We start from the raw sequence: 72,089 nt of genomic DNA, 5'->3' as shown, positions 1-72,089 counted from the left end.
TCGGCCATGATTTTGAAATAGAGCCAGGAGGGGTATGTAGAAGTATTTTAAAGGAAAAAATGAAAGGAGTAAGTGATTTAATTATACTATAATCTCAAAAAAAGAAAGAATTACACTGTATTAACAGATACAGATTATGTTATCTAACACAAAGGACAAATCACCCATGACAGAATCAAAACTAAAAAACCAATAAACAAGAAACAATTAGCTTTATAACTCTGGTCCTTTCCTTGGGGCAACTTTATCTGCCCCGCTTTGAATTCTTGTGGTTTTATGAATGTACTTGCAAAAGAATTTAGTAATAAATGAATGAACAAGTGAAAAACTTAATGCATTAGCATAATTACTTTGTTTGAAATGTACAGAACCAATGAGGGGAAGGAAAAGTAGAAGTGGTTGTACTGGTTATGGAGATGGAAGATCTTACTAAAAGAATGAATGAGACTTGTCCCTGGTGACCCAGCAGGAGCACAAAACCTGATTGAGAATGCAATTTTTTCTCACATGGCAGTACTTTTTAAGTGAATCATCTTGCCTTTTGCTGCTGTCCTTTTCATTTCCTTCTCCTAATGAAGTTCACATGAGTTATAGGTTCATACTTGTACATTAACTGAGAAGATTTGCATAAGATTTTCCCTTAATAACTGACTGGTTACTGTGCAGACACTCAAAATTAAAGTTATCGTGGCTAAGAAGGATTAGTAGTTGGAGAATCACTGTTACCAGGTTTTGTATAATAGGTCAAATATAAGAGCCAAAGAACGATGAAGTCAGGGGAAGACGGGAGGCTGGGGGAAGGATTAGAAAGAAAGGAGTTAGGAAGGGGAAACTGATCTGGATGGAAAATTAAAAAAAAATAATTGATTAATTACTTAATCAATTAATTTAAAAACTCAAAGAATGATTAAGACCATACCCAATGGTTATTTTCGAAGGAAATAAAAATTTAGCACTGTGCAGGAAAAAACTGCTTACTTTCAGGCTCACAATATAACACACTAATACACTGCCTGAACTGTATAATTGAGGCTAACAGAGAGAATAAAGGAGTTGCTAGCACCTATCCAAAACCAAAAGACAAATTCAGATCTGTAGTGACTGTGCAATTCTGAGATCTCCGTGAACAATATTCACAGAGTATTTGGATGAACCGAACTGAGAGTTGTGTTTAATTCTGATTTTGAAGCCATGTTAAGCTTTCTCTTCATGATGTCCCAGATTTCCTGAATGTTTGGTGTTAAGAATTTGTTGGATTTAACATTTCCTTTGACCAATGGATCTATTTCAACTCTAGTGTCTTCCACTCCTGAGATTCTCTCTTCCATCTCTTTTATTGTTGGTTATGTTTGCATTTGTTGTTTCTGTTCGTTTACCCAGCTTTTCCATTTTCATAATTCCTTCAGTTTGTGTTTTCTTTATTGCCTCTATTTCAATTTTCAAGTCCTGAACAGTTTGAACTCTTTGCCTCACCTATTTGATTGTTCTTTTTTGGCTTTCTTTGAAAGATGTATTGATTTCTTCCAATTTTTATTTGTCTTTTCCTCCACTTGTTTAAGACAATTTTTCATTTCATCTTTAGGGGTCTCTGTCATCTTCATAAAGTTACATTTAAGGTTGCTTTCTTCTGCTTCTTCTGGTTGGAATGTTCAGGATTTTCTTTTGTAGGACCTCCAGGTTCCAGTGTTGCCAAATTGCTCTTTAGGTTGTTGAAGGTATTCTTGCATTGATGCCTACCCATCTCTTTCTCCAATTGTTACAGTCAGTGTCTTTTCTTCTTGGTCCAATCCTTGTAGTTGGTAGCTGTGTCTCAGGGATCCTCTCTGGAACTGTTGCAGTGGCTGTGCCTCATTAAGTTGTTCTTGGTCCGCTCTGTGGAGCCACTGTCTTTGTCTCAGGAAGCCACTGAGGTCTCCACCGATGGGTGGGTTTGGGGTAGAGTTTGGGGAAGATTACAGGGTCCAATGTAGGGTGTTGGAGAAGAAGCAGAAGGCTTGTTTGCTGACTGTCTAGAGCTGCTGAGGGGGTGGGAAAGGAGTCACTGGGGCCTAGGGCCTAGAGACTGGGCTCTCCAGACATGGGACTGGTCACTCCGTGCAGTCCAATCTGTGGCCAAGAGAGCATCTCCAAATAATAGCTTTGAGTAGAATTACAAATAACTCTTTTGCTCAATTTCTGAAAAAATAAAAAGATCAGTGAAACAGACACAGACTGTATCTGTTTCCAGGAAGTCTGAGAAACTTTGATGACTTCGTTTATAGTAATCTCAGAAGAGGGATAAAAATAAATGAAATAAATATTTAAAAAGGATTTGGCAGTGCTCATGATTTCACTTCCTTTAAACAGTGTTCTCCTGCCTAACTTTAGTTTTATGAATTTGTACATGTCTTTGCTGTTTGCAAAGGAGTTTCCTCACATGAAATCAAAGCCTTAAAGATTTTTTAAGAATTTACATACTGCATAAACTCAGCTCTTCTTTGTTGTCCACATTCATTTTAGTAATGAGTGTTTTCAGATATACTACTATTTTAAACTTGCACAAACCTAACACATCTATGTAGGACAAAGTAACTCATCATTGAATTATTTAACAGCACTATTAAGATGCATCGAGGCACTGTCCAGCATAATCTGTATTTTGGGATTAAGGACTCTTAGTTCCAGATAAATTGTTTTCTGAAAGAAAAAACATAAAAAACAGAAATTGGAATTGTCCAGTATGAAAGTCAGGATTCTGTCTTGACACATAGGACTATGCTTTAATTCAAGGTCTGCCAACAAAGTTTTAGCTAGCAGACATAGTAAGTACTTCAGTAATCAGTCTGTGGAAAGGGAGCATCTGAGAACAGTTTCAAGTTTAGAAAACTCAAGAAATCTGTGAACAATTTTATACTCATTTACTTTTTGTACGAAAAATTGAAGCTCAGATTGAATAGCCCTTTATGTATGTTAACTTCCAGTATCTTCTATAGATCTAGACACTATACCAAAGGTTGTTTCACTGTCATTGGTCAGAACGAAGGTGATCTACATCTATAGCTTTTATAACTACTTAGTTCTTATGAACATCTCTCAATGTTCCTTTTACACTTCTCACCACAGTTGTGTAGCATTCCTCTACACATTGCATAAGAAGTTTAAGAAATAAATACAGGACCAGGACATGATTTTAAGGGTTAGATTGGGAGTTTGGGGACACTACTTCCTCAGAAGATCTATTTCATGAAGCAATGTTTAAAATTCTCAAGAAGAAATTAAAACACTCAAGTGTTAGAAATTTCAAGTTAAACTTTTATTTCAAACCAGAAGTATCTGTCTTTTCTAATTAACTTTATTTTGGTTTTCTGAATTTCCTTTCACACAGTATATAAACACATGTCTTTGTTATTCCTGAATGAGATAACATGAGTTATCCTCTCTTAGTTCCTAAGACAACAAAAGTTCTATTCGCTCTTCAAATATTAGCTCACATTACCAGAAAGTCTCTTTCTAATTGACCCAATTGTCCTAATTTGTTTTTCCTTTTTATCATATTTCAATTAATACATTTCCTGCTTAGTACCTGGTATATAATTTATTTCTGCCTTCTTTATTCTTTTAGTCCTTGTTTGTTTCATAAAGTTATTGAGCACAGGAAATATAATTACTTGGCTCACCTGTTAGCATCAACCTTGAGTCCACAAATTGAAAAACAGATTATTAATTTAAAAACAACAAAAATCTGAGGATAAGGACAGCACAGCATCAAGTATACTTGTTTTGTGAAAGCAGAAAATAAATGATCTACTTTGCATAAGTAAGCCAGGTCAGTTATCACTTGATACCATAGTAACAGGCAAAGAATTCCTCAACAAAAGTTTAAGACAATAAAAAAATTTCTAGCATAGGAAATGTAAAACCAGAGCTTCACACTACTTAACTATTCATTTTTTTTCTGCACACACATATACTCACACACACACACATACACACACACTAAACACAATTTGAAAAGAATAAGGTAAGGCTATAAGACAAGTAAACCAATTGCAAAAGAGAATAAAATAAGTAAAAAATAAACATAAAAATACCTCCTTCATATTTTAGGTGAATTCATTTTCTAATATTAAACATTAAATGTAGCTTCCTAAAAGTAAAATGACAATGTTAGCTCTACAATTTTAACAGCCATGATCTAATTTAATCAATCACTTAACATTTTTAAATCTAGATAAGCATAATTTCTAAGTACTCTATTATGTAAGTATAAAAACTTTGACAAAATGTTACTTGTATAGATTATTTTGTACTCTTTCCCTCACCCTAGAATCCTATAGTCATCAGAAGCCTGCCACATCAAAGCAGGACACAAAATTTATTAAAATCATTTCTGACATATTTATTTTCTATCCCATTATTGTCTGCCTGTGGTTTTATGACAACTTCAAGTAGATGCAGTTTGAATCAATTATAGGGACTTCCTGGTTGTCTACAGCTCACCCCATTTGTGTTCCTATGAGAACAGGGCACTTTAGGTAAACTTTAGGCACTTTTCCCTTGTTGAGAAAGGGATTTCTTCCTCAGTAACATTTGGCTCCCTCTCTGATGTTCCACAAAAGAGTATAAAGGACTTAATGCTTTGTCTGCAATGGAGTAAGGTGAAGGAACAGAGAAAAATTATACTATGCTTCTGATGCAGGAAATAATAAATTGCTGCCTATTTTAAAAGAACTACAGACCGTATAAGAATTTCGCCTCCATGTTTATGTTTCCAAATGTCTTTCAGTTACTAAATTTTGTGCATTCTGCTGTCTTCTTCCATCCCTCTCTACTTTCAACCGACTCCAGTATCCACTGTCAGGCTGCTTGGGTGACTGTTACCATACATGAAACTGGATCCACACCCCCCCCCCTACACACACACACACTTACACATGGCTGCTCTTCTCAGGGACAACACAATGAAGGGAATTTATACAAATTGTGACCTTTTGTATGTTGATAGTCTCACTGAAAATCCTTTGGGTCATCTTTCAGAGGAAGCTCAACCCTCTTAACCTTGACTTTCCTCACCAGAATTTACCAGTTTTTATTGTTATCCCGGTCAGGTTCTTTCAAACTAGCAGTTCTTTCATTCCTTTAGACAATGAATTTCCCCTTGGTGACGAGTTAAGTGTTCCCAAACCAGCCATGCCATCCCACTCCTTGCCTAGTGATTTATCCCATGCCCCAATTCTCTAGCTGCTAATTCATTACTTCATTTTAAGGGACCTTTTCCACTGTTTAGTGCTGTGCACAAGGTGGCCATTACTCTAAGAAATGATACATTTTTATCACAGCATTTACGTACTTGTTTATGCTCAACCTTATTTATTCCGCTATGAACACTACAAAGAAAAAGGCCTATGTGTTTTAATAACCAAATGCCTAACACTGTGAAGTAGGAAAGAATATTCATTAGGCAAATGTATGAAGGAAGAAGGATTTGAATTATTGACATCCTTAAAGCCTTATAGGTATTAACAACAAAATTCAGTGAAATCAACTATGGCTCGTGCATTATTTGTGTATAGTTACAAAGCTAAAGTATTCCCAAGACAAGCTCTTCGCTTTAGGTCAGGATGAAACAAAGCAGATTTATGTTCCATGGTGTGTTTAAGAACCTCTAAGTTAATTTTCAATTAAATGAGTATGTATAGGTCTAGCGACTAAATTAAATTCTGTGCCAAAGAGCAGGCTGCAATAATGAAGACTTCTAAAAAATCCATTTGAATGAGAATAAATCACTGGTTAGACATGGAATAATTTGATATATATAAGTATGGAATAATTTGATATACACTGCTTAACAACAAAAAGTAGATGCAGCCACATGCTCAAAAGCCAGCACAATGAACCCAAGTTCTGGTCCTGCAGCTCTCTGTCTGGGGCTGAAGCCAAAGTGACAGTATTGAAAAATAAGTGAAAATGTCACTAACTTTGGAATAACATGAAGGCAACAGGCATATTTCCTCAGTTTCACTGCACATCATTATTAAACAGCACATTTAATACGTGGTGACTCATCAAGGGAGAAATTCAGGTGAAAGGAAGTTATTGACTCAAGTTAATGAACTGTAGTCCATGAAGCATGAAAATGAAAACACGTCTGAAACTCTTGTCTGTGTGCTCCTCTTTTGCAAGTGGTCTTAGCTAAAAATGCAAACTTCCGGGCACCAATCCAACATTATTGCCACGGAATCTGTAGAGCTGAGAGATCTAGGAATATGATTTCCTAAATGTTTCATACACTTTTTCTTAGTGGGTAATTTTACAGAAAAAGTTGAAATGCTTGTTTTTAAGAATATGTACAAAATAGTACATAAACTATTTCAGTTGCAGAAGACTTTTGGCTCTGATCTTGCAGATATAAGAATGCAATTAACAGTTTTTTACACCATTTCCAATCACTGTAAAGCAAAGATAGACCAAATAGCCTGAGATTGGGAGGCTGAAAATGTAGGCTCTAATCAGTACTGAATCAGGCACTGTATAAGTGATCGTAGTCCCCATCACGGTTTTGACCTCTTTGCTCATATTCTCAGTGCTCCAACTCTTCGACGGGACTTTGGGAGCTCAGCCCAGTGGTCTGTTGATGGTCTCGACCTGTTTCCATCAGTTGCTGGATGAAGGTTTTATGGTGACATGTATTCATCATTCTGACTACAGGGCAAGGCAAGTTTGGGCACTCTTTCCACTATTGCTTAGGGTCTTAGTGGGGACCATCTTTGTAGATTCCTGGAAATTTCTCTAGTGTCAGGTTTCTTGTCAGCCCCATAATGGCTTCCTCAATCATTGTATCTCTTTCCTTATTCTCTGTCTCTGTCGTTCCCCCAGCTCGACTATGTTTTTCTTAGGCTTAACCTTGTTACGTAGCTTCTCTAGAGTCATGGACTACAGGCTGGTTATCTTTTGCTTTACAGCTAGTATCCACTTATGAATGAGTATATACCACTTTCATCTTTTTGGGTCTCGGTTACCTCAGGATTTCTTTTCTAGTCTCTTTCATTTGCAGAAAAATTTCAAGATACATTTTCTTTATTCCTTCTTTAATTGAGGGGTATCTAGTTCTGGGACACCTTACTTGAGCTAATGGGAGCTCACCAACTCTGGTCAGACAGGGAAGGAACCAAACTAGACCCTCTGAATGTGGTGACAGTTGTAGGGCTGGGGAAGACTGTGGGGTCACTGTCAGTGGCACCAGGATTTATCCCTACTGTTTGTACTGGGTTTTTAAAACCCATTCTCTTTGAATGAATACCTTACTCAGCCTGGATATAGCAAAGAGGGCCTTGGTCCTTCCTCAAAGCAATGTGCCTTACCCTCTCTGAGGAGTGGATGGGGAGTGGGGTGGGAGAGTAGGTATAGAGAATGGGAGGAGCAGAGGGAGTGGGAACTGGGATTGGTATGTAAATTGAAAAACATAGTTTGTTTTCTATTTCTAAAAAAGAAAAGAAAAGAAACACACAGACACACGAGTGACCTTAGTGTCTGAGTCACAGGTCCAAACCAGAGAAGTAAACTGATAGCATATGTCTTGGTCACTACCGAAGACAGGAGGAAAGACTTGCTGAAATGCATGAGACATTTTAATCTGCATCTTAATTTTACATCAATAGTTATGCTATCATCAAAAGTTATGGAATAGCCATATGCTACTGCCTCATGTTGAATTGTGCTCTTTTTTGCATAGTTTATTCCTGTTTTGCTGTCCACTTGAGTTACTACAATAGCAAAAATGGCAAGATTCTTCTCTGGGTTGTAACTCAATGCTTAGTACTATACTTTCCCATAAATACTCAAAACATAAGCAGAATTAAATGGGACTTGTTGAATTAAATATGTATAAGCAATTTATCCTAACTCTAGAAATCCATGCATAAAGTGAAAACATCAACCTGGGGTTGTTGAGTTTCTACACACCTTGCTTGACTTTGGATGGATCCATAACCTCACATAGATTAATCCATCTATGAGAGGACCCGAGCTCTAGAACAAGTGTATGAGAATCCTGGACCACTGACTGCCCTTCTTTGAAAATTCTTATCTCTTCCAATTTCATGACACTTCTAAGAACACTTTGCAATAAGCATTAAAACTCTTAACATTAGCTGTTTCTAGCCTCGGTGGGGGCCAAAGCAGACGCTCTAGGCATCAGTTTCCTTTTTTTGGGTCACAGCTATTTCATTATCACGGTGAGTGCAGAAAATTCTGGCCTTCTCTCACTAGCTTCCCCTGGGGTTGATTACAGGAGGTATACTTTGGAAGAAATCCCTTAACATCTGCATCTACTTGGTAAATAAGATCATTAGTAGTTATTACATCTAATCGACATCTAATACTTATTAAAATAATACATGAGTAGGATAAAATGGGAAGCAACAAGCTAGTGGATGTTGTCATTTTGGATAAATCTTAAGTATCAAAAAATATTCACATCTTTGAAACATGGTCATAAAAGAATGTGACCTTCCAGTTTTGAGACCTGCCTTTAGCTTTCCATATGCCATCGTTACAACCCAAGACACAATTTGTCCAAAGCCAAGGGAAAATTACAGAGAATTTCACCCAGTTGCTAGTAAGTAGAATAAATGCTAGTATGTATAAATAAATAGCTTTAAACTCCCAATTCCAGACAAAGAAAATTAATGTTCTCCGAAGAATGAAATATAATTATTTCAACCCGCAAGCCAGTTTAGGTATTGTTCTTAAGGAGGAATTTTATATGTGGAATTAAATGTGCTTTAGTCTCCAACATCTATAAGTTCTTCTGTTTATGTTAGCAGTGGACAACAACTCCCAATATCTAAACAACTCTGTGATGGTTTGAGTTAAAAAAAATGTCCCCCATAAGCACATGTTTGTGAACAATAGCTTAGTGATGCTGGTTTGGGAGTTTATGGAAGATTTACAATATGGACCCTTGCTACAGGAATTATGTCACCAAGGATTTGAGGGTCTATAGTTTTGGCCCACTTCTAGGTCACACTCTCTCTCTTCTGCTTGCAGTTGAAGATTTGATTTTTTCAGTCTCCTGTTCCTGCCTCCTGCTGCATGTTGCCTCCCTCATTAAGGACATTATCTTTTGAACTGTAAGCAAAAGTAATTATTTCTTCCATAAGCCATTTTGATCGGACTGTCCTTTATTTTTATAACTTTAGTTTTTGAGATTATAATGTGATAGCATCACTTTTTATTTTATTTATTTATTTATTAAAGATTTCTGCCTCCTCCCTGCCACCACCTCCCATTTCCCTCCCCCTCCCCCGATCAAATCCCCCTCCCTCATCAGCTCGAAGAGCAATCAGGGTTCCCTGCCCTGTGGGAAGTCCAAGGACTACCCACCTCCATCCAGGTCTAGTAAGGTGAACATCCAAACTGCCTAGGCTCCCACAAAGCCAGTACATGCAGTAGGATCAAAAACACATTGACATTGTTCTTGAGTTCTCAGTAGTCCTCATTGTCTGCTACGTTCAGCGATAGCATCACTTCTTCCTTCTGTTTCATGCATCCAAACTCTCCTATGTACTGTAAAACTCCCCCCACCCCCTTCATGCCTTTTTTCCTTAGGTTTCTGTTGTGGATAGGAATTTTGTTACAACATTGAAGAGAATCACTAATACAATTCCTGGTGTTGTCTGAAGCCCCAGGGTTTCTTTATTTTATTTCTTATAATGGACTACAGGGAAAGAGACCCCCACACACACACCAAAGGGGATAGAGGAGAGGACACTTTAAACTCTGGCTTCTGGGTAGCTTTTTCTTAGTGAGTAGCCTAGAAAGTCAGATGCCAGGAAGAACATTTGCTGACCTTCAAATGCCACATAATTTCACACTCAGATATCTATCTGTCAAAGATGAAGGGATATCTTGCTCTTCCAGAGGACCCAGGTTCTGAGTTCTTTGCCAGTGCTCACAACTCTCTGTACCTCCAGTTCCAGGGCTTCTAACACCCTTTCTGGCCTTCAAAGGCTACATACAAATGGTGCACAGATATAGATGCAGGCAAAGCAATCATACAATTTTTTAAATAGTAAAATAAGATAAAGAAACACATGCATTTGGGGTTTCTTTAACACTCTACCCGTTAATTTTTATTTTAACTTTCTTTATAATTTTGCTATTTATACAGATAACCAGAATGAAAAGCAGTTAATATTAGACATAACCCACTTACATATCTGCCTAATCAGGGAGACTGAAATTACTGTTGAAGAAGACTTTATAGCATTGGATTTAGAAACATGTGTATGTGTGTATGTTTGTTATGTATCTCTGTGTTTATATGTATGTTTGTGTATTTATATAAATGTGTGCCTGTTTGTCTCTCTCTATGTGTATATATGCATGCATTAATAGTAATTAAGTTATCAATTAACATAGTCAGCTAATTTAAAATATAGTCAGTTTTTTCCAGCCTTCGAAACTAAATAATGCATACAAAGCTTAACTTTCAAACATATTGGAGTGGGTTTCTTGAAATTTAAAATCTATGAAAATCAGAATATAAAAGATATGTCTGGGTGTGCCTAATTACATTGATTTGTTAAAGTGAAAGCATTCAATGTAGAAGATATTCAAAAACAGTTAAAGTAATTAGACTAGTAAACTTTGAGTACTCAATTAAATTTGATTGAAACACAATTGTGCCAAATTAGAGATAGCTATATCTATCTTAGTCTTTTCTAATTACTAATTAATTTGAAATGTAGCTACTGTACAGATTCTAATAGCAATGAAACATAAAAATGATGGAAGAAGTTCTACCTCACTATAGTGTCATTTATATGCCTAGAGGTTCCTTTAATAATTTAATATCTGTAAACTAGGTGGTTACCCAGATAAACCTTTACTATTCATTTTCATATATGAAATTCTGGCCAAAGCACCAAGACACAACAGTGAAGATTAGAAACATAGTTTTCCCAAATATTGTTTTACAACAGCAACAATAACAAAAACAATAATAATACTAACCATACCTAAGAGGTCTTGCAGCCACACCCCTCACTTAGGAATCAACAAATCTCAGAGAAAGACAGGGCTTTTATACAAGTTCTGAAAAATTGCTATTTTAGACTTTTTTTCTCTATCTGTGAGAATTTCTCCAGGTATGTGCTACTCTTAAATCATTTTAAAAGGCAAATAAACTGGAGCAGTAAAAGAGAGGTATGATTGCTCTTACAACAGAATCATGCTGGCAATTTTTGGTGGGCAGTACTATCTTTAATATTTCTAAGCTCGCATCTGCAGTGAGAGGAACATAAACTGTGAGCTCCATGCTCTGTACTTTCTTGATCGTTTGAGTCCAATTCAAGCTCACCAGTAATCGGTGGCTTTTTATGGCTTAGAAGGTCAAATGCAAAAGAAGCCCTTCTCCTGTGGGACCTATCTGCTGGTATCTTGGCACTGATAGAGAGAAACAAAGTCTTTCCTGTTTGTTTAAAAGCATATTACTGAGACTCACTTGGTGCTGCAGCTGAGACCTCTGGTTCCTGAATTTATAGATTTCCTGAGAATAGCCTTTATGCTCTTTGACCTTTAGCCATCCTCGATTGGTTAAGTAAGGCTGTATTTTCTTCTATTAGACATCTTCCTCCTTTAAGCAACTAGAATTGCTTCCTGATAAAACCATGATGAATATAAGATCGTTAGAAACAGAGTGATAGAGCATTACAGACAAGTAAAACAGAAGACTCAAACTTCATGCCCTTGAAACTGTGTCTGCCCAGTGGAAAGGAGGGGGCTAGGATATGTAGAGATGGACTCCCCTAGTTCAGCCACAGTGATCTTCAAGTTCACTTGCCTTGCTATGGTGAAGAATTCTCAGGAAATTCTTATATCATCACAGAAATGGGATATGCATATTGGATGCTATGATTTGAACATGTTCACAAAATGTCAAAAACTAGAAAGATAATCCCCCAAATATTTTGTTGATTGGAAGTTAGCCTTCTGAACTGTGGTTATGGTTCTAAAAGACCATCAAGAAGAGAGCACCTGCAGTTTTATAAGAAGTGGAAGAAAGAGCAGAATTTGAATGCTTGGTTTTTCAGTCTTACTGTGTTATTTCCTCTACTGTGTTATTAGTTAGCAAGAAGGCTTCCTGATAGTTGCTGGTGATCTTTGAACTTCTTGAACTCCACAGTTTGGAGGTAAAAAGTATTTTCTTTATAAACTTCCAAGTATTGGATATTTTATCATAGCAAAAGGAGATAGAAACACTGGGAATGGGAAAAGAAGTCTTCTCCAGGGAAAAGCCCATCAACTGGTTATCCAATATTAAATAGTCATCCCTTAGATCATATATTCAAGTAAAACTGTAAAGACTGAGAAAGGAATATACATCTCTCTCTATTATATATGTATATATTTATGTATGTATACAATATACATGTATACATATAAGCATATACATGTATATAGGTAACAAAGACTAATAAAAATAAGCCATGAAATTAAAAGACAGTAAGGAAGAAAATATGGGAGGGTTTGGTGAGAGGAAAGAGAAGAGGAACTGGTGTAATTATATTATAAACTTCAAAAATAAAAGAATTAATATATATACCTAAGCATACTACATAAACACTTTGTTTTTTCCTCTACAGACACAACTTATTCTTAGTTCAATATTCTCTTCTGAACCAACACACTGCACGAAGGATGAAATCTTCCCCTACTGAAGTTTTAACTGAAGACTGGGGTACACAATATCCCAGATGAAAATAATTTCAAATGAAACACATCAAATCTCCCCTGCCCACTATGACTCAGTCCCAGAAATCAGACCTGGGTTTGATGAGTGAATTGAAAAAAGAACTGAAACACAGACACACGTACAAAACTTAGAGTCGGGTGTTCTCTTGGCGTCTAATGTGGTGAGACCAACTACCGCACAACCTGGAACCAATGTGTTTATTAGGAGCATCACAGGGGAGGACTTAACTAGTCTTTGTAGAAAGTCCCGGTAGGTAAGCAATGTCCAACTGCAAACATCCCAGAGGAGGAAGCCACAATTGTTAGTTTCTTCATAGACTGGTCAATAGTTCATAAATATTCAAACTTGCTCACACTATTGACATTTGCATTTGAACCATAGGAAGGCTTTGACTGACCAAAGGGAAAGGCCTTAGTAATTTCTCATGGGTCTGAGACCTTGGTCCTTGACATGACGAGGTCATGTCAAACAATGCATCTTCACTCAGAACTTCACTGACTCAGACCTTCCTTCATTCACTCTCTACATAAGAATGATTGGAGTGAGCCTAACAGTCACGTCTTCTAGCTCTAGACTCCTTGCTTTTCTTTTGACATGCCAAGCCTTGTCCATAGACTGGCAGTAGCTCCAGAGATGGCTGAAAGAGTACGTGTGCAGGAGCAGGAGCTGAGTTTATGTTCAAAAAGATCCACGCTCTTACAGAACCCCGTGGACTGCCATGATTCACTCCCTGACTTGAGTGTCAAGAGAAAAACTGAATTTCTTATTCAGCTCAGAACCCTTTGTGCCTAATGCAAAACATGTTGTGCGTTAAGCATCCAGTGATTTATTTTGAGAATTTAGCTGCCTCTGTAGCTGACATCTGTTTGTTCATCTAGTTACTAAGACTCTATGAATTTGTTTCCTTATAAAATGCAGCATTGAGATAGCATAGTATCTGAGACTCTTACCAGCTCTCACACCACATACTTCCTTTCTATCTGGGAGGCCTAATAGCAGTTTTACTATCCTCAGATAACATCCCTCCAGTTTAGTCAGCAGAGCTCAGCAAGTCATGTTTCCAGGATTCATGGAAGGGCTGTATAACTACAGGGTAGTAGAGACTTGCATCCAATCAAGATTATGGTTCCAAACTCCTGTACAACTTCTGGAAAACCATTTTATAAGTTAGGGAACTAAAAGTCTTAAAAAGAGTAAGGAAAGAAAGCCAAATGCCACACAAAAACAAACTGTAAATTATGTGTGTACTTACATATAGTTTTACTCAATTAGAAAACCAAATTCAATAGTGTACTACAACTAGAATTATCGATTGGATAGATACAAAAGGAATTATTTGAAATGAATTTGATGAGTTATTTCAAAACTTGTCTTTGAGATCCATGAATTATATCACCTCCTTCTCATCTCATATCTGCATTTGTAAACAAAATATATTTCAAGGAGTTCTATTCTCTTAGAATCATTTAAATAAAATCTCTGCAAGGTTAAGTTAGACGTTCAATACAATGATTTTTCTAAGAACCTTAATAGTAACAAATCTCATTTAGTTAGAGCAAGGTCCTTTAGCATTATCTAAGTTGGCTGTTAGGATACCAACGACCTTTTGAAATGTAACTCTGGGCCAGTCAAATATGCTTTCTGAGCTTTTATGAGAATAAAAACTCATTCATAGCTAGCATGTGCCAAATTAATTCTGATTAGCAATGCCCAGGTTATGTCACTGAATTATTGCGAAGAGATAATGTCATTGTTTCAATAATAAAAATACAGTCCTGATCTTAGTACTGAATTTTTTAGGCAAACCATTATGTTATAGCTAGAAAGATTACCTGAGAGAGAGAGAGAGAGAGAGAGAGAGAGAGAGAGAGAGAGAGAGAGAGACAGAGACAGAGAGACAGAGAGAAAGAGAGATATACAGCTCCTGAATTCTTCTTTCCCAAGAGTCCCAAACTCACAGGGAAACAGAAGCACTACTGTGAAAAACACTCAGAACTTTGTCCATAACAAAGGCATCGTCTTCAATCAGAAGGACTTTACAGAGATATGATTCTGATGCTTTCTCTACCTCAGGGAAGGGAACAAATTCATACCTAGGCCCTGTCACTCCCTTACGTCATATATGTGTAAAATAAAATAGAAACAGAAGGGAATTCAAAGAAAGAAGAAATTTTCAAGCCAGAAGAGGTGATGGTAGCGGAGAGGTAGAAAGAAGTCTGTTGCACTTATGGAAGGAAATAGAAACTAAGGCCAAGACCCAAAGTTATAGGTCTAAAGAATCAATACAAATCTCATAGAAGGTTCTCTCTATCCCAGACACCCTATAAACATGTAAAGCATAGGTTCTTTTATTTTAATTTATTTATTATGTCTACAACTTTCTGTCTCCACACGCCAGAGGAGGGCGCCCGATCTCTTTACAGATGGTTTGGAGCCACCATGTGGTTGCTGAGAATTGAACTCAGGACTCCTGGAAGAGCAGACAGTGCTCTTAACCTCTGAGCCATCTCTCTAGCCCAGAAAGCATAGGTTCCAATTACGGTCTATTACAGTGTGAAGACCTGTAACACATACAATGTTCAGATCACCATGTGAGAAAGTGATTGATTGTGTTGGAATGTTTTATATTGATTATATTTTGGGGATGTTATAATACCAAAGCATAGAGAACTTTAAGATGCATGTGTTTGCAACAGTCTTCGAGGCTGGAGGCAGATTCCTAAGCAGCAGATCTCACATCTAGAGAAGATACCCATCCTGGTCTATAAGCAGCCTTCTCTTCGTGTGTTCTCACATGATGGAATGAATGAAAGAGCTCTCTAAGGTCTCCTTTCAATTCAACTGTTCACACTCAAGAAAATTAGTCACCTCAAGAAGGTCCCACTTCAACAAATAGTCCAGAAAAATCATAGTAGATAAAACACATCTCAAATACACCATGTGTAAGTTGAATTACAACTGGTTTTAAAGTGAGTAATATAAGGTATACCAATTTTAAAGACTGGGATTGTGAGAATGGGATAAAAAGATAAAACCACATATCTATTAGAAATCCAGGCAGTGGTGGTGCATTCCTTTAATCCCAGCACTCCGGAGACTGAGGCAGGCAGGTCTCTATGAGTTAAAGGCCAACCCGGCCTACAAGGGCTTATTCCAGGACAGGCACCAAAGCTACAGAGAAACTTTGTCTCCAAAAAATCCATTATAAATGGAAATTTTAAGTAATGAAAGACATGAAAAAAAGATATGCTGTAAGATGACCACTAATTAAAATAACCTCCACATTTCTTCATCTGTAGAAATGCTTCTATATTGTAGGTTTATAATAAACATACTTTAGTAAGCACTACAAACGAACCTTAAAACATCTATGCACCTTATGATAACTACATATAGAGTATAGCTAAGTTAATAGGGAATTATCCTAGGAAGGAGTAACATTAGGGGCTGCTCCAGAAAATTGATATCAAAGAGTTCATTAGAGAAAGAACATTAAGAAATGCATAATCCCCTTCTTCTCATGGATGCTTTTAGGCAAGAAGGACTAAATAATGATTTTCTTCATATAGTAGCAATAATTCTTGAAAACCTCAATAAAGAAGCTGACTCTGCTTAGTTGGTCTCCCTACCAATATTAATCTGAAAGCACAGCTTCAAAGCCAAATAAGCATAATGATTGGACCTAGTATATTTCCACACTTACAGTTGTTTGTGATAATCCATCATGTCTAATTAAGAAACATGGCAAGTTGCAAATCTTAAGGTTATCCCCTGATTTTTGCTACAATGTATGTATAAAATTTCTTCATGGTTCTTGGCAGTGGTTTTCAGCTAGAAAAAGTCTTAAAAGAAAAATTTGAAAACTAATGATGAAGAGAAAATAAATTGAAACAAAATTTTATATTCCTCAGAGATGTCTAAGAAATAACACATAAGAAAATGAATTACATCATTTTATATTTATAAATCAGGATATTTTACTGGAAATGAGTATTTTTATTAAATTAGTAAATGTGATTCAACACCATCTTCTCAGAAGGGTACTAGTTCCTGTAATAAATGTGGTTAAAATGGCATGCTTGGTGCAGTCGGGACCAATCTCTTTAAACTATTTTCAAAACTATTCTAAATGCTAGCCAATTTCCCGTGAATTTAAAATAGAACATGTAATCATTAAACCTTGGATTAAGATGTTCAGTTGGACAATTTTAGAATACTAATAGGTTAATTCAATAAATAATAGTCATCTGATGAAAATATTTCATCTTTCAAAAGTCTTTCTTTCAAAACATAAAATAATAGGCCTTTATTAGGCAGATTTCTAGTTCTCTAAATAAATTACAAGATGACTAAATATATACATATACAAATGAATATACTTACATACATATATTTCCATGAGTATAATTAATTTTTTGAATGTCAGCATGGTCTATAACAAAGAATATTTATGATTGAATATATGAGTTTAGAGATTAGGATTAAGGGACATTGATTGGATATAGTAAGGCATTATTAATAAATTGGTTTATTCTTTGAAGAATTAAAAATAGCCACTTTGTAATAATAAACCCACTTCTTTTTTCTTTCAGTAGTGAATGTAGCTTTCCATTTTTCTGAAACCCTACGCATGTTCATTGAACAAATCTGTATATCTAAGTACCTATGCCACATGCAGTTCAGAAGTAAGATTTTTGTAGGTAAGTGGAGTGAAGACTGCCACTGTCAAATTACACAATATGGAAACCAGAAAACTCAAGTAAAATAAGAAAAATTGGAAGTGCAGGTATATAGTTGTCTTGTACCGTGTCTAGGAAGACAGCGATCCTTCACTACTGTCCCTGTCATTGAAGTTAAAGGTGAGAGCAGAACTCACTCCATTAAACAGGAAATAGCAGTCTGACAGCTGAACATGTCAGCCCAGCAGGAAATAAGCAACAGCAATGCCAAGCTGTTTGGTCAAATTGGGCGATTAGTAAAGCTTATACGGAGAAATTTGGTTCTGATTTCTCAGGTAACGATTACCAAATGCATAAGTATAAAGATGAACTAGAAAACCATTGTGGCAATCAAGGAGAGGAGATAGAGGTCCGCAATCAGTCAGCAACCATAAACATGGAGACAGAAGCAGCAGCAGAAGACTCAGAGAGATGAAATTAAAAATTAGATGTGAGACAGCAAGCATTTATTCGGAAGTTGGGAACCTTGATGACCAGTTTTACAATGTTAAATTATTAATCAATTTATAAATTTAATAGAAAATCAAAAATTAGGTAACAGCAGGAAAGAACTGGGAAGCATTTTGTCTTAATAAACTACTTCTCACATAAGTGGGAATCTGTTTTAGCCTCTGTCTGAGGTTCTTCCTGACCCTCCTATTTCTCTCTGTCAATAACCCCTGAACTCTCACTGTACCCAGGAAATGTGAATGCATCTTAATACTTGAGTCTAGACACCAAACTGAACCACTTTGCCACTGGGAAACATTTACTATGGACAGAATAACATTACGAAAGTCCATTATTTTGTCAATTATCGCTGATTAATTTAATAGGAAACAAACACATTTTCATTTTCAGAAAAGGGCTGAAATCACTGGTTTTGCTAACTCATTTAGTTAGCTAATTGGGAAACAAAACACACCTCAGCATCCCAACAGGGGCACTGGGAAGTGAAAGTCAGGGACCACCCTAGAGCAGGAAGAAACTTCCAATGGGTTATCCAGCCTTCGGGAATCATTTTCCAAAGGGTAAAACCTTTACTTTAAAATCTTGCTATGTTTGAAGGTACATCCTCTACTCAAGAATTTGGCTTAAGTTTACACATACACTCATGAGTAAATCACAAGACGTCAGGTTAAAAAGCGAAAAAATGATAATAATAAATATACAACAACAAATTATCCACTTACTCACTTAACCCAGAAAAGTTAAACTTTCTAAAAAGAAAAGAAAGAGAAATTGAAAAATAGAAGCAACTTGGATTCAGTAGTATCTTGAGCGACTATAATTCATTTTAGTCATGTTTGATATTCAACAAACATTGGGACATGAAAAAATTGTATGTGTGTGTGTGTAAAACTTATGAAATAAAGGGGTTACATATGGCTTTTTAAAAGAGCCTTGGTGTCAATTATCTCTCCCCTAATCTCACCTTCTGCCATTTAAACCTCCCTCGTCATTAATCCCCCTTTCTCCTTTATATCTCCTGTATTCTACTCTTCCATTCTGTTACATTTTATCTTCTTCCTCCTCACCAGTGGATCCTTTCAAGTTTTCTGGTATCTATCGGTACTCTAAATTAAAGATGAAAATAAAGAGATTTGACATTAAGATCCACCCATGAGTGACACATGACACAAGACACTTCTTGGCATGGGTTACATCCCTCAGCACAAAACGCCATCAACATGAACCCTTAGAACTTCAATAATGACCAGTATAGCAAAATATGGACCTTGGTAGCATAATAACATGAATATTATTGGGGTAGTAACAACTGTCCTACTGAATTCAGAGCCTGATTCATAGAAGAAAACATATGCCTGCTCTTGTAAACATGCCCAAAAGCCTGGTGGGGGAACTCGTAGATCCCAAGACTGAATCTACTATTATTATTTTACTGAATGCAAGTACTATCACAAAACATTAGCCAAATCAGTATATTTTTACCCATAGAACAGTGCAACTCTCTGACCTCTTTAGAGAAATCTCTTTCTGTAGTAAATGATGGTTAACACAGAAACTCATAACTGGACAAAGTGCAAAGAAGAAATGATGTGGAAAATTCAGCTCTAAATGAGACATCTCTACTACATGCTTCCCCAGTTAAAGATGAGGCACAGCGACTCTAGCATCCAGAGTTAAATGAAATAAGAGTGCCTCTATTGCACCTTTAGGCCTATATTTCCATGCTGGCCATTGATGTGGTGCATAGGCATCAAACCTGGATAGGACTATTGGAAACCCTGGAAACATGCATAACCCCTTCTGGTACTATGGAAGCTGGTCCTCAGAGGTCCTATCAAGCTAGAATTTTCTGTGTCCTGTGGTTAAAGTACACAGTCTGGTCAGCGTAATGGATTTGCCTTCAATCTGTGACAGGCAACAAAGAGTGCCAGAGAAGTCTAATAAATGAGATCATGTATTAAGGAGCATATAGATATATACAGATAAAATTACACACACTTAGACAGATGGATTCCCATATTTAGGAACATATAGATACATGTAGGTAACATTATACAGACTGAGCAAGAAGTTTTCCTATATTTAGTAATATATATGCATAAACACATGCATATGCATGTATGTATGCAAACCATTAATGGATAAAGGAGCTACGCATTTGAAAACAACAAAAAATATCATATGGGAGAGTCTGGCTGGAGGAAGGAAAAGAAAAGGGGAGAATAATGTAAGTATATTATAATCTCAAAAATAAAATGAATAATTTTTAACAATTATCATTGCCACTAAAACCGCTTTTAAAACCACTACTAGAGTTTTCAGATGCTCTTCAGTGTCTTTGTCAGGAAGAACTGTCTGGCAACTCAATTCACAGTGGTGGTCACTCATTAACATTTCTCTATTACAATCTTATCAATGAATCAATAATGGATCACAAAACCACTTTCTTCTCCACTGCTTATACTGTCATAATTCCATCTCTTTACATTTCATGTGATTCCCAAAATTATCTCCTCAGTGAAGTTCTTCACTGTCTTCTTGAACACTATCACCCAAGGTGTGTTTCTCACTGCAGTGAGAATCTGGCCTTTCAGAATTTGCTCTGGACACAGCTCTTTGATTTTTCAAATTTCCTGGACAGTGTACCTGGCATCCAGAATGCATTGTTATCTTTCATTGTGGCTTCAGTGAGAAACCCAAAGCCCCTGCATGCCTATTACCACTGTAAATGCCCCTCTGGTGATCACAATGGCCCTGCAGACTTTGATCATTGTTTCAGAGATTGACCTTCAGAGAGAAGATATAGAAGTTTAGACTCATCAGAACACTCTTAATTATCATTGCAGTGGGAGGAAGAGATTCCAAGGATGCTTCCTCAGATGTGTCCACAGAGTGGAATACATTTCTTAATTCATTCTAAAAACATCAATACTATAATAAAGAAGAACACATGACAAGATTTGGAAGTCTTTAAATTTTCAAGCATTATCTTCAACCCATTATATCTAGGTGATAGATTCTGGAAATAGTCAACAACAAGTGAGTCCTACTCATGATAGACGTGATTATGTTGATAAGACCTAGTTATACTATACCAGACATAAGACTATACAATTTTCAAACATTATTTCCATAATTAGGCTCCCTGGGCACCATACATCTACTTCTAAAATCAAGCATATCCAAGCTTTTAACATTGTGACATGATGTGACCAAGCACATAGTTTATGCTTAAGAACCACACACTAGAGTTACAAAACACACCCAGAAAAAATCTCATAACACTTTAAGTCTAAGATGTCTGATGGTCCTCATTCATAATCATTTTAGGATAAGTGTAACCACATGTGGCCAGTTGGGCACAGATTGGACTTGCCTGCCTGTCAATCAAGATCATTTCTACTGAGAGCAGACATAAATCATCACAGGATAAAATGTCGAAATTTAAATTTCCAAAGACGAAGTGGTCTAATTTACAATTTCTTCATCCAAGATGTTATGATGCATCACTACACCCATAATTGGTTTGACATTGAATTTGATAACATGAAACATCTGGCCTCACTCCCATGGTGACCAATGAGAACAATCTCTGAAGCGGGACAAATTATCCTCTCGAAGAACAACAGCTGTCTCTATGATCTATAAATATGTCTTCCCCTTTTACCCAGAAGAATATTCATGTCACAGAAAAGTAGAGACAAGGGCATTATGGGAGGTGTGGTTCTGATGGAAAGCCAACTGTTCTTCATTTATCTTTCTGGTGTCCAATGAGTCTTTCTTTCACTAAACAGCTGTGCCTTCTTACCCTTTGATTGCACACACCAGAGCTATACACGTTCCTGATCTTTGAATACACTCATGAAAACGTGAAGGTTCACTTTTTTGTACTATTTCTTTATTACCTCAAGAATGAAACCTTTTCAGAGTTTCAGTATTTGCGATAAAGCATATAAAAATTTATTAACTGTCAAGAAGAGAAACCCCTACATCTATCCCCTGTATTGGTGTAATATACATCCTACACCTCAAAGCATAAATCAGGACAGTAGTAAGATGACCCGACTGTTCTAAATTACCATTCTACTCTTGTTCCCCTCAATCATGTACTGATATGAGACAATGTAATAATAAGTTGCAATTCTAGAAACATTACCATTATAGACAACATAGATTATGCATACCAACTTGCTGTTGAGTATCCTCAAATACAGCTCTGGCTTGGAATAATTTTGGAAAATTCAGAACAGTTTCTCAAGCTACATGTAGGAAAGACACCATGTTCCATTACCATAGATACTACTTTCTTTCTCCACCCATTTGCTGATAGACTCACAGGTCATTTCTGTGAATTAGCTACTGGGGACAGTGTAACACTGAGAAAGGTAATGAAGTCCCTTTGGTAAGTAACTTCCTCAAGTTCAATAAAGCCTAGAGGTGGGATTTCTGGGTCATATGGCAGTTGAAATTTTATTTTTTCATGGATATCTAGTTTCTCATAATTACTATGCTAATTTACAACCCCACTTGAAGTGCACAAGGTTTCTCTTTTCTCTATGTTTATACTTTATAATTTTGATAATATCTATTCTGACAGGAATATATTATCTCATTATGATTCTAGATTGAATGTCTCTAAATGATTGAAAAGAATATTTATATAGAGTGTGTGTATATGCTAATAGTGTGTGTGTTACTTTTAGAAATGTATATTTAGGTGTCTTGCTCGCTTTAATTCGTTTCCCTTATTTCTTACTCTTGGCATTTTAAGAGTTTTTTTTCGATTTAAGATGTTAATCCCTTATCAAATAGATGGTTTGCATTTCCTACCAAGTAATAGGCTACCTCTGCACACTGCTAATTTCTTTCTATTGCTTTTTTTCTTTGTAGCTGTTTTATTTAAGCACTTTGTTTAACTCAGAAAGAACATTTCCCAGGCCTACTGAGTACTTTCTCTTCCTTTGCCCTGAAATCAGTCATTTATCTAGGAAGCATTTGTTTTACACAAAGAAGCTGGGTTTTTGGGAAAAAAAATATTATGGAATGAAGAGATTGCTAGAGGTTAAGCGCACTTAATTAATTCTCTTACAGGTTTGGTTCCCAGGACCAACTTCTGTTACGCAAAACTACCTGTAACTCTAGTCCCAGGGCAATGCTCTCAGGCCCTGGTGGGCACTGGTATACATACGGTGCATATAAACTCACACGGTCAAACAAACATGCACATAATTAACATCAGAATTTTTAAAAATTATTCTATTTGAGGCTGTGTCTGTCTCCTGCTCTCACAACCATTATAGTACAATTAGCTGCTTAAAGACAGTGCCAGGGCAAGCAATAGTCAGACAGACAGTGGGAGAGTCTGTGCCTCGTGGAGGAAAGTCAACTAAACACAGGCAAAGAAAGAACCTAAGAAACTGAGAAGCAAATTGTCCTTGCGTGCATTCTTTGGGCAGCCTTGCTGGGAGGAAGGCAAGAAGAATCACCAGGATGCTTCTGTCAGCTCCTAGGGCTTCTTGGAAGTACTCAGGGAGGTGAAATTCTGTCTGCCAAAGAAAAGAGGGAATTTGAAGACATAGAAAAGGTTGACAACTCTCGCTGTTAAAGAAGAGAAGTGAAAACTCTACATCCCCTGAGAGGGGAGACCAAAAAGAAGTTCAAAGACCCCCAAATGTGCCCAAGAAGCTTTCTTCAGCCTTCCTCTTGTCCTGTTCTATGTACTTCCCCTAAGGAATCAAAGGAGGACACCCCGACTTATCCATTGGTGATGCTGCAAAGAAACCGGGAGTGATGTGGAACAATATTCCTGCAGATGACAGGCAGCCCGGTGAAAAGAAAACCACCAAGCTGAAGGGAAAATACCAAAAGGACATTGCTGCCTGCAGAGCTAAAGAAAACCCAATGCAGTGGAAATGGGGTTGGACAAGGCTGAAAACGGCAAGAAAAAGAAGGAAGAGGAGGATGAGGATGCAGAGGATGAGGATGCAGAGGATGAGGATGCAGAGGATGAGGATAAGCGGAAGGCAGGCATGAAGATAGTGATGATACGTTGGTCCTAGCTCAGTTTTTATCCTTGTCTGTAAAGGATACACCCCATACAAAAATCACTCCTTTTAAATAAAAAACATTGAAATATAAGCTGAGGAAGATTTGTTCTTAAACTGTACCGTGTTTTTCTGTATAGTTACCACACTACCGAATGTGTCAGATACTGGTGATATTTTTAATAGCCACTGACCTTGCCTGGCACAGTGCGGTGGTTGAAAACTGGCATGGAAAGGATTTTTTAGAAATTATTTTATTTATATGATTATTTACTCTTTGTGCATGGAAGAGGTGGTGTGTGTGTCACAGGTGTGTGTATGGAGGTCAGAGGTCAATGTCCAGTAGGCAGCTCTCTCCCTGAACTCTATGTGTTCTTGGGGTTGAACTCTGTTCAGGCTTAGTGGTAAGAGTCACTGAGCCATCTTGTAGACTAAGTGGAAGTGATTCGAGTAACAAATGATCACTGTTTAGGTATCTTCACTTTATAAATCTTTGTTAGAAAAATAACATAAATATATTTATAAAGATAATAGAGATAGCTCAGTCGTTAAGAAAGCTTGCTGTTCTAAGTTCAGTACCCAGTATCCATGTCAGACATCTCAGAACTTCCTGTCACCCCATCTCAGACAATCCAATACCCTCTTGTGTCCCTCAATGGCATTCACACACACATTCATAAAGCCACACACAGACACATACACACACATAATTAAACAAACACTTTTAAAACTTTTGAACTATTCATGCACATAAATACTGTTTGTATTTTTTACATGTATATTTGTGTTCATGTGCATTTGTATACACATGTACAGAGATGTGAGTTATGGCCATATGTGGCTTGTAAACCAACTGTAATTCCAAATCTAGAAGATCAGACAACCTATTCAGTCTTCTGTAGTCAACCACATAAGTAAGCAAGTATCCACACACAAATACATGTAAGTACATAATTCAAAAATAAGTATACACATAAATGCGCATGTTGCAGAAATCAAGATGTTGCATCCATGCCTTTAGTTTAAATTCATTTTCAAACTTTTGTATTGCTTTTGGAGCTTACTTATTACTATGCGCCAAGAGATAGTTTCAAACTCATGGTCACATAGACAGCCTTCATTAATCTCGGTGTGGCACAAAATAAAACAAATAGATGCGGATGGGGAAGAGGAAGGCTGACAGCATGAATAGAAAAAACATTTACAAAATTGTAAAAAAAAAATTTTAAATGTACCAAACAAGGTAGAAAACTATCAGTATAAAATCTAAGGTCGGTTACAAGTTAATTATGTCCATTTGGGGAACTGCTTCTATTAAGATGCCATTGTGGAAGGTTTCATCTCTTTAAAATCTTATTAAAGAATTAATAAAATATTCCATGTGGTTCAAACTCACTTTTGGAACCTCCACAACACATTATGATTTAAAAAACCCAACATTTTTGCTCAAGATTAATACTCTCCCATGTATTGGCACAAAGAGTCTCTGGATAGGTTTTACAGGAGTAAATTATAGAAATTCTCTCCTTACGAATTTTCTCACCAGCAAAGGTGTCTGGGATTTATTTCATGTCTATGGTTTCTTGTCAAGTACTCAATTTTAGGACAACTTTCTGATGGTTTAAAACATCTATTTAAAGTATGAAAGGAAATCTGACTCGTATTACTATATAATTAGTAGAAGAGAAAGAGACCAGCAATTTGCTTAAAGAGCAAATAGCTGAGAAACACCCAACTCTGCATCTTCATTAAGAAAGTCACTATAGGTCAATGTTCCCAGTTGGAAGCCAATCATTATCCTTCCTCATGGGGATATTAACATGTTTAATTTGGTTTACCTTTGGCTGTATCTCCTGAGTTTCATTTCTCTACCCAATTCTTATTAAGCTTTCATTGATTATATCAACAACTCTGCTTTGTAAATTAAAATAACCTACTATCCACTCTCTCGGCCTTCCATATGAGTTTATTTTAGTCTTCCAACCCTGTTTGATAATGCCTCCTTTACTGGGTGATAAACTATCTCTAGTGGTTTTACCATGCTTATACAATAAACTTGATTTTTACATCCAAGTACAAATGAAGTAATAGCTTGGTATTCCATTTCAAATTGAAAATGAAGAGTAACAAAATTAAGTTGTATAAGACACAAGCAATCTGCTTTCTGCATGCAAGTCTACATGCAGATTCTGCCAAAAGCTGTACACAAAAATTAACTCAAGATGAATAATCAACTTCCTGAAATATATAAAACTATAGAATTTGTAGAACAGGTCAATATAATTAGGATTTCCACAATCTTTTCTTTTTTTACTTGTTATCTTTTATTTATTTATTTATTTATTTATTTATTTTTTATTGAGAAAATGAGAAAAAAAGCAAGTTTCCACCTCCTCCCAGCCTCCCATTTCCCTCCCCCTCCTCCCACCCTTCTCCCCCTCCTCCCACCCTACTCCCCCTCCCCCCACTCCTTTCCCCCTCCTTCTCCAGTCCAAAGAGCTGTCAGGGTTCCCTGCCCTGTGGTAAGTCCTAGGTCCTCTTCCCTCCGTCCATATATAGGAAGGTGAACATCCAAACTGGCTAGGCTCCCACAAAGCCAGCACATTACGTGGGATCAAAACCCCTTGAGCTCCCAAGGTCCCAATGAGGAGCAGAAGGAGGGAGAACAAGAGCAAAGAAGTCGGGACCACGAGGGGTGCACCCACCCACTGAGACAGCAGAGCTGATGTATTGGGAGCTCACCAAGGCCAGCTGGACTGTGACTGAAAAAGCATGGGATAAAACTGGACTCTCTGAACATTGCGAACAATGAGAGCTGATGAGACGCCAAGGATTTCCACAATCTTATCAAACATTAAGTTTAGATTTCTTTTAGTTCTTGTTACCAAATTCCAGAGCCTTTGACAACTGATTTAGGTTATGTTTTCTAAAAACCAATAAAAATATGAGACATAAAACCAATAAGATATAAATACTAGTCTTGCTGACTTATGATAAACATAAGTTTATCTAAAAATCTAATCCATTTCTTATAATTTATCAACATTCAATGTTCATTTATGTATCATAAACCAAATAAACTGTCTAGCACATGGTATTTTCCTGCTTTCTGTAGTTAAAACCAATGAATTTTTAAGTTACCAAAAACATTCGAACCAAAGGATAAGCCATATCTAGTTGAGATTTAAACTCCGATTTCCTATAAAGTACATTATTGATCAAAAGATGCATACTTATGCCTCTGCCTTCTGATATTTAACTCTGAGGACAGTGTTCATCAGAAAAATGTTCTTTTGGCTCCTCTTTGTCAATTGATTTCCCATGTGAGTCTTAAACCCCAAATTACCTCATTAGGGCCTCAAATGGTCTTATTTATTAGGCTTCCTTATTTTATTAAGACAACATGATAACCACAGATGTCAATTGCTGTGATTATTCTCTCCCTCCCTCCCCCCATAAAAAAACTAAAAGTCATTAAATTCAAGAGAGGAAAAAAAGGTACAAAATTAATTATTGTAAGTTCAATTTACAGGAATATAAGATAAGGAGGAATGAGGAGGAACAGATGCCAGTAAATTTAGTAAACTGTTCACTATTGCCTTAGCAGAGACAAAAGAAACAGAAGGGGAATCATGAAAATAACCTATCACCAGAATGGTATAGATTAGAGGAGTTTGATATTGGCAGGGCTTTCAGTGATAGCACAGAACAGAAGCAGGGAGGTGAGTTGGCAAGTCAACCAAGTATTGTCCCTTATGATTATTCATTAAATTTCCATACAAAATCTTATCCAAACACTGGAATATAGTGAGAAATCAGACATGAGCTTTATTCTCAGTGAGCTTAGCATTCTTGAGTAGAAGAACGATAGAGCTTAACTAATAAATTTGATTTTATAACAGAAGTTTATATTTGCACTGTAGACAAGCAAATGAATACTATTGCTGAGACTCAAGAAGCGAAAGACATGAGCAGTGTGGTTTATGGGTAAAATGAGGCCTCATTGAAGGTTGGGTGTAGTAATAAGGGCGGCGGGGCTGCGTCCCCAGCACCCCAGCTGCTTGGCTCGGCTAGCTTATGCCCCAAAATAATTACACAGACACTGTATTCTTTTAATCACTGCTTGGCCCATTTCTATCTAGTCCTTACTGGCTAATTCTGACATCCTGATCAACCCATCTCTAATAAACTGTGTAGCTCCGGTCTTACCGGGAAAGATTCAGCATGTCTGACCTGGTGGCTTGCTTCATCGTGTGCATCTTCCTGGGAGCAGGGAGCATGGCGTCTCTCTGAGGCGTCTGCTCCCTAGAGGAGAGCTGTGGAGTCTGAGCTCACTTCCTCTTCCTCTCAGTGTTCTGTTCTGTTTACTCCTCCCACCTATCTTCTAACCAATGAGGACCAAGCAGTTTCTTTTTATTTAACCAATGACCTTCCTCCATCAGTTGGGTGATAAATAAGATACTAATAGGAAGAAAGGAAAGAGAAGCTACTGTGTATAGTAAACTGCACAGTTTGTACTGTGTGATCAGCAAATTCTATCATATGATGTGGATCTGGTGGTGTGGTGTTAAACATAAAAGTTCATGTTATTTCTGCTGGGTTTTTTGATGACTACTTCTCAAGATATAGACAAAATGCATTCTGGTATAAAAAACAGTATCTCTGCTGTTATGCTTTCCAAAGTTTTAAAATATCTTCTATCTCACAAAAACTACAACTATTTCCAGTTCAGGAGCTATTGGTTTTTGCCCCTCCAGTTTCAGAAACTGGCATAGACCACTGGTACATTGTAGGGACATAGAAAGGCTGCATTGAATTTACTCCTGATCCCATATATAAATATATGACAAGGGACTTTAGAGGAGAGCCCAGCAAGAAAAACTTCTTGGACAAATCTGAATTTTAAGAATCTCATATTCTTTGAAAACTTCTCCTGTGTGTCATCAAGTGGTGTAATCTTCCACAATTGATACCGTAATCTGCCTACATCATCATCAATGATTAAAATTTTGTATTCTTATTCTCATCAAATCACGACTGGAGAAATATTTCGACTGTAATAGGGATGATTTCAGAGTAATTTGCCACTAACATATGAGTGGTATCATGTGTAAGATTTTAACTAAAAGAACGGAACTGCACTTTCAGGGCACTGGTAAACTTAACCCTTCCCTGACTTAATGAAATTTACACAGCTTCTGCCCTTCTTAGATCTTCTCAACAAGTGCTATCAATAAGTCTTCATTAACTAATATTTAGACATTTCTGTAAATTAATGTGTGTGAAATACAGCTAATTATAAAAGCAACCACACAAAATTTCTCTATTGGGGTGTTCACAATGGTACCTAAAGAGCCAAACATATACTTTTAAGTACAGACCTTAGAACCTGGTTTATTATTTCCAATATGGATATGCACTAGTTCATTCTCAATTTATTTATCTGAGGTAAGAGTATGTCTCCATATGTAGCTCTGTGATTGAAGAGAGAAGTAAGGAGATGAATATAATATTTGGTGCAATATGTAGATAGTTGAAGTAGTTTGAGTGTTAATTTTTCCTCCTTCTAGCTTCCACTTTGGAAGGATATCAGAACATCAGGTATCATTATAAATTGGTAGGATGAAAATCAGAGTTTTAGCTGCCACAACTGTATATACTAAGAAGAAGGCTCAGATTCCTTTTCTTTTATAAGTAGCCACCAGAAGTGACCATCTCGCTAAGTTGATTGCCTAGAGGTTGCTTGAACATCAAGCCTTCCCTCTCAGATCCCAGTCAACATCTGTTCAGTCTCATGTAAAAACTATTTCAGGAGTATTTCCCAATAAATATTTTTTAGTTCGAAACTATAGACAGAGAAAGGAGTCTCTGTTTTCATCATAGTTGGAGTCTCAGTTGATCTCTCACGCACCCATGTCCTTGACAGCTACATCTGAAGCCTGCATACAAATTAGCCTCTAAATATTCTATCGTGTCTATAACTTGACATTGAAAGGAGGTTCTCCTCCTGCATTTATAGTGTCCACTAAGGTAGAATTTCAAACACATGACACCCAATGACATCTAGGAGGCTCAAGATCTCAGTTGGTGAAGGTATGAACTGCATTTGTTAATGGTTATTCAGCCATGTCTTTGAGGAGAATTCAGACCACACAGTGAAAAGTAGCACTGCTTTGCAGAGGTAGCTGGACCGCTGCTGGTTCATGTGTCCAAAAATATGGGAAGATATTAACATGACGTAAATGCTCCAGGAGGGGAGCAGCTGATTTTTTGTGCCAAGTGACTCTATTAGGGATTTAAATTGATACAATGCTTACTTAGGTTTACAAAAATCATCTTGTCAGGAGTTAGTGGATATTTGAACAAAGAACAGCACAGAAAAGAAGTAAAGGTGTGACCTACTTAGAAAACTGACTATTGACATGTAAGAAATTGAAATTTATTGGCATAGCTACTGTAACAGTATTCTATGAGGCAGGTACTAGGAACAATGTCTAATATTTGAAGAAAGTATGAGGCAGTCATGCATGCTTTTCCCCTATCATCACACAGTTTCCATGAAGTATAGAGTCATGCCCACATATCTTTTATTTAAAGCTGTACTACGTCATGGATGGTGAGATACCCAATTCATTCAATAGAACCACAAAACATACTTATTCCAGAACTATACTGTTTTTCCAAACACACAAACAGAAAAATACTATACTGGCATACTGAGATCATACATTGACATTGAAGAGACCTGTGTTTTAACATTATTATTTATATGTCAATTTACCTAAAGTCTCAAAAGTGTCATCCTAAGTAGCAAGAAAAATTAAATTACCATAATATTTACAGACTTATTTTAAGACCTAAGAAAGATTATATGCTCATATAAATTATCTGATAATATGTCTTACACAAAGCTATGATCTCAAATCTTACCAGATATTGTAAAACTGTATCTTCACATAAAAACCATTTGGGCTATTAGCTACTGTGAGTCCTCTTATGAAACAACATACTTTAGTTGACAAGGAGAACAATCTTTGGCTTTCTCAATAGAAGATACATATCTGTAGAGAAGCTAGTAATTTAGTGTGCCTGTTTATAGGGCTCTTCTTTTATGGATATGTCTCTACTACAGAAGATGGATGCACACTGTGGATTTGGGGTAGGAAGGACTGAATTCGCACCATGAAACACACTGGAAGAGCCACAGGTATCTATGAGAGAATAAGCTTGCTGTTTTCTTTTATCATCATGCTCTGTATTATCATCATGCATAAGGAGACAAAGGGAAGTAGAGTTTTGGAATGTGCATGTTAGGTGATACATACTTGAAATATTTTACTTAAAACTCATAAAAACTTAATAAATGGGGGCTGGAGAGATGGCTCAGTGGTTAAGAGCATTGCCTGCTCTTCCAAAGGTCCTGAGTTCAATTCCCGGCAACCACATGGTGGCTCACAACCATCTGTAAAGAGGTCTGGTGCCCTCTTCCGGCCTGCAGGCATACAGAATATTGTATACATAATAAATAAATAAAATAAATATTTAAAAAAAACTTAATAAATGAAAAATGATAAGACCAAATTTTGCAGGAAATTTGCATCATCTCAAGTAACTTTCCCTGTGTCACGTGGTAAAGAAATTGTAAGTATGACTATCTCACCAAATATGGTTTGGCTGATAGCCCATAATCTTTTTTTTTTTTTCGAGACAGGGTTTCTCTGTAGCTTTGGTGCCTGTCCTGGAACTAGCTCTTATAGACCAGGCTGGCCTCGAACTCCCAGAGATCTGCCTGCCTCTGCCTCTGCCTCCCAAGTGCTGGGATTAAAGGCGTGTGCTACCACCTCCCGGTGATAGCCCATAATCTTACAGTGCATGCTAGGAAGCTTTTGTTTCTTGTGTTCTGAGAGCAGAAAATATTTCGCTAGGCAGAGAAGTGGAAATGAATTGCAAGTATACTGGCAAAGATCCCAGAAGGAGAGGGGGAGAACTTACTGGTGGAACTGGGGGCACAGGTATGGGTACAACTAATGAAAACCAAAAGAGAATGCAGAGGACATACTATAACACCAAGCACAGAGGAAGGAGAGCTACGAACAGTTCTACACCAGATAGGAAAATAAGAAAGGAAATGCAGAACCTGTAGATCATCCCAAAGGGAGAATTCCAGTGGGTAAAGGCTGTGGTGGCTACATGTGGCCAGCAGTGACATAGCCAAACAGGGAAAAGTTTGAAGAGCACAGACCATACTTACTTTGCTTTCCTCTACTGCTTCTCCAGAGTCAACCTTCTGTGAGTAGAGCTCAAAGAAGCCCTATGACATGGTCCAGAATTATCTACATCCCAGAAGGGAGAGCAAAAGAAAGGCTCCGATACATAATTGGAAAATAAGCAAGCAACTGTGTTAACATGACTCAAGGTTAGCGTGGGAAATCTGAAGTCCTCTGCATTGCCAGCCCAGTGCGCACTGAGCATCCAGCAAACTGAGCCCTGTTCTTGGGGAAATTCTCATGATCAAATCTGTGGGGTCTCCTGTGAAAGAGTGAAAATACGTTTCTAGAAGACAAGGGCTTTAGGTGTCAAGTGCAGCACCCACCAGGGAGCCTAATGCAATGAAATGAGCACATATAGTCACTTATACGAGCTCCTCAACCTGTTTCATCACCTTATCTCCACAACAATTGATATCTCCTTTTATGGTATATGTGCTGTAATTTGCTTTTATTTGTTTTCTTACCATTTCTCATTTATTTAGTTGTTGTGAGTCTTAAGTAAAACATGTCAAGCTTGCAGCACCTAGCACATGTATTTCAAAATTCAGCTACCCTGTCTTTCAATGGCCTGGCAGAAGGCCTTTCAACAAAGAAAGACAATTTATTTTTTTTCTTGTTGTAGATCTCTGCAGGTGTTCTAAGAACCCCATGGTAAGGGTTTAATCCCTCCTTCCCAAAATCTACAGCAAGCTCCCTACACATTCCTATTTTCCATTTTCTGAGCAAAAATCATGCTTTTAAAAGAAAATAGTAGTTGAAATGAAAAGATAAAATTAAGTCATGATCCCATTTGCTAAAGTTAATCACCGTTTGACTATTTGTCCAAGTATAATTTTATTTTCTTCTTCCCCGTACTTGCAAACACCCTATAGGCGCCCAATTCACAAATGTGGTCTTAAGGTCAGCAGCATGGGACCTTGAGAACTTGATAGAAATGCAAATTATTGGAACTCCTGGCAGACTTACTGAAGCAGAAAGCAGTGCTGAGATTCAGCAATTTGTGCGCTAACAAGCCCTCTAGGTAATATAATGGATGCTGAAGTTTAAGAACAATTTGTGCACTCACTATTTTACATTCTGATTTCTTTGCTCAACATTATCATATTCATATTTAATATTATGATTAGCATAGCCATTTCATTAACTGCTTAAGATTCCCCTAGACTAGGCACTTTGCTTAAACATTTGATCACTCACTCATTCACTTTATAAAACTATGTGCACATTCTGTATAGGAGGTAGCCGTGGTGAGTCCCACAGTTACAGCAGTAGAATGAAGACCATTTTACTTCATCATAACACAGTTGTTTTCTACTTTTTCTGTTGTAGTTAATGATAAAACTAAGTATCATTTTTATAATGTAAAGCCTTATTATATATGTTTTTGAAAAAGGGAATTAAGATCGAAAATAGTGAACACCCATCATAATACTAAAGAAATGTATTTTTTCCTTCTTTTTTACTTAAAAGTAAAAAAAAAAAAAAAAAAAAAAAAAACTCTGAGCATTCAATTGGCAAGGTACTTCAGTTCCTATTTTCCCTGTTACACAGGGAGAAAAATTAGAAACTCTGGTTCATCTTCTAAAGCAATCAATTCTTTGACTTTGTGTTGAAAATATGATGTCCCATCTATTTCATGTAATTCTTCTTCAATTAAGTGGTTGTTAAAATGTTTCTGTCATTGTCAGTCAACCCTAATCCTATGTTTCTGCTGGGAGGAGGTGTGATCTCTCTCACGTGTATTCTTCGGCTGTGATCCTAGGTATACGTGTGGATTTCACTATCCCCATCAGTGTCAATAAACTTCGCACAAATGTCACCAATGGGCCATACTGGCTGGATTCAAATAGATGATCTGAAAATACTCAAGTTGAGACAGGAGTTAATGACCTGTCTAGATGCTTGCAACACACATTAATTCTACCCATCAGAAATAAGCTAATGATGTTGTATTTAAAAGAAAGGCTCTGATCCAATTTCAAAAGATTTTCAGGGACAGTTACCATGGCATCAAGAAAGTACACAATTTAATAAGTAATCAAACAGGATACAATTCAGGACGATGAGGTGTAGTTCCACAGACTCTGAAGATACTAAAACCTTAAACCTCAGATTATATTCACAGTAACAATGAGGCCTCCAGACACCCATACATCTTTTTTTTATTCTCACAGGGAAGTAAATATTATTCTGTTTTTATTGGTATGAAAACTTAACTTAGAAGACGTTCTATAGATTAAAAAGCAACAAACATAATTGATTGAAAATCTGCATTTTCATTGTTTAGTTTTACCATTGTTTCTTTTTTAAATTCTCAATACCTGTTAAGAAGGTTGTTCTAGCTAGGTGATATTTTTCTCTCTATATTATTCAAATTTTCTTCCCTATTCCAATTTCCTTAATAGGGCAAAATTTCAAATTGTTTTCTATTCTATCTTTTCATTTTGAATAATTACACACTAATAGGCATGTTTTAAAGTATTATAAATAGATAGTATCCATCCTTTATTCAATTTCCCCTAAATATTAAATCTTACATAATTGTACTTTATCCTGCCTCAGCTTGGTGGGCCAGACATTGTTGACTTCCCAAAGGAGCAGGAGAAAGGGAGGGAAGGGGAACTTGGGTTGGTATATACAATAAAAAAAAACTTTTAAAAATAAATAATAAAAAGATTAAAGAGAAAAATAAGACCACGTAACTCAGTCACAGAGAAATCAAATGCTATTTTTATTAAGGTTTGTTTCCTTATTTTTATACTCCCTTCTGTAACTAAATCATGTTCTCAAAGATAAAAGAAATGATGAGTCATCCTTGTATCTTCCATCTCTATACCAGTATTGACTCCTCAGAAATGTTACTGAATGTTAAGTTGAATTGAATAAATATATATTATGAATACATACAAAATAATTGCATGTTACGTTGAATTTAAGAAAGAATTTATACAAAGTATTTATCAGTGTGCATAAATATCACTAGCTTTATGCTCTCAAGGGCATTAATAGAGAACAAGAGGTTCACGGTTGCAAAGTCGTGTGCATTATCATTTATCTGACATTTATCTCTGTGGATATGTGATTTTTTTCAAAATGTCTATAAAATATTATTTTCACTATCCATATTAAGATTATAATAACATCTTAACAATAATGATAAAAGAAATTGTCACTATAATGCATTAAACTTATTTAAAATAATTCACATATAAGATGTGCCATAAATATTAGTAATTCTCTATCTAGTAAAAGAAAAGCAAGATAGAACTTCCTAAGACACACTCTTAAGTGTAGTTTCAACTTATTTAGAAGTAGAAGACGATTATTACTGCAACCTTAATCAAACTCAGGAAACAACTGAGCAGCCGTTCACCGGGGAAAGGGCAAGCAGTATTTAAGTGAATTCTAAACTCGACCTCCGGAGAATTGATTGTGAACTTCGCTCTTGACATGATGGCTAAATAAACAATTACTTATTAACTGCCGCCCGGAGGTACACTTTTTAATCTCCTGAACTAGCGATAAAGCGAAGATTTGATTTGGAGATTTAAAAGCAGGCAAGAGACAATTTGCAGCTTAGGTGAGAAAGTAACGGAAAACAGGGAGGCTTGGGTCAAATGGCAAAAATACAATTTAGTTGTTGACCACGAAGATGGGCTGAGGAGACATTTCTGAGGCTAAATATGCTTGGAACAGTTTCTCCTCCATAGATGAATGACTGGGCCACTCCTTAATGTCACTTAATGGTTTTCCCTGAAGGCCACCAGTACACTGCTGTGCTCTTGTGTGCTCTTGTCGTGGAGGCAACGGCACTTCCATGCCTTTGTACGTAACACTGAAAATGTTACTGAAATGACAGATATGCTGCTTAGGGTGGTAGACTAGGGTAATGTTTAGCAATCTCAATCACTGGACAGGTTAATCAAAATCCTCTAGGTCAAAAGGTCTCCACCATCAGGATAGAGCTGAGTATCTATCAATGGGTAAAGATATATAGTGAGAAGCCTACATTCTGGACTGGCTAACAAATGTATCCTTCCTTACAAAGGTGCCTGATGTGGGAGTCCCCTCTGTGTGTTGCTTGTATTGGTTAATGAATAAAGAAACTGCCTTGGTCTGATAGGGCAGAACTTAGGTAGGCAGAGAAGACAGAACTGAATTCTGGAAGGAAGAAAGCAGAGTCAGAGAGAGGCCATGGATCCGCCAGAGACAGACACTGGGAATTTTACCCAGAGAGCCACTGCCACGTGGCGATATACAGATTAATAGAAATGGGTTAAATTAAGATGTAAAAATTATCCAATAAGAAACTAGAGCTCCTTTGGACTGGAGAGGGAGGGGGAGAGGAGTGGGGGGAGGGGTAGAAGGGTGGGAGGAGAGGGAGAAGAGTGGGAGGAGGGGGAGGGAAATGGGAGGCTCGAGGAGGTGGAAATTTTTTTTATTCTCCTTTTATCAATAAAAAAAAAAGAAAGAAACTAGAGATAATGAGCCAAGCAGTGATTTAATTAATACAGTTTCTGTGTGGTTATTTGGGGACTAAGCTAGCCGGGCAGGCGAGACGAACAAGCTGGTCCTCCCTGCAACAGATGCCCACCTTCATTTATAAAGTGGAAAGTTAAATTTTCAATCTCTTGCTAAATTTTCAATCTCATGAGATTATGAGTATTCAAACCAAAGCAGAGTTAAGAACTTTTTCTGCATCCATACTTATTCTATATTTAAAATCCATGCTTTACTAATTTCAGATAATTGACAATATAGCAAAAAAAAATGCTTTAAATGGACTCTTCAAGGATGTTCTGTACTTACAGAAATACTTCTCCACAAGTCTTCTTTCTATTACTTTTCTAAAGTCCTTCAAAACGCAAGTGTACCATTTTAAGTATAGGATTGTGTCTGTTCTTCTTAGGAGTTCAGATCCAATGAAACTCTCAAGTAAGAACTGGTGAAGAGCTAAGCACATCTTAAAGCATTCTCACTGTCTCTGGTAAATCATTCTGAGTGAAAATTTCTTAAAATTCCATTACTAAAATAGTATCCAATAATGACATTGATTTTGTATATTGCAGCCACAAGGGGTAGCAACCCTACAGTGGTTCAATAATAAATGGTCAATAAATGTTTCCTGAGTTTAAAATAGTGCAAAACAAAAGCAACTAAAGTTTTAGAGCCTATTACTGAAAATCAATGTCTTCCTGTCAAGCAGTCTCAAATGTTTTAAATCTTCTTCCATTGATTCAATAAATTGTCAATTATCTTCACTGTTTCTAGATCTCTTAATACACCAATATAGTCAGGGATGTTTGAGGAATGCAGGATCAAAATGTCATATGATACCATTAGATAAGATGTGAAATATCCATTCATATTTCTCCTAATTGTAAAGCAATCCTTAGGAAGGCAAAGTAAAGTAGCAATAAGGTTTGTATAATATTTTCTTCAGTACTGCTTTGCTTTTATACATCACAAGGTATTGTTATGATGACAAATATTACCACTCTGACAAAAATACGTGTTAGAAATTACCTTAGTGAGGAAATTTCATTTAGGCTCATGGTTTCAAAGATGTCAGTGCATAACCCTTGGCTCCGTTGATTCTGGAATTGGTCCATGCTGAGACAGGTCATCAATTACATGAGAAGAAAGTACAGGGGCATGCTATTCACCTTCTACATACAAAAAGCAGAATATGATATGGGGACTAAAGTCAAGATACAACATTTAAGATTCATACTGTGTGAACAACTTCTTGCAATAAGGGACGCCAAGTATGTTTCTAGAATTTTGCAAAATGGAACTATCAACTGGGGCCAAATGTTCTACATATGAGTTTGTGGGGAAAATTTCATGTTCAGGCCCCAATAGACAGCCTCTCAAAACAAATTCAGCTGTGATTATTTTGAGTTACATATCAATGTTTTCAAAGGCAGAGCAACTTAAACTAGCACGTCACTTAGTCTGTTTCTATATTTAGGGCTTCTGGAATCTAAGCTTTCCTGACATCATTTGCAGCACGTTAAATTTCTTTTACTTGGCACACTATTTATATAAGAAATAGTGAATGGTTGAAAAACAAAAGGCAAAGCAAAGCTTAAGAAAAGAGACACTTGTATTATGAAACAAGAAATTAGTAGGCAAACCAGTGCTAATGAAGTCACTCTGCAGTTCAAACAGGAACCAAACTGACTCCATCTCTACTCCCTACAAAGTTACCTTTAATTCCCTTATTTTTCTATTGATCTTGATTCTTAAAATAAATACATGGAGTGAAAAGTTGGTGAGTAAAGAAGAAAAAGTTTTCCTCCTAGCAAGGATTTATCTTTAAAAATATCACAATAGGCTCACACCTAGACACAAAAAGGCAAGGACCACATCAGTCTGTCATTTCCACTAACATGTCAGACCTAATATGTGCGTTCATTCCTTCTGTGTTTGAGGCATTTGTCCCCTCAAAATTCACCACAAAACTTAATAGCTGTTGGGACATCGTTAAGAAGGTCTTTTAAGAAGTATTATGTCCTATCATGGGGATTCCACCTTTAAGGGATGTCTATATGCAGCTATAAAACATATCTACTTTACAGAATAGTTGCCAAGTTTCCAATACATTGACTTGGATAGATAGATAGACAGACAGACACATAGACAAACAGATAGGCAGACAGACAGATACACAGAAAGACAGATAGATAGTGCTCTAGCTATCAACTCTATAGTTCCTCTGCTTGGGAAGTGGGCTTTGAGAGTCCTTCTTCAAACCATGCTGAAATTTTATTGACTAGAACTTTGTAGGTTTAGGTTTTTGTTTTTAATTAGACATGTCCCTTTTAGAATGGTACAAGGCAATGTGTTGCCTTGCTAGTTGTCTGTGTATATAGACCCTTGATCCACTTGTAATCAAGATGGTTTCTGCTAAGCCCTTGAATTCAGCAATGACACAAAAAGTCAGGCTGGAGTAAAAGGCAAAAATAATGGAAAGGAGATAGAAAAATTAGAATACATATAAAAACAAGCTTGAGAAAAATTCTGAAAACTTTAATAGAATGTACAGAATATTTAATAAGGTAGTTAGGAGAAGGTAGAAGAAACAATTCTTAACTCTTGATCTTTTTGTGTTTGCAAGAATATTCCATCACTTCCCTAAGTCCAACACTCTCAACTCTTGCAAACACCGTCTGTGACAACATGACATAGTGCTCATCTAACTCACTTTAATTGAAAAGACTTTTAAAATTTAACACTTTTGCAGGGAATGGACACGTTAACAACCTGTGCATTTTCTGACATTTGACTTAATTTACAGCTCAATGAACTTGTCTCTGACTGTCTGAAACTGACACTTAATATTTATTCTTTTTCACCTCTGCTTCCTGTTAATGATCTTGAACACTAATAAAGTTTTACAAGAGTTGTGACTTCCTGACCAAGCATAATCTCACTCATCAGTGGGAAAGCAGTGAGCACCACACTTGAAACCAAGAGCACACTGAATATTGCAAGAATACGTGTTTTACTTTTAACTCTTCTTTATTATTCTAAATAAACTATTAGTGCTTAAGAAGCTTTGGGACATAACTTCAACTACATATTTATAACAATTTTAACATATATTGCCTTTAGGCTCAAGTTCTAGAATCTATTTGCCGAACTTAGATGAGCTTGATTGTGTAAGACCCCACGAGTCAAGTAACAGCAGAAGGCAGACACATATAGGAAAATATATTTTTTTCAAAATCAAATATATGTTGTAGATTTAATTTACTACTGCTAGAAAATGAGAGAGAAGGAGGATAGAGAATGGAGCGAGAGAGCGAGAGAAAGGAAGAGAGAGGAGTGAGAAATGGAATGAGCAGAGGGAGAGAGACAGAGAGACCAGGTCACCAGGTGTTAAGGTTCTTCTGAGCCCTTGGATAGTTTCTGTGTAAGCTATCAGAGGCAAACACTCCTGTATAGATGGATGGTTTTTCATTTCATGCTCTTTCATATCTTTCTAGAGCTGGGACTTCAAACACCAATTCAATTTCCACGTAAGTTGGACGAAGCCATTGATTCCCATATATATCTCCTGTCCCGAGGCCAATATTAACATCACACACCAGATGATTGGATCCATTTCATGTTTTGCCTTTGGTATCATCTTATCACTCAACAATAGAAAAATGGAAAAAATAACCACACTACTTAAGCTCTACAAGAGAAGGTCATTTGTAAGATAAGAGGTAATGTTTGTTTATTCTCAAAGTCTGTAAATCTTTTCCTCCATCAGCTAGGACCAGATACAATGAAAAGGTTTTTTTTTTTCTTGAATCTGTTCATCTTGGAGGTAAAGTGAGTGTCTGTAATGTGGTGTGTGTGTGTGTGAATTTTAAACTTCCACAGTTCTGCCAGTATACATTCAATGCTATATAGAATAAAATTAAGGTCTGTGAAGTGTCTGAACTCTATGTATTCCCTTTCATACACTGTTTATCATTCCAACCATCATTGCCTATGACCCCGCATGGGTTTCACCTCTATCTAATCATGATCTAGTGATGAGCTGGCCCACACCTGTGCCATGGCCACGGAATTAGAATTTCCATACTTTCATAGTTTGCACCAAATAGAATCCCTGAGTCTGGATCCGCTCTCACAATAGTGTTTTTAAATAATAATCTTTATTTCTGACTTCAATGGATTTAGGATCATCGTGGAAAGATACCTGAAGGCATGAAAATGGGAATATTTCCCGAAATGTTTCATTGAAAAGAGAAAAACGGTACTGAGTGTGGATCATACTATTCTATGGGTTGAGATCCCGAGACCAAATCAAAGGAAATGAATTTGTGAGCCCAGTGACATCAGTCCTCTCTGTTTCCTGCCTGCAGCCACAATGTGGCTACTGATATCTCGTCATTCTTTGGATGTCACCCCTTCTCTGCCAGAAAGAATGCTGTCCCCTCAAATTAAAAGCAAAAATAAACCCTTTCTCTTAATTTACTTCTTTGAGGATGTTTGGCCACATCAAGAGAAAAGTTAACTCTCTTCCCCCACCCAGACAAATCACTTTCGCTTTCATATTTAACCCCATGTTCACAGGCAGTAATAGGCCACTGTGTCTATGCCCTGAGAATTAAAATGTATTGAGAAAATCAAGTACTCAGGTATAAAAACAATATGAATATCTTCTGACAGTCTTGAAGTAAGAAGTCTATGCTATGTGAATGTGATTAAACATGCCAGCTAAAGATAGAAAAGAAATCAGAGAATGGAGAAAAGGCTCAATGGTTAAGAGCACTGGTTGCTCTTCCAGAGGATCCAGGTTCAATTCCCATACGACACACCCATAAGAGAGCAGCTAACAACTGCCTGGAACTAGAGTTACCAGAGATCTAAAAGTCTTTGAGCCTCTAAGAGCACCAGGCATATATGTGGTATAAAGACATACTTGCAGACAAAACACCTTTATGCATAAATTTTTAATTATAAAAAGAAATATCAAAGTTAAATTCCTAAGAAAACATCTCAAAATGAGAGTTTGAAAAATTTGGGGTATCTTAGACTAGATAAGATAATTCTGTGTTGAATCTGATGGAAACAATATTACCAACTAAATTCCAAATAAACTATCAACATCATTATACGGTGTGTAGACAGAGGGTGATTAGAGAAGGGAGTTTGGAAGCTTAGAGAAGAGAGTTAATAAAACCTGGCAACTGATAGTGTGTCCCCAAAACTCTACTGAAAACAAAGACTTGGAACACAGCAAGTTATGTTTCTATCACTTTTTCCTGTAACGGGTATCACATTGCCACATAGACCTAATTGAGTTGTTTCAAATTTTAGGTACATATATAAGATTTTAAAGTGATGCAGGGAACCAAAGGTGGAAAGCGTTCTGATTTGGAGGCAGGCTAGATTTCTTAGATTAAACAATACTGTCCACAAAAGAAAATGAGTACTAATTTGGACTTATTAAGTTTTGTTTTTATCAGAAGCTCTCAATAAGAAAAAGAAAGCCATACTTAATTGATGCAGACAAAATGTGGTAAAGCACATATCCAATAAACCACTTACCTAGAGCTATTATTTACATGTACTGGGTGATCCTTTATTTTAACATTTCATTTGCTTGAGAAATATCCAGGATACCAGTAATAACACCTGTGGGAGTCTCTTTAAGTCCTTTCCAGAAATCATTAGGTCAAGAAGTCCCAGACCTTAGTAACAATTTAATCAACTGATGGGTTCAGAATTCTAGCAGACTCTTTATAGGAGCTGGAACTGTGGGGGATGAGACACAGCTGGAGGAAGCAGGTCACTGAGGGCATTTTTTAAAAGCCACCCCTTATTCAGGTTTCATCTGCTTCGCTTTTCCTAGACATCATAACTTAAATAGCTCTCTTCCATTCGGCCCTCACAACCATATGGAAAAATTCCACTAGGTACATGAGCTAAATTAAAGCAAACAAACAAATACAAAGGGGGACTTGATTTGAATTGTTCTGCAGATCTTTTCGACACAACAATGAAAGCAACTGAGCACACTTCCGTAATACATATGAAAGTGAAAGTGAGGGGGACAGGTTCCAGCAGGACAGCTCATGACTGACGCACTTGTCACCTACTATGGGACCAGAGCCCACCTATCCTGTGGATCCCCAGAATCGACCTAGAGAAGAACCACGACTCTCTCAGACTGTCTTGAAACCTCCAGATGTACACCATGGTCCACATGTACACACACACATACACATACTCACACACTAAGCACACACATAGTCACATACACATAAACACACACACTCACACAAGCATACACATAAGCACATACACATGTACATACATATAGGTACACAAACACACTCACACATGTAATCACAGAAGCACACACAGACACACATGCACACTCACCTGAACATGCACACTCACACAAACACACACACATAGACACATACATAGGCACACACACTCACACAGGTACATACACTCACACGGGCAGATACATACGCATACACATGCACAAACAACCTCACACAGGCATAAACACACACTTGTACACACATATACACACAGGCACTACACATACACATGCAAATACCCAGACACACACACACACAAACACATTCGCGCAAACACATACACATATACATACACAGAGACACACAAACACAGTCACACATGCAATCAAAGAGACACACACAGAGACACAAAAACACACACAGGCACATTCACACAGCCACACACACATAGACACGTACACATGCACACAGACAGAAACACTCACATGTGCAATCACAGAAGCACACACACTCACATAGTCACATAAACTCACACAGGCAAACATATACACATGTACACACACTCTTACGCAGGCATATATACACATGTACATATACATGAACACAGGCAACACACACATGTAAACACACAGGTACACACACACACACACACAAATTTACCCAGATTTTTCACTGTAACAATACTCTGTCATAGAAGCTTATAAATCTTCACCAGTCTGATATGCTTTGAGACCTGGTTTAGTCGTTAAGTTTTAGTCTTGCAAAATGCTTGCATGTTGGAACTTGTAATATGTGTCTGGGATAGGTGACTGTAGTAGAGACAGCACTGTGGTTAATTTCCGCACTTTCCCAAGTTAGCATCCAGGTGGCCACCAGGCATCCGAGAGTATTAAGGGAAAGTTAGGTCTTCCCAGATTAAATCCTGAATTGTTGCTCTACAGACTCGTGGGCATACAAAAAGTAGTTGCGATGCTGAATTTGGTAGTTTTCCCATGTGGGATTATTATAACAATACATAGCAGACAAATTGCCCAACATGCTATGGGCTGCACTAGCCTGAATTGAAGTTGGGTACATTTGAGTTTCTGAATCTTACAGTAACAAAGCTTCGTGCTGTACTTTTTGATACTATGAGGAAAAGCTCTGTCTTCCCTGAGTGACTAACAACGAAACAAGAAGCTGCTTCCAATTCCTACCCTGAAGCACAAATGTGTGTCTGTTTTACTGTGTTTTATGGTCTTTCTTAAACCTGGTTAAAGATCCAATATGCGGACAATGAGGACTACTGAGAACTCAAGAACAATGGCACTGGGTTTTGATCCTACTGCACGTACTGGCTTTGTGGGAGCCTAGGCAGTTTGAATGCTCTCCTTACTAGACCTGGATGGAAGTGGGTGGTCCTTGGACTTCCCACAGGACAGAGAACCCTGATTGCTCTTTGGGCTGACTAGGGAGAGGGACTTGATCCGGGGAGGGGGAGGGAAATGGGAAGTGTTGGCGGGGAGGAGGCAGAAATCTTTAATAAATAAATTAATTAAAAAACGAATAACAGAGAATTTAATATCTGATAAGTGTATGTGCTTCTATATTGACTGACTGTGTTCCTTGAAACTTTAGTGCTCTGAAGAGATTTCCACTGATAATATAAGAAGGTACTTTTTTTCTAGGTATTATAAAAATTTACACTGTACCTCATAATACTCATAATTATTATAAATTAAATAAATCAAATGTTTGTATATTTAAAGAAAAGGAAATTTTGGTTATATTGATTTGATCATTACATATCAGTTCTTTTATTCCATATATATACATATATATTTAAGATAATAACTATAAAAAATTAGGCTTATAAGCAAATGAGGCAGACAGACATCCTAAAATTTAATCAAAGAAATTAATTTTATCTTTTCTTGCTAGTTGGTATCCTTGATATAAGACAATGGTTCTCTCAGAAATACGTGATAAGTAGAAAAATGATAGCAATGTAATGAGTAGATGGATAGGTAGTCACCCATTTACCTTAACTCTGTTATTTCTAAAGAGGATAGCCTGAGTTCTCAGAAATGGAGAAAAGGCATTATATTTATTAGGTGCAACATATCCTTTCAGACATACAAATCATTCATTCACCTATACTTTTAACCCCAAAAGGGATTTTTTTAAGTTTCATATTTGCATACAGTTACATTGTCCTGACCAAACAGGCTATATTTAGGAATATTATGTATTTATAACACTTAGTGAATAAAGAGGCCATAAATTTGAAGCAAAGGGGGAAGAGGCATGTTACATGCTTTCAGGAGAAGAGAGGGAAGGGAGAAGCGTTGAAATTCTATTATACTCTCAGAGAAGAGAAAAGTTTTACGATTGCAAAGATGTCAGGGGATAGAATAGAGGCTGCTTATGGTTAGCATTCCCCCCACACAAGGAAACACAATTTGCTTCCATTCTTACAAACTGAATATATAAACTGAACATAAGAAACTGCAGTTTCCTGGATCAGTATCTAAAGCAGGACTTTTCAACCAGTAGGTCACAACCCCTTTGGGGTTCTCTAAGACCACTGGAAAAAAAACACAGATATTTACATTACAATTCATAACAGCAGAAAATTACAATTATGTGGTAGCAGTGATAATAATTTTACAGTTTAGCAGTCACCATAACTGTATTAAATGGTCTCTGCATTAGGAAGGTTGAAATCCATAGATCTAGAGGCTGCTCTATTTATCACCAACAAATACCAACAAAGTAATCATGAAATGAATGTCCTGTCTGCACAAGCAACAAAACAGAGAATAGAAACAATATGGAAACCAACTTACAGCATCAATTTCATAGCATTCTTTAATGAATTTGTTGATAAATAGCATCAAGATACTAATGCATTGCTAGGCTTTTCTGGTAGCTAGCCATAGCTGTTACGGGATTGTATTAATCAGATTTTTTTTCACCCATTATCCAACCCCTCACTTGCCCTAGATCATAAGGAGCTGTGGTGTTGCCAGTCATTGAAGACCAGACCCAGAGAGTATGGGGTAGACCCAGCAGGGCAGACAAACATACTTGAAAAATAATCACACAAATATCTCAGCTACATATTGCATAGAGTATTAGTTTATTGTTATATATAATGTTTTACTGCTTTCAGATTGTTCGGATAATGTATCTGAACTCCATAAGGTCATCCACTGTTTTATAACTACAGTGTAACTTGGTAAAGTAACAGAACTACTCGGGACACATCCACGACATAGTTCTGAGATAGCTTAGCATTTCTTCGCAGCCATGAGTGGAAAAAAAAAAAACAATTATTCTCTGCTAGATTACAACTCTTAGAAGTCACATAGTGTTTCAAATGTTTTTAGAAGATTAAATATATATGACCAGTATATAATTAAGTACCCAACAAAAATGATGCAAAAATCATAATATTATTTAGTGGTATTATCAGTATTGCTACTAATAATGTGTGTTAAAAATGAAAAAGGCGGTGGTGGCGCACGCCTTTAATCCCAGCACTCGGGAGGCAGAGGCAGGCGGATCTCTGGGAGTTCGAGGCCAGCCTGGTCTACAAAAGCTAGTTCCAGGACAGGAACCAAAAAGCTATGGAGAAACCCTGTCTAGAAAATTAAAAAAAAAAAATGAAAAAGGATCTTCCCACGTTGACATGGGTTAAATAAGGGACCAGTAGGACCAGGATCTAACACTGATGCATGAGCTACCTTGTTGGAGCCCATTCCCTATGGTGGGATGCCATTCTCAGCCTTAATGCATAAGGGGAGGGGCTTGACCTGCGCCAGCTTAATGTGACAGACTTTGTTGACTCCCCACAAGAGTCCTTACCTGTTGGGAGGAATGGATGGGGGAAGGGGAGGAGAGAGGGGGCAGGAGGAGAGGTGGGAGGGAGAACTGTGGTTGGAATGTAAAATAAAGGAAAAAAGAAAATAGGTTAATTAATTAATTAATTAGAACCACATGATAAATCCAGAAATGTTTTTTGGATTGAAACATAGTTTTTATGATTTCTCTGGGTTTATTTCTTTTGATTTAACAATACCTGACTATTTGCTTGTGACTCTTTTATGTACTGATTCTGAGTTCCAAACTGAGCTGGGATTTCAAATAACATTTTTCACTTGGATCCTGGTTGTTCCAATCCTGGTATCTTTATGTTTTCATTCCAGGCTGTATTGGGCATTAAGGTCAGGGCTAGAGGGAGGATTCTCTAAGTCTTAGATCAGGAGAGCAGCATGCAAACAAGGAAGCTTACCAAGAGTGCTCCTGTTCGAAAGATTATATCACCCCACAGAACAAAGAGGAGATTACTAGGACTAATCCACAAACCAGACACTAGAGCTCTCCCTAAAGTGTAAAACATGCACACTGTTAAAAACCAGTACAAAACACTGCACCAGACTAGGACCAAAGACATTTCACATTCATTCCAGGAATATTTTCCTGGAGCAATGTAATTGGTATTTCTAGGATTGGCTGTAGGTTTTAAGTTATGTCTTAGTATAAATTTTGGCTTCAAATAATTGCAGAAATGAGGAAGAACCTAAGACTAAGCCTGGCCCAATAATAACTTCTTTGTATTCACATATGAAGTAGAAATAATATGCCCATCTACCACAAAGCAAGTGGTACAGTGCATAGAAGAGATCTGTATCACGCCTGGCATTCTTTCCTCACATGTGTATACCGTATGCTGTGCCCATTTTTGTGTTCATTTTCTAGTTAATATGTCTCTTTAACAAATTGAGAAGTCCTAGAATGTAGGAATCAGTTTTTGATCAACTATTTCAATAAATTAGAGTTTGGTACACATTATACAGGAAAGAAATGTTTGTCAAATAAACTAACACATGATTACTATGGGTTGAATCAAGATGTGAGAGTTAGCCAATAAGGGGCTGGAGATAATGGGCCAGGCAGTGTTTTAATTAATACAGTTTTCTGTGTGGTTATTTAGGGGACTAAGCTAGCTGGGTGGCGGGAGGCGGCCCGTGCCTCCTACTACAAGAATACTTTGGGTTTGTGAAAACATAAATTTTATACATATGTATTGTACAAACAGCATATTTATGTCAGAATGACTGTGACAGATGTTTTTGCATAATGAAAAGTATTTTTAAGACTATGGAAGACAGCATGGGAGAGAAATTTAATTAACTTGTATTTGTCCTCACACCTTTATAAATTGCAGGTACACACCTTAATAACTTGTGTTTGTGTTTTGCTAAAATTTGTTTGGTGAGGTTGTCCTTTTAAACTGCCAAAACCTCTCAGTTGTCAAAGTGTATCAGAGATCTATGATATGAGATCTATGATATCATATGAGAAGGATAAAATTTTACTTGAGTTATTGATGAAAAAGTGACAGAGAACTTACTTGGTTAGAGCTACTCCTCAGAGTCCTCCATGGTCACTGAAGGTCGTATTTTTTTTCTGTTTAGCACAGGGTCTGCCAGGTTCCAGAAGATCCTGTGGGCTATGCAATCTTTAGAAAGACAAGCCTACCTTGACCTGAGCAGCTAGGCTGTCGATTTCAGCGATTCTACCCACTAACTAGAGAGTTTCAGTTTAGATGAAAGACAGTTTTTCCCAGTGGTCAGCACTTGGCAGTTGAAACAAATTGTGGATGGACGTTGTTCTGTGCCCATTTGTCTTCTTTCTTCTATGGAGGAAATAGAGTGCTGCTTCTAAGAGCCAATCTGTCTTTTTTGTTATGACAAGTATTTTTAATAATTAAATATTTAAATGCCACACTCCTCAAATTTCTGAGCAGCTGAGGGCTGTTTACTAGGTATAGATGAGTTATAATTATAGTATAGAATCTGCCTGGAGAGCTGAGTCCAAGCTTGACTGTATTGGCTGTCAACTTAACAGGTAAAGCAGGGTCGGATTAAGAGACTTAAAAGTACATACCAATTTAAAATGTAAGATTTATTGCTTTGTAGTTTGGAATGAGATAAAATGAATAGACAATTATAACATTTAATGGTAAATATAGATGTATTTAAGTTACATATATGCACACACACACAGTGAACAGGAATTAAGTAAAGAGGATGCTTTGGTGAGCCCTACCCAAAGGCATGCCAGTGCGCAAAACACACATGCAAGAGAGTCAGCACGGGAGAACTAGGAATATCTCAATAAAGATGGCAAGCCGGGCGGTGGTGGCGCACGCCTTTAATCCCAGCACTCGGGAGGCAGAGGCAGGTGGATCTCTGTGAGTTCGAGACCAGCCTGGTCTACAAGAGCTAGTTCCAGGACAGGCTCCAAAACCACAGAGAAACCCTGTCTCGAAAAACAAAAAACAAACAAACAAACAAAAAAAAAGATGGCAGGACATGGTCACCTGACCTGGCTCTCAGTTAAAATGGCAGTGAAGTCACCAGACCTCAGTTAAGATGGCAGTAAGGTCACCTGACCTCAGTCAAAATTGTGGCAGTCCATATTGCATGAAGAAGCCAAGTTTTTTGAGCTGCGGAAGTTTTAAACATAATGGCAAGAAACCTAGAAGCATGATCTACCCTGTTGTTGAGCTGCTGTGCCATAAGCAACAGCAGGGAGCAAAGGCAGAAACTGATAACAGCTGCCTTGCAGATCTGACTAATCTTGTCTGTTTCCACAGGACCAGTGGTAGTGGTGGCAGGGATAGTTTGAGGAAAAGCAGAGCCAGCAGGATACTGGCAGAGTGTTTGCATGTGGGTGGCTGATAGTTTGATGGTTTATACCATAGCTGAAGATGTGAAAACACCACAGGCCCTATAGGAGGACATCTCCTCTCTACAGACGGGGTGTTAATGAAACAGCGACACCACAAAGACTATAGGAAAACATCTCTTCTCTACAGGCAGGGTGTGGATGAAATCTGGCTGGCTCCACATCCAGATGACTCGGAAACCAAAAGCTAGAGGCTAGTCCAAGCAGTCCCTCACAGTGGGGACCATTTATGAGTGGTCCAAAAGAAAAGAAAAAAGAAAGGAGAAATAAAAATCTGAGGGACCCCTGGCCCCAAATCTAATGCACCACACAGTCTGTGCAGTGCTAGCACAGGAGGACTAGCTGGTTAGTCCAATCATGTTTTTAGCTATGGGAATCAACCAGAGATGAATGTCAGTGAAGGGCTCAGCCATAGCTGTGAAGACTGTGGTTGGGGGCTAGAACAGGGAACCTTATCACCAAAGCCACTGGTGTGTATAAAGGCTGGCATTCAGGCAGATAGAACGTAGAGCTCTTGTAAAGAAACCTGATTCTGGAGCCCAGAGTTCCACGTGTCCTCAGCTGGCCCACCTGAAAACTGGAGGGAATGTGGAGAGAGCCTGTCTGAGTCACAAGCACCAAATGTTATGGTAAAAATAAAACGCTGTGGTTCCCTGAATGGCTTGTGGGCCATGAGGGCCAGAGGATCCTCAGCAGGGACCCAGATGGTGGGTGAGAGACAGAAACAGATAGATAGATAGATAGATAGATAGATAGATAGATAGATAGATAGATAGATAGATAGATAGATAGATAGGCATGCCATGCAGAGTGAGGTTGGAGCTAACATTGAATGACTATGGCATCGGGGCTAGAAAAGTGAGTGAGTTGCCTCAAAGTCATATAGTAAAAGGATTCAGAGAGAAGTGCAAAGCAATTGGTCTGGGCTCAAGGGCTATGTTCCCAACAAGCACACTGGAACATATTGTCAGGAGCCACAAACCTGAAAAGCCATGAAACATCCCTGCCATCAAGGAATGCCCCGCTCTGTACCACTCTCAGTGGGACTCCTTTGTGTGGACAGAGTGCATTGAGTTCTCCTCCCAAAAAGGGCAGAGTGGAATGTCCTCTCCATGAGCATGTGGCTGCATCCAAAGCTTTCCTATTGGCCAAACAGATGCCCTGCCAGATGGTAGACGCTTGGACATGGGATGTACTGTGGAAGGCAGCCAGAACTATAGCCTTGTAACTGTTGTAAATGTCACTGTCTCTCAGACTAGACAGCTGGACAGAGTGCCCAGAGCCAAGCAGGTGTTAACCAGGCAGCACATGCTTTCACTGCCAGAGGGAAGAAAACTGCAGGGCATGGAGATACATCCAGCACTGTGAGCTTGGAAGAGTTTTGTGTGTTCTGCCGATCAGTAGGATTCATTACACCTGCAAATCATGGGACCATCGAGGAAAAATTTGATTATTCACTTACTCTTTCTATTTACACAGGCCCCTAGATACTCAGAAGTTACCCATCTACATCCTAACTACCTGTTCATCATTTATTCTATGACAAAACTAAGAGCTTGTCTTCTTCCTCCATGAAGACTTTCTTGATCTTGTCTAAGAGTTAACTAGTAGACAACCAGGCCCTTTTGATGTTCAGACCTATAGGGGGAAAAGATATTATATGCCATAGTTGGAGTCTGTGTAGAAAGAGCTATACAGGGCACACAGGAGTAAATGGTAGCCTTGACACAGCCACAAAAAGTTTCCTCAGCAAGAAACGCTTTGATGGTCCTCAATGTTTAAGCATTTACAAAGCATAATTGAAGAAAATCAAAGAAGGTTAAGACTAGAGGCTGAGAGTTCTCACCACGAGAGGCTCTGAACAGTTTAGTATAGATAGGGCAAGAAGCTTTGCAGACATATGTTGGTGTGATTTGGCTATGTGATAGAATATGCTCTCCCTCGGAGTTACACATCAGCAGGCTGGGGTGCTCTGATATAGCCTCAAGACTGGCTTACTCATTTGCTGGGGCTGTGCTCTAAGTAGCATTTGGCTGGAGGCACTGTTCATCACTTGGTCATCTTCCTTCCAAAACCAGCAGGAAAAATTAGACACATCCTTCTCATGGTGTCAGAAACATAAAAAGAATTTTTAAAAAGCCAGGCCAAAAATCTAAGCACTACTTCTTAAAGTACTGCCTATGCCACATGAGCTCCTATCTAAAGAATGTCGCATGGTTTGGCTTGAGACAGAGTCAAGGGTGAAGGGATGGCACTGTGCTGCAAGGGCAGAGGAAGTGTTAGGACCCTGAAGTCCTCAGCATACAAGAAAAGTAACTGAGATTGTTGGGAAAGGTAAGCAGGAAGCAGATTATGGGATGCAGTATAGACTGGGCTAATGATACTTTCACTTTCTCTTGTTCTGAAAGACACATGGGCTTAAAAACAATTTAAATAAAGATTGTTATGCTACACCTGCATTTTAGACCATGTATCTGATCCTTATATAGAAGACAAATTGGAAACTATCAGATAGAAATGAAAGTGTGCTGAACTTTCCTTCCATTTTCTTTCCTTTTATATATGATTAGGATGGTTTGGGATATTCTTCTGAAAGGTTATGCTAGAATTATACTGCAATCCATCTGGTCCTGTTTATTCACTGGGAGACTTAACTATTTATTCAATAGTGGTGCTGATTATGAGTCTGTTAAATTTAATTATTTCATCTTAGTTTAACTTTGGTACGTTGTATGCAACTAGGAGTTCACCCATTTCTTTTAGGTTATAGAAATCTATCTCATAACCAAGTTTAATAAAATGTAGGAGGAAGAGAAGCAGAACACATGTGACTGAAGACGTTGGGTAAGTTGTAAAGGATAGAAAACTAAGCAGAATGAGACAGGCGAGTGAGGAAGAAAGGGGAGTGGTGGATTGGGTTCACCAAAACAAAGAATTTTTTTTTAAAAAGTTTTAAGGAAATTTACCAGTTATAAAGTTGACTTCAAAATACAGCTTAAAAAGAAAATAATTCAAATAGAATTATTCTACATGTCTGGACAATGCTGTTTGCAGAAGACATGGGTAAGTAAATAAAAATTATTATATGAGCCGGGCGGTGGTGGCGCACGCCTTTAATCACAGCACTCGGGAGGCAGAGGCAGGCGGATCTCTGTGAGTTCGAGGCCAGCCTGGTCTACAAGAGCTAGTTCCAGGACAGGAACCAAAAGCTACAGAGAAACCCTGTCTCGAAAAATCAAAAAAAAAATTATTATATGAGGCATGAGAATGAGATACCTGCCAATGAGTTATTATTATTTATGGACGTACCCCTAGAAGTCTCCAAAACAGCAGAGGTTACTGCCATTGCCCTTGGCCATGCTAACACAACTTACCAGGAATGTTCTTCCATAGTGCTAGGACAGCATAATGGAGGATTTGAGGAAGCAAAGACATCACCGCGATTATCCAGTCCTGGACCCTGCATGCTGCAACGTAGAACTGCCAGGCAAGATGTACCTACTGGTACAATATCTTGACTGTGATAACTAATTGTCATTCTGATTGTGAAGCCTGTCCCACAGGAGGGAATTTCATTCCTGGTACTGTAACTCTGAAAAAAAGCCTTAAGGCTGGGAAGATCATAGACCCTAGGGTAGGATCTACTATTGCTAATTTGCTAAATAACCATCCTGTCAAATTAGATTCTAAATGTTTGTATTTATACCCATAGATATGGGCTGTTTTCCACCCTGGGTAGAAAAATCTTCTTTCTATGTGGATAACAATTATTGGAGACACATACTGGTTAAAGCACTAAGAACAAGACACTCACTGTTCGCTCCTAAATAAGCATCTCCATTAACTTCTCAGCCCAGCTAAGCTTCTGGGTACACCACCGAGGAGGAAGCAGAAAGAATATTAGAGCCAGAAAACAAAGAATAGTGTTGTGAAATTTTGTATTCTGGATAGGACACGGTTATGATAATAATGAACTCACAGCAGCTACAGCTACCTGAACAAGACCCTGCATGAACCAAACCACCAAAATCCCAACATAAATAGGATATATTTTCTCCAGGTCCAGCCCTTTAATAAGGATTTATTGGCAATGAATAGTTTCTGGGAATAGGAGAATCATTCATTTTTGCAGGATGTGGCCTCTGTAGGCCCACCCACACTGAAATGAATGGCCCCACACATGGGCACACATGGGCAGCAGTTGCCGGACTCAGCGGGCTATCAACAACAACAACAACAAAAAGACACAACACTGTGAAACATATTGAAAGTTACTCGAGAAAATTGGAGAAAGAAACATGGTTTTATGATCATATTTCATTGGATACATTCTCAAAAATAAAGAAAAAATTTATTGAGAAATAAAACAGTTGAGAATCTCAAAGGGATATATTATAAATAAAGCAGTAGTAGCAGTGGAAGGCATAAAAGTAAATCAATAGATTCAGGTGGTGTATATAGAAAACTAATTAGTATAATATGCAATATTCATAAACTGGTATACAGAGAGGGAAGAAGTAAATTCAAGATACCTGCTACCATTTCAGCTAGTCTGGCTAGACAATGTGCTCCATGAATTCATGTGTACTTGTCCCACTTTTCTGGAGGGATAGAAGCATGTGGCCACTCCCAATTGTGTGTGTGTGTGTGTGTGTGTGTGTGTGTGTGTGTGTGTGTGTGTGTGTGTGTTTGTGTGTTACAGATCCAAACCCAGAGCCACCTCCTCAGGCGCCGAATAATCTTCTTACTTTAGAACTCAAACAGAAAAGAAATTTCGTCTTAAAGGGCAAGGGATATTTCTCCCTCACTAGAACCAGTGCCTGCTACCTAGAAGAGAGTCTGACAGAGTGTCAATGAATATGTGTCACATGAATCATTAGAAGAAACTCCAGGAAGCCTTGGATAATGCCCTATATATGCCTTTAAATATCACACCTTTCTAAAACAGACTGCCTTCTAACCAACTGCTGTAATCACTGACCAACAGTCTTCCTAGAAAAGAATTGCAATTTCCTTTGCAATTAATCCATTTTATTGTTGCTAGTTCACCCCAAATGTGAGACATTGAAAAAACTCAAGTAAAATGGTGAAGTGTTTTATTGTTGTTGCTGGAGTTCTCTGTGGCTCCAGCATTTGTCTATAAACATGAGCTAATAAACCCTGATTAAAAAGCCAAACGGCCTCACATGTGTGTGCTAGAACTGCAAGATGATGCAAGACCACAAAGCCCATTTTTAGTTAAAAGTCACAGTAATGATTTCATCCTTCATAGCTGCCCGAAGAACCCTGAGAAAGAAACCTTCAACTCTTACATCGTTTTCTGTCTTAAGGGTAATGAACCGTATGTGTAGACAGCTGCACCATCTGTAAACTATGGTCATTAATTAGACAGGAGACAGGACACTTCCAGGGAGAGGCGGACGGAGAGAGAAGGGTGAGACTTTGAAAAGTCATGGTGATTATTAATAACAGAAAGGGCAGTGAGAAGGGTAGAATGTCTGTCCTCCATACTTCTAATATATTACACTGCCCATAGCAATGAAATATTGGAAATGTCTGCATTCTGAATGTTTTCTACCTCCACAAGAAGCCAGAGTTAAGCAAAATAGGGTCTCTCTCACAAGTAAGGTTATACATATTCCATAAATCTGCATAGAATCTCAGACTGTGCCATAGTGGTAAACTATTTGCCCCAAGAATCTGAAGACAACTCAGTTTTAAGGAAATAATTGAACTACAGTGCAAAACATTTTTTTAAAAAGTGAGTGAAAGACCCTCTGACTTGCACACTTCTGCCCAAGCATCAATTTTAAGTCTCTAACTACAACGCACGATTATGAGAAGACTAGAACCAGCTTATCAAACAAGGACAAAAATGAAATTCGCGTAGAACAAGCAAGGACAAGGCTAACAGGTTACAGCTGAAATGCCCGAACCTTATTAGAGAGGTGAATTCAGGCAAATACATAGTATTCTTATTCCTTTCATGGAACACGTTAGATGTCTCTGGAAACACATAAAGAAACAGAGAGTAGCAGGAACACATGCAAATGCTCTTGTTTCCTGAACTCCTGAGACCCTACCTAGAATAGGAAAGCAAGTGTCTTTCCAGGAAATAGGACACAAGCTCTCAATAGCTAGGACAAATCTGTTTGTCAACACTGTGTTCCTATCACTGCTCAAAGTGGACAGAACATCCTAAATAGGGGTTTTGTGACTAAATTAAAGAATTCATTCACTAGCAAACGTAAGTATCTCGTCTATAAAATAGTAAAATAATGTGGTATAGAATTGGCAAGAAGCTACGTAGTTGGAGTTCTTGAGAATGGGGAAAAGAAGGATCTGGGTTTGACTCTGTGGCAGTGATTCCAAATCTGTTGGTTCGAAGCCTCTTTGGGGGTCATGTATTAGACATCCTGCATCTCAGATATTTACATGAGGGTTCATAACAGTAGCAAACTTACAGTACTGAAGTAGCAATGAAATAACCGTATGGCTGTAGTCACTACAACAGGAGGACCTATATGAATGGGTAGTGGCATTAGGAAGGCTGAGAGCCCCTGCTCTATTGGCAATATTGTGGAGCATAGAGATAAAGAAAAATCTAGGAAGGAAGGGATAGGAACAATGCCCAAAGAAGGAAAGTTTAAAGAATCAGTGAAGAGCATGGTCAGGGGATTGTGTTGTCATATGCCAGTATGAGACGCCTGGAGGTTTTGAGGCATGTTCTTTAGGGACCAGAAAGTAACTATCAGAGCCTTTAAGGCACTTCTTCTCTCAAACAGAATATAATTTTTAAAAATTTTATAAATTAGACTATATGGCAGAAAAATAGTGGAACAGACCTTTACGAGAGAGAACTGATATTACTTTTGGACACTTGGATGCTGAAAAGGGAAGAGACTGTAAAACTTAGAATGACCTTCAAGTTGTTAACTTCCTAGCCATAAAATTCATTGAGCTCTTAATGAATGTTTTGTGGATGAATGAATAAAATATACACAATTTTAGAAATGTTATTGTAAAAACTATCGTAAAATGTGTGTAGATTTGTTATTTATATTCACGGAATACTTGTGGAAAACCATACAGTTTTTCTGAGCTATTTAGCAAGGTGGAAGTACAAGTAAAAAACTGGAGATCCCTGAATGAATTATAGGGATATGTCACAGTCAAGAACTGGCCTGTTTTAATTTTCCCTAATTAAATTTTCCCAGGAGAAGATGAATAATGACAGGTCCAGGTTTGCCTTGTGAAACTCTGATACTGTGGAAGTGCTGTGGAAGTGACCAGTAGCTCTCAACTGTGTGACTGAACGGGCTTGGAAAGAAAGTGCTGTCAACAGAGATGGACCACTGCCCCTCTTCCCTGCCAAGCGCCTAGGTTAGCCACGTGGATTCCTGGTGTGACAAACTGCCTCCACAAACACAAGGCCCACCGCCTCGTATTTCTACCTCCAAGTCATGTCCTCTCACAGGTCCCTGCAGCATAGTTCCCTTGGCTCTTACACGTACTCACTCATACCTATATCTTACTGTTGTTGTCTAAACTGTATCCTGAAACTGAGTGTAAGTCCCCAAAACACCTTAAAATCATTTCATTTATACTCCCAGGATAAATGCACAGATGGTTTATGCCCCACTTTTTAATTTCAATTCTCTACAACTGTTTCCTGATTGGTTTTTGTTTTTTGTTTTTTTTTTTGGTTTTTTTTTTTTTTTTTTTTTTTTTTTTGTTTTTCGAGACAGGGTTTCTCTGTGGCTTTGGAGCCTGTCCTGGAACTAGCTCTGTAGACCAGGCTGGTCTCGAACTCGCAGAGATCCGCCTCCCGAGTGCTGGGATTAAAGGCGTGCGCCATTCCTGATTGTTAATCAAATTCTAGACATCTAAGATAATTTTATACTGAAGGAGAGAATTGTCTTAGTGTCAAATAATTCATTAGACTCTACAGCAATTCTGCTCTTCCACTGAACATTACTTAAAGAACTTTTGCCTCAATAATCTTTCTTACCATTGGCAGAACCAAGCTTGAGAATGCTCTGTTTCAATAAACATTTACTAGGCATGTGTTATGGTAGATATTGAAAAAATTCTGACACAGGTTATGAAATTTTCCTTGAGGAAATAGACGTGTGTTGAAAACTGCAAAACTAGTGACAATGTAATGTGAACTATGTCCAGTTAACATGCACTTCCCATGTAAAGATCAGCAGTGAAGACATGCTCCAGAAAAAAATAAAGAAGTCAACTTTTTATTTTGATAATGAAGTCGAGATAAATGGTCAGAGATTCCAAGAAGAAACAAAAGGCTATGCATGTTTCCAATATTGCTAGGAGACAATCTCACAGAAAATCCCATGATCATCCAGTTCTTGAACTCCTTTCTACCCATCATCTGCAATATTCACTGAACTGTCAGCTCCAGACAGCCAACCCTGAGAATATACACATAAATAACATCATACAGACTGAACACACTAAATTTAGGAATATGTATGCATATACATATATACATCCAATAACAATTAGTGAAAAAGAGGAAAGCAGGGATGTGTATATAGGTTTGGAAGGGGAAAATGGTAAGGGATAATGTATAAATATATTTGTTTGGGTGGAAGCATCACCTCAGCCCCTCGCATCCATGCTGTAGAAGTAGCTGAGAATTCTACTTGCAAAGCCACAGGCGGCTGGAAGAGAGTGACACTGGGCCTGACTTTGGCTTTTGAAATCTCAAAGCCCACCTGCAGAGACACACTTCCTCCAACGAGGCCACACCTACTCCTTCAAAGTCACAATGCTTAATTCTTCTCAAGTAGAGCCACTCCCAGATGACTAAGCATTGAAATGGCCTATGGAAGCCATTCTTATTCAAATCACCACACATACCAAATTAAATTTCATCCCACCATCCTTTATAAATGCACCATCATCATCATCTCAATTAACCAATGAGGAAATCGAACCTAAAGAGAATTAAGGAGAGTAATCCAGATGATACATAGAGTTATAAAGACCCAAAGTAAAACATATATTTACCTAACCTTTGACTTAAATCTAGTTTTCTATGGTTTCTATACTTAAAAACATATATTTAAAGTATTTTTATTGTAGACTAACAGAATTATTTGTAACCTTTGAAAAAGGCCAGACAGGCTGGAGGGAATCATAGCATTCTTTTGAATGAGAGATCTGAGAGCAAAAAGAAACAGGTGAATGATGCAGATAGCTAGCCCTTTAGCTGAAGAAAAAAACTAACAATAGATTCTTACGTGTTTTGACTGAGTCTCAAATGTCTGATCATGTAGCATTGTATATAGCAAATAAAAGCCACAGTCATGCGTATCTCTTCTTCAAACAGAAGTTTAAAAAATACTGACATTGCCACCGAATCCCCACAGCCACTGTTGCCAAAGACTGAAGTTACACAAAACAGATTTTGTCTAAGGAAACAAAGGTAAATCTCTGGTGATTTGAGCATCTCGAAGATAAATATTTTTATTTGTGGTGGAAGCAATCCAGGCACATTTAGGCTTGGATGAGCTATCTTTGAAGGGATCTGCCTTTCTTTGTCAGAGTTGATTTCTATCTCGCTCTTCCCCCAGGAGTAAGAATGCTTTTGTATCATCTGCTATCGAGAAGAGACATGCTGTTCTACGGCTATGTGATATGGTGGAAACACCTGCTGGACGCTCTGCCTTGCTCTGAATTCCAGCTGGTGTGCAGCTTCTGTCTCAGGCAGAGTGGGGGCACAGCACCCCATTAATGGCCGCATGTGATTATTCTAAGACGTGATCCACCATTGGGAAAATTCTCTGGGTTCTGTCACCATCAGAGTAACACGTCATTCTGATCACTGCCAAGAAAAGGATTTAACTTGGCATTTTGAAATGAGCAGACACTGTCCAGTACCACCATGTGCCTTTTGCTTTACAAAATGACATATTATGACATCTCCTGCTATCTCTTCATCTCCAGGAAGGGCAGAATTATTTGTTTTTGCTGCTGCTGCTGTTGTTGTTCCTTTAATTTTAGTTTTAGTGAGCAAAATCTTAACTTTTGTAGGATAGTGAGTGACTACTGATCCAAGGAATGCAGCTTTCCAACTAGTGGAAGAAAAATAAAATTTTGTGGTACTCTAGCTTTTTAAATAAATTCAAAACTTTTTATTCTATTTGTGTCACACTTGGTCATCAAAACAATCTATATGAAAGACAAAGATAAGAGCATAAAATCCATGTTAATGGGAGAAAGCTGAGACAGAGAGACATGGTGGGAATCAGGCTAAACACAAAGGTAAGCAGTGAAGCTAAGATATCACTAGGAAAATATGAGATTTGATAAGCCACTTAACAAAATCAAATAATTCTATAAATGTAATTGAAATAAAAACAAAATTATGATCAAATATACATCTACAATGTGAATAAATTAAAAGGCTACTTTACTGTAATAATACACCATTCGAAAGCTTCTGAAAAGTATAAGGAATCTGAACGAGAAAACACAACCATGTCCCAAAGGAAGGGCTGTTTCCTGTTGATGTGTCTTCTACTACCTCTGCATGATTCACATGACTGGAAATATTATATAAATTACATTTATGTTTCTGATAGTAATGTTTAAGCTAATTTTCTTATTTATAAACTCTTTAGATATTTCACTTTATTTCTTGCTAAAACGCAAGTAACAAAATAGATTTTATTAATCTTTCTGACCTCAGAATATTGTTTCATTTCTGACCTGTCTCATACACTTACTACCCATTTGTCAACAACTGACTAGGTTGGTTATGTTCCTCCTTACTCTCCAGCTTCACCAACCCGACAGAAGACAGAGGGCTGATCTCCAAATTATATGAAGAACTCAAGAAACTAGAAATCAAAATATCAAATAATTCATAAAAATTCTTAAAATTCATAAAAATGTAGTACATTCCATTTTATGAAATTTCATAAAAATTAATAAAATTTCATAAAAATTTATAAACTGTGGCACATTTCATAAAGTGTAGTACAATTCATAAAAAATGTAGTACAGATCTAAGCAGAGAATTCTCAGCAGGACAATCTCAAATGCCTGAAAGACACTTAAGGATATGTTCAACATCCCTAGTCATCAGGTAAATGCAAGTCAAAACAACTCTGAGATACCATCTTATACCAGTCAGAATGGCTAAGATCAAAGAAACCAATGACAGTTTATGCTGAAGAGAATGTGGAGTAGGGGGAACATTCTTCCATTGCTGGTTGGATTGCAAACTCATATGGGCACTTTTGAAATCAGTATGGCAGTTTCTTAGAAAACTGGGAATCAATCTACCTCAAGACCCAGCAATACCACTTTTAGGCATATGCACAAAGGATGTTCAACCATAGTACAAGGACTATGCCCATAGAAGCATTATTCCTAATAGCCAGAACCTGGAAACAACCCAGATGCCCTTCACCTGAAGAATTGATAAAGAAAATGTGGTACATTTACAAAATTGAGTTCTACTTAGTGATAAAAAAGAAAACAAGATCTTGAAATTTATAAGAGAGACATACATGGATTCTCCTGGGAAGGGGAAATAGACAAGATCTCCTGAGAAAAATTGTGAGCATATGTGTGGAAAAAATAGGGAAAAGGGGGAGGGGAGGAGGAGACGGAAAGGAAAACATGAGGGAACAGGAGGGCCAAAATTGGGGAAGGACAGAGAGGGAGAGCAAAGAAAGAGATATCTTGATTGAGGGAGCCATTCTGGGACTATCAAGAACCCTGTGCTAGGGAAATTGCAGGAATCCACAAGGATGACCCCAGCTAAGACTTTCAGCAGTACTGGAGAAGGTACCTGAACTGGCCTTCTCCTGTAATCAGATTGATGGCCACCTTAATTGTCATCACAGAATTTTCATCCAGCAACTGTTGGAAGCAGATGCAGAGATCCACAGCTAAGCATTGGGACAAGCTCCCAGAGTCCAGTCAAAAAGAGGTAGGAACAATAATATGAGTGAAGGGGTTAGGAGCATGATGGGGATACCCACAGGAAACCCTGACCCGACCTAGTAGGAGCTCACTGAACTCCAAAGTGACAGCTGGGGAACTGGCATAAAACTAAACTAGGCCTTCTGAATGTGGGTGATGTTTGTGTGGCTGGTGCAGTCTGTGGAGACACTAGCAGTGGGACCAGGACTCATCCCTAGTGCTTGAATTGATATTTTGGAACCCGTTCTTGGAGGGATACCTGTTCAGCCTAGATATAGACAGGAGGGCCGTGGTCCTGTGCCAAAGTGATATGTGAGATTTTGTTGACTCCCAATGGGAAGCCTTACCCTCTCTGAGGAGAAAATGGGGGTGGTGTGGAGGAAAGATAAGGGGATTGGGAGAGGAAACTGGGATTGGTGTGTAAAATGAGAAGAGAATGTTTTAAAATAAAACATGGGAAAAAAAACAAAGATATCTCATTTTATAAATGTAAAAGAGAGAGAGAAATTGAATTCAATAAAGCATGTATTTGGCTACTCGCAGAAAGATTCTTATCAGGGTATTTATCCCACAACAACAAAAATTAAGTCTTTTATGAGCCTGGCACCTGACAAGTATTAGACATTCAATGAATAAAGCATGACATTTTAAAAAAGATAATGAATGCATACACTCAGCTTAATTAATCACAGAATTTAAAAATAGTATCTTAGTTATTTTCTATTGCTCTGCTAACACACCATGACCAAGGTAACTCATGAAAGAAAGCACTTAATTGGCTTATCATTTCAGAGGGTTAGAGTCCATGCCAATCCTGACAGAGAATATGGCAGCAAACAGATAGGCACCAGAATAGAGCAGAAGCTGAAATCTCACATCTTGAGATATAGGTATGAGGCAGAGAGACATAAGTATGAGGGTCTGGCCTGGGATTTTCAAATATCAAATATCATCCCCAGTGACACACCTCCCAATCCTTCTCAAACAGTTCCATCAGATGGGGAGCAAGCATTCAACTATAAGAGCCTATGGGGTCCATTCTCATTCAACCCCCACAGATGACATGATTTTTGGAAAATCATTTTGTGTGAGAGCAAGTGTTCATGTGAGGGCTGTTGTTCTTTTGCCGAACTACAGTTCCCAGCGTTCTCCTGGATACAGACATACTCCCAGAAGCCTTTGTATTCCTCGTTAAAAAGCGAGGGTCCTACGACCCCGCTCCCTCTCTCTCTTTTCTCTCTTCTCCTCTCTTTCCCCGCCTTTCCTACTGTGTTGGCACATCCTTACCTGCCTGTTACCCCTCCCCCATTAAAGTGCACCCACGTGGGACCACCGCATGTCTGTGTCTTTCTCTCGCGTAAGGTCTTTGCCCTCTAACCTGCAGCCAGCCAGAAAATTAAGAACAACATTGGTGCCGTCGTTGACTCGGTGACCTCTTCATCCCAGTGCCCAAGGCTTTTGCCTCTGGGTTTCACCGGCACAAGGTCTGAAACCGACTGCCTGCACTCACCTCCACCTGTTTACCACGGCCATTCACCACCGCCTCATCCTCATCCGTGAGTTAACCTAAGTTGGCTTCCTTCCCCCCGGGGGCGCCCAGAGACTGTCCAGCTGGCTTTCTTTGGGGCGTCCTGGACTAGGTCACCAACCTCCCTTCCCCTTCCCCCCCCCCCGGCTTTTTGCCCTTGGCTGAAACATGCCACAGTCCGCGCCCCGGGATTTCGGTGCTCCCGGCCTCTTCCTCTTTTTTCTAACCTTTCCTATCCTCTTTCCGACCCGCTCTGGTGCGGTGCCTTTGGGGCCGTACGTCGGCCCTGAATAGCTTAATTGTCTCCTCCCAGCCGGGGCTTTTTCTCCCCGTCAGGTAGCTGGGCTCAGGCCAATTAAGCTTTAGCACGCCCCAAAAACACTCAGACGCCTGTGTTTTTGGCCTGCCGTGTTCGCGGTACCTTTTGGGTACCTTTTTGCGGGCAGGCTTCCATTTCAGTCATGGTCTCTGTAACCAACCCCCGCATCTGGAAGGCTGGTGCAATGCCATCCCTCCAGGGACCCTCTGATCCCGCCACCATGGATCCCGGACAAACAGTCTCTGATATTCTTCTCCGAGAGATTATTCCTCGGTTTGGAATCCCAACTTTTCTTCAGTCAGATAACGGTCCAGGGTTTACTTCTCAGATTTCTCAAAACCTGTCTAAAGCGCTCGGAATCCCCTGGAATTTTCACATACCATACCATCCTCAGTCATCAGCTCAAGATAATCCTTCATATAAGGTAACTCAGACTGGAACCTGTTCTCTTAAGTTCCAAAGGACGCCGGATTCAGTTCCCCCTACTACAGTCTAAGGAGAACAATGGTCCCCATCTGTCGCTGTGTTAACACACCCTCCCTTCTTTAAATTCATAAATAACCGTCTAGCTGTTGTTACAGGTACCCTCATCAAATACGGAGTCAGGTGGTAAGCAGATTCTCCTCTACAAAGCTCTTTAACATAACAGGCCAGCCGCTGACTGCAGAAAGTGGCCCCTAAAATGTTAAGGAAATGTATGGTTAAAATCTATTTCTTTTAAGACAGTTTCTTTAAGCTCCAGGATGCCAGCCCAACCCACCTAAACAAATCAAACACAAGCAGACCATTAACGGAATAAGTATTTTTTTTATCATTCTTAACCCCGGACATCCTAAGATTCCCCTCACCTTAGATCCCCCCCCCTTTTTAATTTTCTTCCTTTTACTAATGCAACTTTTGCCTTCCAGCATCTTAATGATAACCCAGCTACTCAGGAAAGCCAGACAGATTTCTTCAATCAGCCACCTCAGACGACAGGCAGGACTTCAAATGCCAGCGGTACAATGAGCCATCGCCAGCCACCTCAGATGACAGCCAGGACTTTAAATGCCAGCGGTACAATCAGCCATCGCCAGACACCAGCGACCTCAGACACCAGCGATCAGCGACTTCAGATGCCAATGGGACATTCCCTGGACCCCTCAACGCCCAAAGCCAGCAGGAAGCAGCCATGAGAGACCGGACTACGCCCCCATTCCCTACCCTTCAAGGTTCCCCAATTTTTTTTTTTAATCAAACCAAAAGGGTGAAATGTTGTTCTTTTGCCGAACTACAGTTCCCAGCATTCTCCTGGATACGGGCATTTCCCAGAAGCCTTCGCATTCCCCGTTAAAAGCGAAGGTCATCACGAGTTCGCCCTCTTCTCCTTTCTCCCCCCCGCCTTTCCTACTGTGTTGGCACACCCTTACCTGCCTGTTACCCCTCCTCCATTAAAGTGCACCCACGTGGGACCGCCGCGTGTCTGTGTCTTTTCCTTGCGTAACCATCTTTGCCCTCTAACCTGCAGCCAGACAGAAATTAAGAACAACAAGGACTAGAACTAGACTTCAGATGTCTTTCCTATGCATTAATTATTGAAACAAGGTTTCTCACTGAACCTAGAGTTTGTTGTGTGTCAGGCTGGCTGTCCTTTAAGCCCCTGTTATCTACCTGTTCCTACCTCCATCTTCCTATGCCAGCGCTGGAGTAAGTGGACTTTTATGTAGGTGCCGGAGATCCAAACTCAGCTCCTCCTGTTTGCTAAGTATAGATTATGTTAGCTAAGCCATCTTCTCATCTAATTCTCAATTTTATACCTATAAAGTTCCATGTAAACAATTATTTGAGTAATAATTATTATTAGAAAGTACTATAGTAACAATAATTATTATTATTCATTCCATATAAATAGCAACACTTATGCTTCATATAAAAGTATATTAATTTACAGTTGGTATATGTATAATTTCAAAATGACTGATACAGTAACAGTAATGCTTTTCTTTCTACTAATAAATGTAGCATTGCTTTTGATAAATTGAAAACATGATATACAAGCCATCAAAAGTGTCTTTAATTAAAACACCAAGAAAACAGACTTCATTAAAATTTAATTTAACAGGTTTTTTTTAATTTTTTGAGTTCAGATATAAGCGCAAGCTAAGACTTCAAAGCTCTTCAAACAACTGACTTCAAAAAGCTGAGTTTATTTAAGCTCTTCTTTAAACCTGTTTCTTAATGATATTCCATTTTGCTTTTAAAGCTATGCTGTTTCTTTATTTTGCTTTCTCTCTCCCCTTCAAGGGTGTACTCTTTATTTTCTTTTCAGTCCTGTATGACTGCTAACATTGTTTGATCAATGAAAAGTTTTCTATTTCCCAAAGGAATGGAATGTAATAAAGCTGTTCCACTCCAACAATTAAAAACATTTTATTGTCCAATAAAGTATGTTTCTTTTTTCTAGGAGCAACCATACTACATTAATTCAGACACTAATTTGCACATGATGTATTATTGATAGAATTTTATGAGCATTTATTACTAAAATGTATATACATATACATATATATTAGATTATATGTTATATTTAGATCACATAAATATCCAATCTGAGTCTTTTTTCCTACTTCGATGTAATGAGAATTTTTTTTTCTTTTTGATAAAATAAGCATGCAGTGGTGAGTCCGTTAATTAAAAAAATTACATAAAGTGAAAGCATTTTGAAAAGCATGTAATCCAAAATTAACTGAAACCATTTAGAAAGGATGTTCACCGACAGCTCGTCATCAGGCACCAACTGCTTTCACGTTGATTCAGATAAGAATGCAAAGGAGTTTTATTGGGATTCACGCACAACTTAACATATAAGTAAAATAACCTGGAATTGCCTCTGCAATACCAAAATAGACCTTTCTGAAATCCTGGTATATTTCTCCTTTCAGAAGAAAGGTTTTGAAAGAGATTGAAATTGCTATCATCCATAAAACTCTCAGACTCAGAGGGATTGGCTAAGTTGTCCTTCCCCAAGATCTTCCTAACTATACACCAAAGGATAGAGTTGAAAGCCAGTTCTCATGCATGAGGCTGTCAGACTCATTTTTAATACGCTAAGATGAAATCTATAGGTCGAAGTTTAAAATTCTGCTTATGACATGCTAAATGTTTTCAATTAGATGATGCCTCCATCTGCAGCTTCCTCTCGTGCCCGACTTCATCTCGCTGCCCTGTTCAGCTCCAGCAATGCGTTCCAGCTCCGGACGCACCAAATTAGTGTTTACTGTTTTGCCTTTGCACTCATTAACACTGCCACAAGTGTCTTTCTTTCTGCCCATATTCTGGCTGGCTACTTCTCACCCTTCAGCTAAGACTGAGCAAACGTGTCTCTTATCACTAAGAAGGGGGTGTCTGACCTTTTTGATGTTGAAATGCAACGTTTCTACAAATGTATTGGTCCCTGACTCCTAGTTAGTCCAGGATACATACAGCCAATGACCCACAAACTGAACATGCCTGAGAGTAAAGGAAGTTTGTGTGGTACAGGTAAACAGAAAAAAATAACATGATAGCATGAGGTGTGGTAGAAAAGGTAGACCGCAATCATTGCTATTACTATTACCAAAAAAAAAAATGACGTGACATTTTCAGGAGGATGATGGAAATGGAAAACATTATACTAAATGAGGTAACCCAGGCCTCAAAAGATAAGAAGGACAGAGGTCCTTTTAATTATGGTTCTATATTTTAGTATGTAATCTGAAGAGGCAGGAAGATGTAAATACAGAACATGTGCATGAAATTCTCCAAAAAATAAAATACTTAAAGTATTTTTTTTTCTTAGCATTTAACTAAAAGAGGCCAAGTGGCAAACCCTCCCTTCATAAAGGGTAGACAGATACCTTCTAACTAGGCACATTGAACACTGGACTTAGTTTTTTGTTTTTTTTTAGACTGAACATATGTAAACATTAGTTTTGTACCCATCCACAGAGAATAATTGAGTTTCTGCTCCCTGTTGTTTTTTGAAAATTGACTTTAGATTTAGATTTAGTTCTGATTAAAGAGAAAGGGAGAAAGAGGGAGTGAGAATATATTTTTACACACTCCTCCTCCATCTCCCCAGCATACCTAGGAAAGTTCTGGGCCCTGTTTGTTCTCCCGTGACAACCTATGTTCACCCAAAGGTATGTACTTCTATATTAATACTTCTTGTAATTATATATCAATATAGTGATTCTAATAGGCTGGGTAGTTTATCGGAACGATTCATCCAAGTATATGGATGATAGACATTAAGCTCTTGGTAAACATTCATTAAACTGAATTCCCTTTAACTCAGAGCTCAGATCATTCACTAGGGAAGAGAAAACTGGCAGGGAAGTCTCAAAGTTAGTTGTGATCTCCACTTAACAACTTACTCATGAATGAGGTTGGGCCAAAATACGTCTCTCTGAGCTTCAGCATCCCATACTAAGATGTACAAATGAAGTGGATTTAAGTGCCATTCAGGGTCACTGGGCCTGGTGCACAAATGAAGCCCAGAAGACATTTAAGATAATAAATTGATGGATATTTCTCTGAGGTCGTGAGATCATTGTAGCTATGAAATTATGTTGTAGATTCTATCTGAAACATCATTAAAATGAAGTGAGTCGTAACTATAGATGTGTGGTTAAAATGTTGGAGGACTGTCAAGGGGGTTTCTGTGCTTTTATGTAATCCTGTATAATGGCTAATTCTGAGCAAAGGTAAGGGACACAGAAGCCAAGTCTCAGACTGGCCCGTCAGCGACCTCTAGAGCTCTTTTGGTTTTGTGCAACTGTATCGGAACTGAAGACATTTAAAATACGTATTAATTCTGGTAGATCTGTTCTCATTAAGCTTTCTTGGGTAGAGGCAGTACAAATAAAAACAGGAATTTGCACAGCTCTGACTTGGGGGCTTACTGACTTTCTGAGTGCCAGGTCTTGTCTGGTTCCAATTTCCAGGAGGATCTATATATGGTTTTTCTTTGGGTTCACCTTATTAGCTTTTCTAGGATCGCAATCTATGGGCTCAATGTACTTTGTTTATGGCTAGAATCCACTAATGAGTGAGTACATACCATCCACCCACTGAGACAGTATGCCTGACCTAATGGGAGCTCACCAAAGCCAGCTGGACTGGGACTCAACCAGCATGGGATCAAACTGGACCCTCTGAATGTGGCTGACAATTGGAGCAGACTGAGAAGCCAATGATAATGGCACTGGGATTTGTCTCTACTGCATGTACTGGCTTTTTGGGATCCTAGTCTATTTGGATGCACACCTTCCTAGGCCTGGATGGAGGAGGGAGGGCCTTAGACTTCCCATAGGGCAGGGTACCCTGGCCTCTCTTAGGACCAGAGGGGGAGGGGAGAAGGTGAGTGGGGAAGCAGAAGGGTAAGGGGAGGAGGGGAGGAAGTGGAAATTTTAAATGGTATTATTTATAAAGCAATAAAAAAGAAAGAAAGAAAAGAAAATTCAAGTCATGGGTGTGTGTATTTTAAAGCTGTGTCAAGAACGGTGCCAAGCAACACATGTAAATAGCTTTTACGTGGTGTTCAGATTCTACTCTGTTGCCGTTTATTCTTCTTGCTGTGCTCTGAGGAAGACAGTCCCCTTACCCAACACATTGGCAGTGACTAAGGAAGCTGTCCCTGGCATCTCACAGAACTGAGAACAGTTTTGTGTGATAGCAGCAATCTCCTTGGGGATCTAAATGTATCCCTGGCTGTATCAGAATTTTGGTCAAGCGGATAGATTCAGTGGTACTAGAAGAAAAATTGGAGAGTATAAACCATGAAATTAATTACAAACATCTATTTGCTCTGTTGGTACTGTAAGGGATGTACAATTTGCTTCTTCGCAACTGCATAGCACATATCTTTTGCTGATATCTTCAAAATTAGCTCCTTTTCAAACTTCTTTTTCTCTTACTTGTCTTTGTGGGTAATCTAACAAATTTGCTGAGTTTTAATTTTTATGGTGACTTCTTCCCCACTCCCTTGACAGCCACAGGATTTTTACACTCCTCGTCAGAAAGATAGACAGAAAAGGAATTTAGTCAAAGGATACTGTTTTGTTGAATTGTGTCTTAGAACAAGGCGAACTCTCTTGCCTAGAATATCTATTATTTGTATTTTCAGCAGCATAATTTTTTCTAATTTTTTAATTAAAAACATCCTCAGATAGCTCTGAAGACTTTGCTCAATCCTGGACTCCCCTCTAGTCAGACATTAGGATGCTGTTCTTCCCTTTCTACTTGCCACTATCTTTTTCTTCTCCTTCACACCTGTAGTTTCAGCCTTTATGAATTTATAGGACTTGGTTTCTTATTGATCACTTACCATTTCCAGAGCTCAGTAGACCTGTCCTGTCCTGATTTTTTATTGCTATGGCAGCAATACAAAGATTAGAAATAAAGAAAATTATCACACATAGACACACATACGAAGCTGTGTATCCATCCACAATCTATTGTTACTTTGAAATATTGATCGTACAGAATAACTGGAACTCGCCTGAAATAAAGCATTAGAGAATCTAGCCCACGCAGTGTCCATGAAAGAACTATGAAAAAATGAATTGCTCCTTTTCCATCCTAAGAAACTGGGTCATGTGGAAGATGACAAAGAACACATGCCATGGTGTCATCTGCCTTGCTTGGGGGTGCTGAGTCAGCTTCTTCCTCGGGGTGTCTCAAAATCTATTTCCCTGAGGATAAACCATTGAAATTTCCAATCTCTAGAGAAACATATTCATCATAAAACCTGGTATTAAAGGCTCCAACTGTTGTGAGCAGTAAAATCAACTATTTCTGTAATATATAATTTTCCCTTCGATATTGTTACCCCTCGGTACTGAACGCTTTGGAAACTAAACCGCTTTATTGAATCCTAATTTTAACGTATCAAATAACTGAATTGCATTACATGTGCTATGACCCAGACACCATACCGTCTGCTTTTCAAATGTCACAACATCTTGGACACCTTGAGATTACAACGGTTCTTTTCTTCAGTCCAGCAGAATCCATTTTGAGGTATTCTGACTGTCAAGCTTTCCCTATTTATAAAGTTCTTATCACGCAGCCTATTTTAAGGTTCTTTATTTGGTTTTGTTTTAAACAGGGTCTCACTTTGTAGTCCAGGCTAGGCTTTAAATGAGGTTTTTCTTCTGTCTCCATGTCCATACAGACCTGTTGCATGAGTCTGACCAGGATCAACTGTAGAGGCAACTCACATGTTCTCATTGAGTGTGTGATGTAGAATACTGTGTCTGTCCCTGCGCATGTACTTGTAAGTGCCAGAGGTTGACACTGGATATCTTCCAAGCATTGGGAATATAGGTGAAAACCACCACACCTTCCACAAACTAATTATTTTTTATAAATTCTGTAGATCATTAGAGGATCATTAGAGGCCTGCTATTCTGCCCACCCCACCTTTGCTCCTTGAAAAATTTCTCCAATCTCTCATGCCTTTCCCTTTGCTTCATCAATATGTAAATTTTCTTTTCTTCTGTGTGATACTAATCTCTTTTCAATTTGCCTTATAGTTATTTTTCACCAATCCCGTAACAGGCTCCTTAGTGGCAGAGTTACGCAGCACCCTGTACAGACGAGCTCTCTGACCTATTGTGTGAACTTAACCAATACGCAACAGTAGCGGCACCTCACACATTTCCATTGAGTGTGTAGTGTATAACAGTGTGTATGTACATCCCTGTGTGAGTACTAACAAGGGCCTGAGGTTGACACTGGATGTCTTCCTTTGTTACTCTTCACTGTGTTTATTTTTTCTTTTGAATGAAGTCTCTCACTGAACCTGAATTCAGCTAGACTGGCAGCTAGGAATACCCCTGGACTCCTCCCGTCTGGATTATAGACTACTGTCACCACACCCAGTTTGTATCGTAAGTGCTCTGGGCATCCTCACTCAGGCCGTCATGTTTGGACATAATGACAGCAAGCATTTTACAGACCAAGTCATGTCATAACCCGAAAATTTCTCCTAGTATGTGGTTTGCATACGCAAATGAACTGCTTTTATCTTATTCATCTATTTCTTGTCAAGTGGAGGATGAGGACCCAAGTAGTTAGAGTAGAAGAAAATGTTTTTATTATCCCATGCTAGTACATACTGTGTAACTGGGGATGGACAGCCCTAACCGTGAAACAAAATAATAATAATAATCTTGTGTCTAAGCCACCTCTACGCACAGACTACTGTTTCACCTCCTCACTCCTATATCTAAAGAGACTGAATTCCTATTCTATGTGTTTATAAATAATGTAAAAATGATGTTTTTCTTTTGATTTGTTGAATTAGCTTATACAGCCTAACTATTTTATCTTCTTTCTCATAGTGGTGTTTTATTATTAAGTAATAAATCTTAAAACTGCAATATTTATTGAATAGTTTCACTCTCATTTATAGCCTAGATCTCTATTACTCAAGGCCCACATTTCAGTGGTCACGTTTGGCAGGACACACTGATCATACCCAAACTTGGGAGGGAG

The 72,089-nt window shown here is 38.1% G+C and overlaps 1 pseudogene; it reads left to right on the top strand.

The window, feature by feature from the left end:
- Positions 1-17,648: 17,648 nt before the first annotated feature.
- On the top strand, positions 17,649-63,282 carry LOC142837468 (high mobility group protein B1-like 1; annotated as a pseudogene).
- Positions 63,283-72,089: the final 8,807 nt, after the last annotated feature.

The sequence above is a fragment of the Microtus pennsylvanicus genome, chromosome 18 (genome assembly GCF_037038515.1).
Source record: "Microtus pennsylvanicus isolate mMicPen1 chromosome 18, mMicPen1.hap1, whole genome shotgun sequence".
NCBI lineage: Eukaryota > Metazoa > Chordata > Mammalia > Rodentia > Cricetidae > Microtus > Microtus pennsylvanicus.
Note: the sequence above shows the minus strand (reverse complement) of the source record. Positions and strands in the feature narration are given on the sequence as shown.